This window comes from Colletes latitarsis, unplaced genomic scaffold (genome assembly GCF_051014445.1).
Source record: "Colletes latitarsis isolate SP2378_abdomen unplaced genomic scaffold, iyColLati1 scaffold0027, whole genome shotgun sequence".
In the NCBI taxonomy this organism is placed as follows: domain Eukaryota; kingdom Metazoa; phylum Arthropoda; class Insecta; order Hymenoptera; family Colletidae; genus Colletes; species Colletes latitarsis.
Window position 1 is genome coordinate 1,204,432 of NW_027488377.1, and position 72,089 is coordinate 1,276,520.

Sequence of the window (72,089 nt, forward strand, 5' to 3'; positions counted from 1 at the left end):
GGCACCGGGCCCACACCGACCCGAGGCCGGAGGGCGACCTGCGGATCTCTCCGATCCGCAGGTCCTCCACAGGACAGTCCCCCGCCCTCGCAAGGGCACGGGACACATCCTGTGCGCTGACCGAGTCGTCCAGCCCACAAACGCGCATCTCCGTGCGCTTCGTGGGCCGGGCGACCCGGACACCTCGCTCGCCCAGCTGCTCCCGGAGCCTCTGGGCGAGACGATCCGCCTTCGCGCCGCCTTCTGCACCGGGGATCTCCAGCAAGAGACCCCCGGTCACGGCCCTCTTCGCCCTCACGGAGGCGATGCCCAGCTCTTCCAGGGAGATATTCTCCCTGGCGAGCCGCATCGCCTCCGCGAGGGTCAGGTCGCCCCCCTGCGCAACGGTCAGCGTCACCGCTGCCGTTTTTGGGGGACGACCTGGTCGTGCCTTCCCGACCTTCGCGGCCTTTACCTTGGCCGCCGGCGGCGGAGGCGGAGGCTGCGGTTGCGAGGCCTTCCTCGCCGCCCGCTTCGCCTTCCGCCCCACCACCTCACTCCACGCCACCCCCCCTTGGGAGGGTGCTGTGGAGGACGCGACCACCGCGACCACGGGTACACCACCCCCCTTGGGGGTCGCGACCCGGGGCCTTGGTGCCGCAACGCTGGGCGTAGCCTTCACTCCGCCCTTCTTTGCCTTCCCCGACTGTACCGGAACAGGTCGGGGAGGCACCGCCTTCCTGCTGACCGCTCTTCCGGCGAGGAGCTCGTCCCGGAAGGCGGCCAGCTTGCCATCAATCATGTCCCCAATCCTCCTCAGAAGATCGTCTTCTGAGGAGGACGGGGACTTCTTCACGGACGGAGTGCGGGTGGAGGGGCCCGCGGTGCCCCGCACCACTGCCGCCGCACCCCGCTTATTTACCTCCGCCGAGGGACGCGGCGGTGGAGGAGGAGGGAGGATGGGAGGGAGGGCCGCGCTGTTCCACAGCGCCTCTGCCCTCCTCCTCCCCTGTCGCTCCTCCTCCAACAGGAGCTGCAGACGGGCGTTCCGCCCTCTGAGCTCCCGCGCCGCCTCCCTCATTTCCTCCGCCGCGGCCTTCAGGGCCTCCGCGCCACCGCTATTCTGCCCCTTAAAGGCGCAGGCAGCGGCGACTTTCTCCACCCGCCTCAGGGACGAGGAGATCCTCTCCGATATCTCCTCGGTCACCTCGTCCCTGAGGCAACTCAGCCTCACCGACGGGCTCATCGCCCCGCCCACCTCGACGACGGCCTGCCCCATCCTCTTCCTCTTAGAGCCTATGTGGCTCGTGCTGGAGGAGAAGGACGAGACCGACGCCGTCTCGTCGTCCTCCTCCACCCTCCACGAAGCCGGACCTGGCGCTGAGTGGGGCGCGAGCGCCGCCACCCTGACCCCAACCCCGTCTCCGTCCTCCCCAACCGACAAAACCCGCCCCATCCCCATTTTATTTTCTGTGTCCATAATTATCCCACGAGATGGTCGGAAATAAAGGTCCACCCGGGCAGAGCCGCCTTACCCGGGTAAGCCTAATACTCCGGGGGTTCGGCAGGTTCCCCGGAGGTGGTCGCTTGGGATTGGGCCTTCTCCCCCAACCATGCATCCCATCGCCGCGCACCATAGCTTAGGATTGGAGGGCGATTTTATAGAGTCGCCATACTCGTGGCCCAGGCGGTTAAGCCAAGACCCCCGTTCCTCCTGCCGTCACGTACCATTCACAAAACCAATAGGGAATTGTGAATGGGTCGTTGTGACGACCAACAGGAGGCTTACGGTGTGTGTATGACTCGGGTATCCCGGGTTCGTTAAGCCCGTACTGCAGCTGAAAGGCTGGCAGCCCCTGAGGGACTAGCTTACTGCTTGCTTACTAGCTAACTGCTTGCTTACTAGCTCACTGCTTGCTTTCTAGCTTACTACATGCTTACTAGCATGCTACTTTCTTACTAGCTAACTGCTTTCTTACTAGCCAGCTCCTTGCTTTCTTGCTTACTGCGTGCTTACTAGCTCACTGCTTGCTTTCTAGCTTACTACATGCTTACTAGCATGCTACTTTCTTACTAGCTAACTGCTTTCTTACTAGCCAGCTCCTTGCTTTCTTGCTTACTGCGTGCTTACTAGCTTGCTGCTGGCTTTCTAGCATACTGCTTGCTGATTTGCATACCGCTTTCTGACTGCCTATCTGCTTTCTTACTAGCTTACTGCTTCCTTACTAGCCCGCTGCTTGCTTAATAGCTTAATGCGTGCGTACTAACTCAGTGCTTGCTTACTAGCTTACTTCATGCTTAATAGCTTACCTGTTGCTTTCTAGCTTACTGCTTGCTTACTATATAACTGCTTCCTTACTAGCATCCTGCTCGCTTACTAGCTCACTGCTTGCTTACTAGCTTACTGCATACTTACTAGCTTACTGCTCGCTTACTAGTTTACTGCTTGCTAACTAGCATACTGCTTTGTTATTAGCTTACTTCTTGCTTGCAAGCTTACTCCTCGCTTACTAGCGTGCTGCTTGCATTCCAGCTTACTGCTTGCTTACTTGCATACTGCTTTCTATGTAGCCAGCTGCTTTCTTACTAGCTTGCTTCTTGTTTTCTAGCTTACTGCTTGCTTACTGGCCCACTGGTTTCATACTGGCTAATTGCTGTCCTACTAGCCTGCTGCTAGCTTATTAGTTTACTTGTTGCTTACTAGCTTACTGCTTGCTTACTAGCGTACTGCTTGCTTACTAACATACAGTTTTGTTACTAGCTTACTGCTTGATTTCAAGCTTAATGTTTGCTTACTAGCTTATTGCTTGCTTACAAGCATGCTGCTTCCTTGCTAGCTTCCTGCTCGCTTACTGGCTCGCTGCATGCTTACTAGCTTACTGCTTGGTTACTAGCTTACTGCTTGCTTACTAGCTAACTGCTTTCTTACTAGCTTGCTGCTTGCTTTCTAGCTTACTGATAGCTTACTAGCTTACTGCTTGCTTACTAGCATACTGCCTCCTTACTAGCAAACTGCTTCCTTACTAGCTAATTGCTTCCTTACCAGCCTCCTGCTTGCTTACAAGCTTACTGATTGCTTACTAGCTCACTCCTTGCATACTAGCTTACTCCTTGCTTGCAGGCTAATTGCTTTCATGCCATCTTACTGCTCGCTTACTAGCGTAAAGTGCCACCGACTGTACCATTGCCACATAGAGGCGGCGCACTCTGCCAGCCGGGCCCCCCAGGTTGGGTAGGATTCGGCATAAAGCCGCGACCATCCCTTCCAACCGGGGGACCAGGCAACGGAAATGCTCCCCGAAGCGCCAGTGGCTATCCAGGATCAGCCCCAGATACTTCATCTGGGGCTTCACCTCGATATCAACCTCACCCACCCGGATCAAAGGGGATGGCGGATCCTGCCGAGGTGAATGGAACGCTATTACCTCGGTCTTATGGACCGCCACCGTCATACCCATCCCTCTGATCCGGCCGACGACACGCTGCGCCCCTTCTTCCGCGAGACTTTTGGCGCTCCCCCAGTGCACCCCGACGGCCAACAACAGTGTATCATTTGCATAACACACGGCGCTGACGCCGTCTGGGAGGTCGGCCCGCAACACCTTATCGTACACGACGTTCCACAGGAGTGGCCCGGGGACCGACCCCTGCGGAACGCCGCGGTACACCTCTCTTCGCATATCTCCATCCCGGCTCGGATACTCGATCCACCTGCCACGGAGATAATCCCCGACGACTGCCCTGAGATGAGGGGGGACCCGATGATTTTCGAGCCTCCTCCTTATCTCTTCCCAGGGAAGGGTGTTAAAGGCGTTGGCAATATCCAAGGATACTGCCAAAGTCACCCCTCCCCGGGAGACGGCCGATTCCGAGAGGGCTCTCACGCGACCTACCGCGTCGATCGTGGATCGATACTCCCGGGAGGCCTTTTGGCAGTCGGCCAGGCCGGGGACACCCCGCGACAGGTGCTCGACGAGGCGGGCAGCAATCACGCGCGCGAAGAGCTTGTCCACCTCGTCGAGGAGACAGATGGGCCGGTATGCGGAGGGAGACTCTGCGGTCCGACCCGCCTTCCGGAGGAGGACCATCCTCGCCACTTTACAACCGCCTGAGGTCGGCCCCAAGGACGCCCCGGGTCAAAACCTACACCCGGCTGGCTCACCATCCGGCCCCGGGGCCGTGTTACGCACGCCGAGCCGTTGGATGGCCGTGGCCAGTTCCCCCTGTGCGACTCCCAGCTCGGCCGCCCACTCAATCGGGACAGCCGACGCCGCCGGTGGACGTGGTCCTCCCTTCCTCAATTGGGAAGAGAGTATTGACCACGTCTACCAACAGCCGGGGGTCAAGACCCTCGGTGACAGAGGGCGCTCACGGGCGGAACTTATTTAGCACCACCTTATACGGGCGCCCCCGAGGATCGTCATCGAGGGTCTGGAGGAGCTCCTTCCGAGCCGTACTGTGTGACTCATACAGGTTATCTGCCCTCGCTCGCGCCACGCCATCGCCTCATCGTAGACGACGGCACGCGCGAGAGTACTGGCGTCGGGCGCGCACACTCGCGACGCGCAGTTCTGCGATGGCGGCCGACCACCAATACACCGCCCGGCGACGAGAAGCCCGCGCGACCCGGGCATCGCCGCGTCGCAAATATTTGCGACTAATCGCCCGAACCCGGCGACCTCCTCCTCTATGCTCGGAAACTCGGCCGCCCCTTGCGGCCAAGTTGCAGCGAGAGCAGCTGCCATTATAGCGCCCTTGTCCAGGCGCCGAAGCGCCCATCGACGCGGTGAGGTGTCACGCGGGCGGTGGTATCGGGATGTACATCCGGGGGCAGAGACCTCCATCCGGATATACCGGTGGTCCGAGAGAGTCTCTGCCCCCCCCCCAGCCACCTGCCATCCCGACACCATGCGCACGGCGTTGGGGGTCGCGAATCCAACATCTACGATGGACCCCCCATATCGCCGCACGCACGTGTGCTCCGACCCCGGTTCAGTAACCGAAGGTCGAGCCCGGCCGCCCAGTCGTCCAGGATCCCACCCCAAACGGAGGTCCCGGGGGATCCCCACGCCACCGACTTGGCGTTAATGTCCCCCAGGACCAGCACCAGCCGAGCCGCGCAGCGCTGCACGCATGCCGCGACCTCGGCCAAGTACTGCTCGAACGCGGCGTGACCGCTGCGGGGCGAAATGTAGCACCCCACCACGGCGACTCCCCCCCAGTCCACGGCGACGAATCCCCGACCGCGCTTCAGGATGGAGAAAGGCGGGTACCCATCGCCTCCTACCAATACCGCTGCCACCAAGCCGTCCGCGTCCCCCATCGAATGAGGGTGATCAAGGACGGGGTACGGCTCGGCGGCGACTGCCAGGCCAACCGCCCACTCCGCGAGGACATGGGACATCAAGTCCTGTGCCGCGCGGCAGTGGTTGAGGTTGGCCTGGAGGAGGAGGCGGGGCGGCATTAATTAATGGCCGCGCCAGCCTCCTCCCGGCCGTCCGTCCCCGTAGCACCGTCCACCTCCATGGAGGACGATGCGACCGCCCTCGGCACCGGAGCCGGTGCAGCCCGCCTCTTTCTCTCCTTCCGGGAGGGGGGGTGCACTTCTTGCTCCCCACCCTGTGATCGGCTGGCCTCCCCATGTCCGCACACAGCGGGCAGTGGGGGGCCGCCGAGCACTGGCTCGCACGGTGCTCTTTGGCACCGCAGCGGTAACACTGACCGCTGCGGTCCACCGGCGAGGTGCACCACTGCCTCACGTGCCCCAATTCGAGGCAGCGGTGACACTGGAGCGGGCGCGGCGCGAGGATTTCCACTCGCGCCGAAACCCACCCCACCAACACCCTCGCGGATTCCGCCACCTTACGGGCGGCGGAGAGGGGGCACCGGGCCCACACCGACCCGAGGCCGGAGGGCGACCTGCGGATCTCTCCGATCCGCAGGTCCTCCACAGGACAGTCCCCCGCCCTCGCAAGGGCACGGGACACATCCTGTGCGCTGACCGAGTCGTCCAGCCCACAAACGCGCATCTCCGTGCGCTTCGTGGGCCGGGCGACCCGGACACCTCGCTCGCCCAGCTGCTCCCGGAGCCTCTGGGCGAGACGATCCGCCTTCGCGCCGCCTTCTGCACCGGGGATCTCCAGCAAGAGACCCCCGGTCACGGCCCTCTTCGCCCTCACGGAGGCGATGCCCAGCTCTTCCAGGGAGATATTCTCCCTGGCGAGCCGCATCGCCTCCGCGAGGGTCAGGTCGCCCCCCTGCGCAACGGTCAGCGTCACCGCTGCCGTTTTTGGGGGACGACCTGGTCGTGCCTTCCCGACCTTCGCGGCCTTTACCTTGGCCGCCGGCGGCGGAGGCGGAGGCTGCGGTTGCGAGGCCTTCCTCGCCGCCCGCTTCGCCTTCCGCCCCACCACCTCACTCCACGCCACCCCCCCTTGGGAGGGTGCTGTGGAGGACGCGACCACCGCGACCACGGGTACACCACCCCCCTTGGGGGTCGCGACCCGGGGCCTTGGTGCCGCAACGCTGGGCGTAGCCTTCACTCCGCCCTTCTTTGCCTTCCCCGACTGTACCGGAACAGGTCGGGGAGGCACCGCCTTCCTGCTGACCGCTCTTCCGGCGAGGAGCTCGTCCCGGAAGGCGGCCAGCTTGCCATCAATCATGTCCCCAATCCTCCTCAGAAGATCGTCTTCTGAGGAGGACGGGGACTTCTTCACGGACGGAGTGCGGGTGGAGGGGCCCGCGGTGCCCCGCACCACTGCCGCCGCACCCCGCTTATTTACCTCCGCCGAGGGACGCGGCGGTGGAGGAGGAGGGAGGATGGGAGGGAGGGCCGCGCTGTTCCACAGCGCCTCTGCCCTCCTCCTCCCCTGTCGCTCCTCCTCCAACAGGAGCTGCAGACGGGCGTTCCGCCCTCTGAGCTCCCGCGCCGCCTCCCTCATTTCCTCCGCCGCGGCCTTCAGGGCCTCCGCGCCACCGCTATTCTGCCCCTTAAAGGCGCAGGCAGCGGCGACTTTCTCCACCCGCCTCAGGGACGAGGAGATCCTCTCCGATATCTCCTCGGTCACCTCGTCCCTGAGGCAACTCAGCCTCACCGACGGGCTCATCGCCCCGCCCACCTCGACGACGGCCTGCCCCATCCTCTTCCTCTTAGAGCCTATGTGGCTCGTGCTGGAGGAGAAGGACGAGACCGACGCCGTCTCGTCGTCCTCCTCCACCCTCCACGAAGCCGGACCTGGCGCTGAGTGGGGCGCGAGCGCCGCCACCCTGACCCCAACCCCGTCTCCGTCCTCCCCAACCGACAAAACCCGCCCCATCCCCATTTTATTTTCTGTGTCCATAATTATCCCACGAGATGGTCGGAAATAAAGGTCCACCCGGGCAGAGCCGCCTTACCCGGGTAAGCCTAATACTCCGGGGGTTCGGCAGGTTCCCCGGAGGTGGTCGCTTGGGATTGGGCCTTCTCCCCCAACCATGCATCCCATCGCCGCGCACCATAGCTTAGGATTGGAGGGCGATTTTATAGAGTCGCCATACTCGTGGCCCAGGCGGTTAAGCCAAGACCCCCGTTCCTCCTGCCGTCACGTACCATTCACAAAACCAATAGGGAATTGTGAATGGGTCGTTGTGACGACCAACAGGAGGCTTACGGTGTGTGTATGACTCGGGTATCCCGGGTTCGTTAAGCCCGTACTGCAGCTGAAAGGCTGGCAGCCCCTGAGGGACTAGCTTACTGCTTGCTTACTAGCTAACTGCTTGCTTACTAGCTCACTGCTTGCTTTCTAGCTTACTACATGCTTACTAGCATGCTACTTTCTTACTAGCTAACTGCTTTCTTACTAGCCAGCTCCTTGCTTTCTTGCTTACTGCGTGCTTACTAGCTCACTGCTTGCTTTCTAGCTTACTACATGCTTACTAGCATGCTACTTTCTTACTAGCTAACTGCTTTCTTACTAGCCAGCTCCTTGCTTTCTTGCTTACTGCGTGCTTACTAGCTTGCTGCTGGCTTTCTAGCATACTGCTTGCTGATTTGCATACCGCTTTCTGACTGCCTATCTGCTTTCTTACTAGCTTACTGCTTCCTTACTAGCCCGCTGCTTGCTTAATAGCTTAATGCGTGCGTACTAACTCAGTGCTTGCTTACTAGCTTACTTCATGCTTAATAGCTTACCTGTTGCTTTCTAGCTTACTGCTTGCTTACTATATAACTGCTTCCTTACTAGCATCCTGCTCGCTTACTAGCTCACTGCTTGCTTACTAGCTTACTGCATACTTACTAGCTTACTGCTCGCTTACTAGTTTACTGCTTGCTAACTAGCATACTGCTTTGTTATTAGCTTACTTCTTGCTTGCAAGCTTACTCCTCGCTTACTAGCGTGCTGCTTGCATTCCAGCTTACTGCTTGCTTACTTGCATACTGCTTTCTATGTAGCCAGCTGCTTTCTTACTAGCTTGCTTCTTGTTTTCTAGCTTACTGCTTGCTTACTGGCCCACTGGTTTCATACTGGCTAATTGCTGTCCTACTAGCCTGCTGCTAGCTTATTAGTTTACTTGTTGCTTACTAGCTTACTGCTTGCTTACTAGCGTACTGCTTGCTTACTAACATACAGTTTTGTTACTAGCTTACTGCTTGATTTCAAGCTTAATGTTTGCTTACTAGCTTACTGCTTGCTTCTTTGCTTACTGCATACTTACTAGCTTACTGCTCGCTTACTAGTTTACTGCTTGCTAACTAGCATACTGCTTTGTTATTAGCTTACTTCTTGCTTGCAAGCTTACTCCTCGCTTACTAGCGTGCTGCTTGCATTCCAGCTTACTGCTTGCTTACTTGCATACTGCTTTCTATGTAGCCAGCTGCTTTCTTACTAGCTTGCTTCTTGTTTTCTAGCTTACTGCTTGCTTACTGGCCCACTGGTTTCATACTGGCTAATTGCTGTCCTACTAGCCTGCTGCTAGCTTACTAGTTTACTTGTTGCTTACTAGCTTACTGCTTGCTTACTAGCGTACTGCTTGCTTACTAACATACAGTTTTGTTACTAGCTTACTGCTTGCTTGCAAGCTTACTCCTTTCTTACTAGCGTGCTGCTTGCATTCCAGCTTTCTGCTTGCTTACTGGCTTCCTCCACGCTTACAAGCACACGTCTTGCATACTAAATTACAGCTTGCTGACAAGCGAATTGCTTTCCTACCAGCTTACTGTTTGCTTACTAGCTTACTGGTGGCTTACCAAGTTACTACTTCCTTACTACCTACCTGCTTTCTTACAAGCTTACTGCTTGCATACTAGCTTACCGCTTACATACTGTTGCGTCGGGGTGGGGCTTTTTTCCAGAAACTCATGTTAACACAACAATTATTCAACGTGACCCAACTGTTAACGCAATCTATGAACTTTATTGACAATCCTTTTAAATACGTTCGTTCGTCACGAGATCTATCGTAGTTCTCCTTTTCAAATCGTTGCCGGTTTCTCAGCAACCGGAAGGCACGGGATTTCGCATCCGCTCGTTCGCAGGGGCAGCTTCACATCGTTGCGGAATAGCCATCACGTTGCCGCAACGATGCATCTTCAATCCGTCGCAACACTGCTCCCCCTCTTCAAAACGCGGACGTCCCGACCGCGGCAGATTCAGCTCAAACTGGCAACTTCAATACGAGCCTCTAACCTCCGAATCTGCCTCGAATTTCCAACACATCTGTCTGTAAAGTAGATAAGCTAATAGATCGAACATTTACTTGAGTGGCCTTTATCAGACAGACAGCGCCTTGACATTCGTCCTGCGTCCCAAGGAAAACCACTCAAAAACCTTGAGCAAGACGCCGGTGTAACCTTCGGAATACTTCGTCTGAACTCAGACTTCTTCGCGGATGAGGAAATCCCGACTGCTCCTCGCCCTTCCCCTTGAATTCTTGCGGCTTGCGCGCTTCTTTCTTGAGGGCTTCCTGGATGCGGATTCCCCCCAGCCTCACGAGAGAATTTCCCATGGGATGTTCCCCAATCTCCAAGGAGAATTTCCTCGAAGATCGGTTGTGGAACATACCACAATTCCGCCGTCCTACCGTCTGTGCCCCACTCCGCTATTAGAGTCGAGCATGACTGGGGGGGCGACCCTCCCCGGGGAGAATCGCACTTCCCCGGCCGTTCTGACCTGCGGAAATGGAGAGTCCTCCGCGGCCGGTAAGAAAACCCGATCCTCGCCTTCTGCGATGAAACGTCCTCTTCTTGGGCGAAGATGTCGACCATCTTCCTCGATCCTCACCTCGCAGTATCTTCGCAGGGGGCCTCTCGTAAATCGTACCGAGCCAGTCGATTCACATGCTCAACCCTTGGTTTGGACTTCGGGGAACGGACTATACGGAAACCCAACTCATCCAGCCAATTCTTCATATCGCCTTCTTGTCGTCACCTTCAGCAAAGACCTTGGCATGCCCCGCCGAGCGCCATCCCTCCAGAAGGTACTCCGGCGAGCCCTATCCCTCCAAAGGGGTGCTCCTTTTCCCTTCTTAAAAGGTCCTTCCATCGCAGACAGCCGACCATGACGACGATTTATTTTCCAGATCATCTCGGCGATTCCTTCAACGCTCAATAATTATTCCGTGCAACGGGATGGAAGAAGACAAAATCGAAGTTTCTCCCTCTACACCGCCTTCTTCTGGTTCTTTTTGGGGCAGTTCCACCGCATGTGTCCCGTTTACCTGCAGCTCCAACATTCCATGGGTCTTTCGCTTTCAGTCTCCTTTTCCGGTGTATCCTCTTCTTCGTCCGGATATCTCCTCTTTCGAGACTCTCCCTCCGGAAAAGAAAAAGATTTGAATGACCGTTCGGGCCAAATGTACGGCGTCGATACTGCCTCGACGGCTTCAATTTCGAGAGCCCTCACGATGGCGGCTCACAACGAAATGTAACTGCCGAGTCGCAAGGTCCGCTTCATCTCTTCATTGACCAGCGCATCAATGAATTGAGAGGCCGCGAGCTTGTCTCTGACTTCTGCCGGACAATCGCCGAAGGCAGCCTGTGCCAGCCTCTCAATCTCTGCTGACAAATCGGAGATGGACTCCCCACTCCGTTGTTTATAATTTTGGAACTTTACGTAATTTAAATTAGCGAAATTTTTCATTCCATAACGGAATTCCAAAGCCGAAATCAACGCGGTATAATCGAAGCGTCTTTCAACGGGGTAAGACGTCAAAATGCTTCGAGCCGGCCCCTCCAACGATGAGACCAAGGCCAACGCCTTCCTTGGTCCATCCTAACCATTCGTCTCCGCAACGGTCTCGAATTGAATCGTGTACTCCTCCCAACAAGATTTTCCATCAAACCCAGAGGGTTTCAGAGTGTAACCCAAATCGGAAACACTCTGATTTACCCTTTTCCCACTTTGAGGGACCGACTGTGAGGCTGAAAGGCCCGCGAGCCTGTCAGAAGTAACAGGCTCGCGCTCCCTATCGCGGACCGTGGCTCCCGAAAGCCGTTCTAATATTCGCTCAACATTTGAGGATAGGACCTGATACTGGTCTTCGACAGCTCCGATCCTCTCCTCGACGGCAGCGTCTCTGGCCGAAGCGGCAGCCCTCTCCATTGTCCGCCTATCTTCAGCTCGCTCCCGTTCATCAACAAATAAGCGTTGCTGCTCCTGGAACTGCGTTGAGATGATCCGCTGCAGTCCTTCTAAGAGCACCTCCAACGACGAAAAAGTCTCCGCCCTGGCAGCAGAACGAGTCGTAATCCCGCTTCTGACACCACTGTTGCACCGGGGCGGTGCGTTTTTCCAGAAACTCATGTTAACACAACAAATATTCAACGTAACCCAACTGTTAACGCAAACTATGAACTTTATTGACAATCCTTTTAAATACGTTCGTTCGTCACGAGATCTATCGTAGTTCTCCTCTTCAAATCGTTGCCGGTTTCTCAGCAACCGGAAGGCACGGGATTTCGCATCCGCTCGTTCGCAGGGGCAGCTTCACATCGTTGCGGAACAGCCATCACGTTGCCGCAACGATGCATCTTCAATCCGTCGCAACAATACTATCCTACTGCTTGGTTACTAGCATACTGCTTCCTCACTAGCTTCCTAGTCGCTTACTGGCTCAGTGCATGCTTACTAACTTACTGCTAGCTTACTCGCTTACTGCTTGCTTACTAGCTTGCTGCTTACTTTCCAGCTTACTGCATGCTTACTAGCATAATGCTTCCTTACTAGCTAACAGCTTTCTCACTACCTTCCAACTTTCTTCCTAACATACTATTTTCTTACTACCTTACTGCTTTCTTACCAGCCTAATGCTTTCTTACTAGCTCAGTGCTTGCTTACTAGCTACCTGCTCGCTTACTAGCTCACTGCTTTGTTACTAACTTACTGCTTTGTTACTAGCTTACTGCCTTCTTACTAGCTCACTGCCTGCTTACTAGCTTACTGCATGCTTACCTGCTTACTGCTTGCTTACTAGATTGCTGCTTACTTTCCAGCTTACTGCATGCTTACTAGCATAATGCTTCCTTACTAGCTAACAGCTTTCTCACTACCTTCCAACTTTCTTCCTAACATACTATTTTCTTACTACCTTACTGCTTTCTTACCAGCCTAATGCTTTCTTACTAGCTCAGTGCTTGCTTACTAGCTACCTGCTCGCTTCCTAGCTCACTGTTTTGTTACTAACTTACTGCTTTGTTACTTGCTTACTGCCTTCTTACTAGCTCACTGCTTGCTTACTAGCTTACTGCATGCTTACCTGCTTACTGCTTGCTTACTAGATTGCTGCTTTGTTAGTACCTCACTGCTTCCTTACTAGCCTAATGCTCCCTTACTAGCTTCCAGCTTGCTTGCTAGTTTATTGCTTTGTAACTAACGTTCGACTTTCTAATTAGCTTAATGCTTGCTTACTAGCTTACTGTCTGCACGCCAGCTTATTGCATTCTTACTAGCCTAATGCTTCCTCACTACATTCCTGCTTGTAATAGCTTACAGCTTTGTTACTAACTTACTGCGTTGATACTATCATACTGCTTCCTTACGAGCTCACAGCTTGCTAACTAGCTTACAGCTCGCATAAAAACTTTCTGCTTTCCCACTAACTTTCAGTTTTCTTACTAGCTTACTGATTGCTCACTAACTAACTGCTTCATTACTACCTTCCTGCTTTCTTCCTAAATTACTGCTTTCTGATTAACTTACTGCTTCTTTACTAACTTACTGCTCTCTTACAAGCCTAATGCTTCCTTACTAGCTGCCACCTTGCTTTCTAGCTTAATGCTTTGTTACAAGCTTTCTGCTTTCTTACTAACTTAAAGTTTGCTAATTTGCTTACTGCTTCCTTACCAGCTTACTGCATGCTATTAGCATGCTGCTTGCTTTCAAGCTTACGGTTTGCTTTACTAGCCTGCTGCTTGCTTTCTAGCTTACTGCTTGCTTACTCGCTTGCTGCTTGCTTACTAGCTAGCTCCTTGCTCGATAGCTGACTGCGTGCTTACTAGCATAATGCTTTCTTACTAACATACTGCTTGCTTACTAGCTTACTGCTTGCATACTAGCTCACTGCTTGGTTACTAGCTTACTCCTTGCTTACAAGCAAACTGCTTGCTTTCTAGCATACTGTTTGCTTGCTAGCTTACTGATTGCTAACTACCTTCCTGCTTGCATACCAGCTCACTGCTTGCTTATTAGCTCCTAGCTTACTAGCTTACAGCTTGCTTACTACCTAACTGCTTCCTTACTAGCCTGCCGCTTGCTTACTAGCATATTGCTTCCGTATTAGCTTCCCCCTCGCTTACTAGATCACTGTTTGCTTATCAGCTTGCTGCTAGCTTACTAGTTTACTGCTTGCTTTCTAGCTAACTGCTTTCTTACTAGCCTGCTGCTTGCTTTCTACCTTACTGCTTACTTACTAATATACTGCTCCTTCCTCCCTTACCGCTTCCTTTTTAGTCTGCTGCTTGTTACTAGCTTAGTTGTTACTTTCTGGCTTACTGGTTGCTTACTAGGATACCACATGCTTACTCGGTAAATGCTTTCTTACTAGCCAGCTGCTTGCATTCTAGCTTACTGTTTGCTTACTAGCTAACTGCTTCCTTACCTGATTACTGCTCCCTTACTAGCTCGCTGCATGCCTACCAGCTTCCTGCGTGCTTACTGGCATGCTGCTTCCTTAGTAGCTTCCTAATCGCTTAGTAGCTCACTGCTAGCATACTAGCTTACTGCATGCTTACTACCTTACTACTTGCTTACTAGCTAACGTCTTTCTTACAAGCTTACTGCTTGCATACTAGCTTTCTGGTTACTTACTGTCTTACTGCTTGCCTACTAGCATACTGCTTCCTTACCAGCATCCTGCTTGCTTACTAGCTTACTGCTTGCTTACTAGCTTACTGCTTGCTTACTAGCTTACAGCTTGCTCAATAGCCAACTGCTTTATTACTAGCCTTCTTCTTGCTTTCTAGCTTACCTCTCGCCTACTAGCATACTGCTTCCTCACTAGCTTCTTCCTGGCGTACTAACTCACTGCCTGGTTACTAGTTAACTGCTTTCTTCATAGCCTGCTGCTTGCTCACTATCTTAGTGGTTGCTTATTAGCTTACTGCTTGCTTACTGGCTCACTGCTTGCTTACTACCTTTCTGCTTCCTTCCTATCTTACTGATATCTTACTAGCTATCTATTTTCTTGCTAGCCTGCAGCTTGCTTACTAGCTTACTTGTTGCTTATTAGCCTGCTGCTTGCTTACTAGCTTACTTGTTGCTTACAAGCTTGCTGCTTGCTTACTTGCTTACTGGTTGCTTACTAGCTTACTACTTGCTTACTAGCATTATGCTTCCTTGCTAGCTCCCTGCTCGCTTACTTGGTCACTGCTTGCTTATTAGCTTAATGCTTGCTTCCTAGCTCTCTGCTTGCTCAATAGCTAACTGCTTTCTTAATAGATTGCTGCTGGCTTTCTAGCTTACTGCTTGCTTGCTAGCCTACTGCTCTCTTACTAGCCGAATGCTTCCTTACTATCTTGCTGGTTGATTACTAGCTTACTGCTTGCTTACTAGCATACTGCTTGCTTTCTAGCTTCCTCCTCGCTTACTAGCTCACTGCTTGCTTACAAGTTTCCTGGTTGCTTACTAGATTATTGCTTGCGTACTAGCATACTGCTTCCTTACTAGCATATGTTTTAAGAAATATATATATATATATATAGTGGGGGCTGTGTTGCGCCCGTCGGGCGTGGGTGGTGGGGGAGGGGGCGGGGAGTCTGGGTGGGTGGTCGATAAATATTACCGACGGTGGGTAATTAGTATCTACAGTCGGTAATTTGTATCTATTGTTGGTAATTAGTATCATCGATCGGTAATTGGTATTAACGGTTGGTAATTGCCAGAGGTGCGTTGCAGTCGAGAATCAACCTAGTTTTGATCAATATTTTAGAGGATAACGCCGGTTAGGTCTGGGAAATCATGACTTCAATTTATAAGTTCTGTACATAATATATTTGAATAGTAATGTTCAATGAAATAAAGGAAAGGAAGATGGGTAAGTAAATGGAGAAATAATAGTATTCCTACTTATATATTGTTACATATAAGAATATGGCGTTGCAGTCGAGAATCATAGAGAGAATTATGCTGTGTCGATAGAAATTGATGAGGGGAAAAAGAGGAAGATGGGTTAGTAAATGTAGAAATAATAGGATTCCTACTTATATATGTCAGTTTTTTCAAGCGTTCCGATTTAACATCGCAGCGTATCGCGCGATTACGCGTAATTTGTCTCCTCTGGAGCAGCCGTGCGGGATAGTATTATTTGACGACTCGAAGAATGCACGAACGCAATACAATACTTTGGAAACGTCGAATCTTAAAATTATGCGAGGAGAGAAGGAGGAGGATAGGATGGGTAAATAAAATTGGAGAAAAGAATATATGTTTTGAGAAATATATACAATATATATATATATATATATACATATACATATACATATACATATATTCGCCTTACCCATTTACTTGCAAGTTGCAATAGGGCCAGTTAGTGCACCCCTGTCGATCATGGAAAGGTCGAAGACCCCAATAAAAATCAGCTGATGGGACGGCCCGGTCACTGCACTCGCTTCTTACCCCGAAAACACTTTACAGCACGGTCACTAGCACTTTTCACTTTTACATTTTCGGGGTAAGAAGCGGGTGCAGTGACCGGGCCGTCCCATCAGCTGATTTTTATTGGGGTCTTCGACCTTTCCATGATCGACAGGGGTGCACTAACTGGCCCTATTGCAACTTGCAAGTAAATGGGTAAGGCGAATTTCAATTAATTCTCTATTAACCCCTTGCATGCGAAAAATGTTTCGGTACGCACAAATCCAGTCTGCTTTTCCAGTACAGTTTTTAATAACAAACGATTACAAATGGTTCTTACCGTATTAATTTTAATTTTCTGAAAATAATTCTTATTTTAATTTTAACACACTCTGGCGAGAAGCGTCACTCAGGTGCGAAGAATTAATTTCCTAAAAATTCCGAGAGCATCTTCCCACATTTTATTTCTTCTTCCTTGAAAACAGCGAATACAAATAATTAATAAATTCGATTTAGCTAACTGATTTATCCAATCCGCAGAGGTAACAGTTGCAGTGGTAGTATTTTTAATTATTTGTATTCGTTCCTCGACGTATCTCCGATGCACATCTTGCTACCTACCCGACACGGTGGCTCTCTTAGTTCGGACGGCCCTGAGCGCGCGGCAGGCAAGCGCCGTGATTCGTCAGTGTTTTTCGTTAATAATTCAAAAACGAAGCTCCATCCGACATTTTTGCAAAGGAAATTGTTGTTCAGAATCGTCTCAGCTACCCCACATTTCCGGCTCTTACACTATTTACGGGACACCCTGTATATTTCATGTATAAGTGCAAGCCGTACGTCTGCTTCTGCCAGACTTTGTATTCTTCCTGCCTCTGTTGATGCCCCGGGACAGAAAGAGACACGACTAGGCGTTAAATACCTATCGACGTGAGTCACGTCGTTTGTCTTTCTCTTTTCCGTACGCTCCTGGTTTGTGCTTGTCGCACCTAGGAGCGGGAATCTCTGCCGCCGCGATACGCAGCTAAGCTAGTGGACTGTATGTGTGTGAGCGTTCCCTTTAAACCGGGAATCGCTCGCTTCCTTCCAATTATGGAATTTCGTTTCGGTTTTTCTGTTAGACTGCAACACTTGATTGTCGCAGGAGAGGGTGCCTAGAGGGAGGTTGTAAGGCTCCAACCATCACCCGATCCTGGGCCCCTTACCGTCTTCGTATGCGTGTGTACGGAACACGATGTGGTGCAGTCTTTCAGTGGCGTATAGGACAACTTACTATTGAGACTGTCACCACGACGCCTTTTGAGTCGCGTTCTACGCGCAGTGACCGTACAAGACTGGCGATCAGAGAACAACGCTCTGGCATTCGCCGGAAGCTGGGCTTAGAGTAACTCGTCCCACGCTCCGACTAGAAGGCGGCAAGTCCACGCAGGGTATTTGTGCCAATAAGGCCACTTTAGGTGGGAGTAAGGCCGTTCGATCAAATCAAGGGAGGATCGAGTTTTAACCTCGATACCTCTCGCACGACCGCTGTTTGCGGCAATACGCGGAAAATTCGGGAACTCGATGATACCAAAGAGTTTCCCGCAGTCTTTTAACCGGGTCGTACTCACGACCGAATCGATTAACTGGTTTGATTCGACAACCGGAATTACACGTAGTTTACTGGGGGCAGTTTGCTTACGCAAGCTAATCCCGTAAAACTGCGGCTATACATCGGTTGCCCGCGTTGTGAAAGTTCGAATAACTCGAACTTTCAACGTTGCGTGGGAATCAACCGCTTGAACCCGAGAATTTTCTTTATAGTTTTCTTAATTTCCCCGTGTTGTAATTTGGTTAAGTAATTTATTATAATATGGTTCTTCAAATTAGGTTTTACAAAATTATAACATAGTCCTTATTCTACAAGAGTTCTAGCACGACTGACTGCTTAATTCAATTGTCTTACAACCGTGACATTGTACACTGTGAGATGGCGCCACGGATAGTCAGATAAACTATGATTAATGATGTTGAGATAAATCATTATTTACAACAAGCCTCCTTGATTTTTCAACATCATATTATAAAATTTGATATTAGCTTTAGTTGTACAGTGACTCTTATTTGATTGGTCACTTGTATTCTTAACTTTCTATTTATTTACTTGTAAAAAATTTTGTTTACTATTGTGTTAAACAGCTCAAATTAATCTTAACGATTCTCTATTCTTGACAAACTTCACTTTATTTAAACTTTTTGTAAGTATATCTGCTTGATTTGAATCTGAATCAATTTTTACAATGTCTATTATACCTTTTTCATAGTTCTCATTAATAAAATGATATTGCACTTCAATATGCTTTGAGTTCTTTGTATAGTTGCCAAATTTGCCTATAGCTATCGCGCCGGAATTATCTTCGTATACTTTGATAGGTTCTGTAATTTTCAAATTGAAGATTCTCTCAAAAGATTTCTTAGAAATAAAATTTCGGTTACGGCTTCAGATAAGGCAACATATTCGGCAAAAGTGGAACACTTAGTAACACTATTTTGTTTACGTGTTTTCCAATACACTACATTTCCATACAAGCTTATAACATAGCCAGTTGTAGATTTTCTATCTAAGTTGTCACCAGCATAATCAGAATCTACCATACAAATTAAACTATCAGTCTTTAAATTGTCATCAGAATATGTTAGTTGCAAGTCTTTAGTCTTATACAGGTATTTTAAAACTCTTAATGCATATTTAAAATGCGTGGCATTGTAACAACCTTGAAATCTACTTAAATAATTTATGCTGTATGAGATATCCGGTCTCGTACCTGTACTTATGTATAGAAGTTCACCTATTAAATTTCTGTATTTAATTGTTTCATCGATTTCGTTTGCTTGTTCTAATTTTAAATTGCTCTCCATAGGAGTATCGTACAGTTTTGCGTTATCTAGATTGTATTTTACAGCCAAGGATTCAATGTATTTTGTTTGGCTTAATGACATTATTTTTCGATCATCACTATAGTCAATATTTATTCCTATATAAGTCTTAACTTTTCCTAAATCTTTCATGGAAAAATTTTGCATCAAACTCGCTTTCACTTCATCGATTTTATTTTTATTTTTGCAACATATTAGAAGATTATCAACAAACACTAGAATATATATTGAATCTTTGCTCGTATTATTTACGTATAAGCAGTAATCATAATTACTTCTTATAAAGTTCAACTTTTTTACACACTGGTTAAAACAGTTGTACCATGCTCTGGGACTTTCTCTAAGGCCATATAGAGCCTTTTGCAGTTTGCAAACCTTGTTTTGACCTGTTTCATAACCTGTCGGTTCATTAATATAAATTTCTGATTTTACTTTGCCGTTCAAGAAGGCAGTTTCCATATCCATCAGATCAATGTACAAATTATTCGCACAACAATAACTTAACAGGACTTTCAAGGTCTGCATTCTGCCGATTGGTGAATATACGTTTTCTAAATGTTCTTGTTGTTGGAAACCTCTGACAACTAATCTAGCTTTATATGTATTATCATCCTTCTTTTTGTATACCCATTTAACATCAATTACCTTTTTATCTTTGGGTTTGTCTATAACAAACCAAGTTTTATTTTTTTCTAAACTTTCTATCTCTGAGTTCATAGCTTTCTGCCAATTTTTCGACTCTTTGGAGTTAATTGCCTCCTCAAATGTACTTGGTACGTTTGCATTCACATAGTTAACATAAATAAAATGAGCAACGGGGTTACCAAATCTCTCAATGGGTTTAACTACTCTGTTTGATTTTTTTCTTTGTATTGGTGCCATAGTTTTATTTTGTGAATTTGAGTTATCATCAAAAACATTATCACTATTATCATCATTACTTGAAGTCGATTCCTTATCACTATCAATACTAGTATTTGATTCATTTTCTAAATTTAAACTTAATGTGTTTTCATCATCATAATCTGAATCTTTGTTTTCTACAGATTTTTGTAAGCATATAAGCTCTTTACTATCCTCAATTACTCTTACATGCCTTGCATTTATGACTCTGTTACTTACAAGTACTCTATAGCTATTTTCGTTATAACCTACAAGTACGCCTACTTTCGCTTTATCGTCCCATTTATTTTTCCTTAATTCTTTTGGAATTTTTACAAAGACCCGACTGCCATATATTTTAATATGCTTAACACTTGGTTTTTTTCCAAAGAAAATTTCGAAGGGCGTTTTATTTTCATTCGTATTAGCGATAGTACGATTCTTTAGATAAGCGACCGTTTTCATAATCTCTGGCCAATATCTACGATCTATATTGGCTTCTTTAGCTAAACACCTGCCCATATCCATTGCGGATCTATTATATCTCTCAGCCACACCATTTAGTTCATGAACATATGGTGGGCACGGTAAAATTTCAATACCCTTGTCTCTCGCAAAATTATAAATTTCCTTATTTAAGTATTCTTTCCCGTTATCACATCTTAGTTTCTTTATTCTTTTGTTGAATCTATTTTCGACTAAGTTGACAAATTCTCTGAATCAATTGGCTGTTTCAGATTTACTTCTTATACAATATATCTTTGTACATTTACTGTAATCATCTATGAATGTTAAGAAATATTTTTCACCGCCATAACCTATGGTTCGGTGAGGACCATTTACGTCCGTGTGAATCAATTCTAATATTTCACTTGCTTTAGATCTATCATTTTTAAATGGAACTTTTGACATCTTACTTTCAATACAATTTGCACAAGTAAGTAAATCGTTTTCTAATTTTGTTAGTAAACCTTCTACTAATTTAGAATTTACAAGTTTACTAAGGTATTGAAAATTTACATGACCTAAAGCCCTATGCCATTTTTCCTTTTCAGTGATTTTTGCTGTATTCGCATGCACACTTTTGATTTCATTTTCTATTAGAGCACTTTTCATTGTATATAAACCATTAACTTTGTTAGCTACTGCTATTAACTTTCTATTTATATTATATATTTTGGCAGTTTCATTTTTAGCTATTATAGTGCTATTTTCGGTTATTTTTGAAAAACTAAGCAAATTCTTTTTTATTCCTTCGACATAATACACGTTTGTTAATTTGACTTTAGTTTCTTCATAATAGTTTTCAAATATTGTATCAATAGTGCCTAGTTTTGTCGCTTCAACGCATTTGCCATCTGGCAGCTTAACACTTACAGGATTTCTTAAAACTACATGTTTACAAAAATATTTATCGCTATTTACAATGTGGTCTGTACAGCCACTATCAAGCAACCATTCGATTTCATTCTCACTGGCACTTTCTCTTTTCTTTGTTGACCTTTTGACTTCACTGACACTCACTTTTAACACTTGTGCTGTCCATGATTCACGAGCATCCTCGCTGAATGGTCCAGCTCCTTGATAGTATCCATATGAGCTGCTTCGACCTCGTCCTTGTTGTGAAGTTCCTCGTCCTCGGCTTCGTCCTCGCGATGATTCTCGCTGGCTCCGCTGAGCCCCTCTGCCTCTGTAGCTCTGTTGTGTTTTCCAATGTTTCTTCTGAGGATGTCCAGTTTCACAGTCATCGTAGCCTTCTCTCGTTCTAGCGTTGAACGTGCTTACGTTTGGTTTTCTCTCGCTGTCATTCTTTGACAGGTTCTTCTCCTTTATCTTGGACTTGACGTATTCAACTGTCCTTTGGTCTTCTTTGACTAGATCAACAAAGTCTCCTATGTAACTATAACTAGGAGGTAGAGCTTTAATCAGGTGTCTTAACTTTTCTTCTTCGCTCAGCTGTCCACCAGCTGATTTGAACTCATTGCAGACCTTCTCAAAATCCACGAAGAAATCTTCTACATTGCCATAATTTTTTAACTTGACTTCTTCTAGCTTCCCTCTGTTTATAATTTGAAGTGATGTGGATTTGGTAGAGTATATACTCTCTAGTTTAGATAACATTTCAAATGTTGTAGCGCACTCACTAATATACTCTAATTGTTTGTCTGACACTGCACTTATCAATATGGCTTTTGCTTTTAGATCACTTTTCTTCCAAGTTGCTTCATTCTCGTCTGCGTTTCTTTCTCTCTTTGCTTGCACGTCGCACTCTTTATATTCTAATAGAGTCAGCAGTCTGAACTTCCAACTTTTAAAATTTGCTCCATCGAATACTGGAATACTGTCATCAATTTTTGCTTGCTTAGCCATGATTCCTAGCTCTTTATTATTTGAATTGCACTCAATCTCACTTTTCAAACGTAACACACTTTTGGTTATTTTCAGGAAATTTCTTCTAATGCAGTTTTTGAATTTTTTTGCTTAATACAAAATCTTCGCTTTTTACTTGATCAAACAACTTTTTCTCTTCTTTTTGTCCGGTTACTGGATTTTCAAAGGTTTCTTCCAATCTAGAAAGCACGTGTTTAACCTTCTGTGTCTAACCTCAAAATCGCCATGTGCTCTCACTTAGATCCATATAAATCGATTAATTGCACTTATTTAGTTGTTGCTATTTATTCTTTGCCCGCAACTTTAACACTTGTGGAATTATTTTCCGCTCATATTTCGATCACACTACCTATATTTATGTAGTAACGAGCACTCATTATATTGACTATTCTTTTGAGTATGTTTGAACAACAACCAACCTGAATTTTTAAACAGAGTTTTCAAGAAAAAGTTTCGAACCAGAGTTTCCAACCACGCTCTGCTACCATGTTGTAATTTGGTTAAGTATTTTATTATAATATGGTTCTTCAAATTAGGTTTTACAAAATTATAACATAGTCCTTATTCTACAAGAGTTCTAGCACGACTGACTGCTTAATTCAATTGTCTTACAACCGTGACATTGTACACTGTGAGATGGCGCCACGGATAGTCAGATAAACTATGATTAATGATGTTGAGATAAATCATTATTTACAACACCCCGAATGCTCGAATAACTCGAAGCAATTCGAATATTGCGAGGGCCTTTTGATTTTCAACGAATGCTCGAATAACTCGAAGCAATTCGGAATTTTGTGAATTAGGTGAAGCGTGATCGGTTATCGATCCGCGCTTGGCAGGCTCTCGTTTGCAAGTGACGGACGAGCACGAGCTGCCGAAAAGTACGCGTGAGAGAGGGGGAATCTTCCGACGCGCGGCGCTGTCGCCGTGGCTCTCGTCCGTCTTTATCTAATATGTAATTGTCGTACCTTCTCTATGGTCGAGCATTTAACCGAAAAGTTTGAAATCGAACGTTACTGTAATGCTCGCGTGACTTACAGAAAAACTCAAGGAGCGAGAATTTTTCTGCTGCCTTCTGTTTCGAATCGCGGACGCGTCCACCTAGAATATTCTGATCGGTCGCGTATATTGAAAACAAAGCGGATTAACGGCTAATTACGGGTTTAAATAAATCGAATTAACTCGATCTTTAAACAATATGATACATCACTGTCGATGTATCGATGTCGCAGCGACACAGATTGTGTTTCATGGTTCGTCGACGAACTTAAAAATTTTGCAAACTTTGCCAAACCCATTTTTACCAGTAATGTTACCATGCTGGATTTAACTCCCGAACAGTTCACGATATTTCGCAATGCAACACATTGTCATATTTGCGAAGAACCATTCAAGGATAGCGATGTACGAGTTCGCGATCATTGCCATCTGTCCGGACGGTTCAGAGGCCCAGCACATTCGGAGTGCAATTTAAATTATAAAAATGTGTTTTACATCTACTATGTGTGTTACATCTAAATGTGTTTACATGAACTATGATTCGCATTTCATTATCGAGGAAATAGCTACCGCTTTCGAAGGTCACATTGATGTATTACCTATAACTAAATAAAAATATATTTCTTTCACAAAAAGTGTTGAAGATACGGATGAATCAGACTCGCAAAATTATATTAAATTACGATTCATCGATTCATACAAATTTCTAAATACCAGTCTCGACAAATTAGCATCTTTTCTTAGCACAGATCAATTAAAAATTTTACGATCCCAATTTGAAACATTATCCACTGAAAATTTCAATTTATTGACGCGAAAGGGTGTCTCTCCGTATGAATACCTTGATTGCGCGAACAAGCTGCAGGATCCATGCTTACCGCCGCGCGAGTCATTCAATAGTTCGTTAACGGGTGAGACTGTATCAGAGACCGATTATGCACACGCTGAGATAGTCTGGCAGCGTTTCGAGATTAGAACCTTGGGCGAATACAGCGATTTGTATTTGAAAACTGATGTCTTGTTATTGGCAGATATTTTTGAAAATTTTCGCGAAAGTTGTATATAGAGCTACGGATTAGATTCAACGCATTATTATACTCTACCTGGTTTCACATGGGATGCAATGCTAAAACATACCAAAATTACATTCGACTTGCTCACAGACATCGATATGGTCATGTTTATCGAACGCGGTATACGTGGGGGCTTAAGTCAATGTTCCGGAAGGTACACACATGCCAATAACAAGTACATGTCATCTTACGATGCATTGGAAGAGTCATCGTACTTGATGTACTTTGACGTGAACAATTTGTATGGATGGGCAATGTGCCAGCCTCTACCATACACTAAATTTCAATGGGTTGAAGATGTAAATTTTGACATATCTTCAATCGGTGTCGATTCGCCCATGGGATACATTCTCGAGGTAGATCTGGAATATCCGCAACGTCTGCACGATGCTCATGCAGATCTACCGTTCTGTCCGATGCATACCAAACCACCTGGCAGCAGGCAGGACAAGTTACTCGCGACGGTATATGATAAGCAGCGTTACATAATCCATTATCGCAACCTGCAGCAGTGCACGCGTCACGGCCTTCGTATTACAAAGATACACCGCGTGCTTCAATTCACTCAATCCCCCTGGCTCCGTGATTACATCGAACTCAACACACGGTTTAGAACAAGCGCGACAAACGACTTTGAAAAAAATTTGTATAAATTGATGAACAATGCAGTTTTCGGTAAAACAATAGAAAATGTACGAAACCGTGTGGATGTAAAACTTTTGACACATTGGGAAGGGTGATATGGCGCGGAGGCAATGATCGCGAAACCAAATTTCCACAGCAGAAGTGTTTTTTCGGAAAATTTAATAGCTGTTGAATTGCGAAAACTCGAGGTAAAATTCAACAAGCCGATATATGTGGGCATGTGCATTCTGGACATAACAAAAATTTGTTTGTATGAATTTCACTACGAGTACATGTCTCCTAAACATGAACAAAATTGTAAAATTCTATACACCGACACTGACAGTCTTATTTATCACATTCGATGCGACGATATCTACGAGTCTATGATGCACAATATCGATAGATTCGACACAAGCGATTATCCTACTGACAATCCATATAATATGCCACGCGTAAATAAGAAGGTTCCGGGGCTGATGAAGGATGAAAATAACGGTGCGATAATGACTGAATTCGTAGGTCTTAGAGCGAAAATGTATGCACTTCGCGTAGACGGTAAGAAAGATACAAAAAAGGTGAAAGGTGTCAAGACCAACGTCATAGCCAGAACGATAACTTTCGACGACTACGCGCAGTGTTTGCACAGAGAGATCGAAATGGTTCGCAAACAATCATGCATACGGTCTAAATTGCACAAAGTGTACACCATTTCGGAATCCAAAATCGCTCTAAGTCTGTACGATGACAAGCGATATATCATACCCGATTCAACCGACATTCTGCCCTGGGGACATTATAATATACCGTTGTAAAATAGAAATTACTATTATTGTATTTATTATAAATAGCGGAATTTATTGTATAATATAAAATTGTTCATAAATGTATAGAAATTGTTATTGTATTAATTAACTCATTCACATAAATAGTTGGATTAATGTGTAAAATAAAAGTGGCCACTCATGTATATGCATCATTGTATTTCATTGAACCATGTATTATTTTACAATACATTATTTTTATTTATCCAAGAATTGTGTGATTTATCAAAGCCCAACCACTTGACGTACACCTTATCCCCCTTTCTACGCAACACTTTTTCCACTAGATATACATCAGGATCTGTGACGCGTTGCAGCTCATGTTCATAGAATCCTCCGGCAACTGGTTTTCCAAAGGAATCGAGGAGCAGATACGTCGCGGGATTAGTTGCCTGCACTTCAGCTATCTTAAACACCTCCGTTGTCCAATTCGGTGTATAGCCTTTATCGAAGATGGTTTTAAATTTGCTCACGCGCACAAACTCACCCAATTTGAATCTCGCTGGAGCAGCAATCTTTATGTTGTTGTATACTGTGGTTAGCAGCTTATCGGCGATCACAGGGGTAACATCGCAAGGATGCATTCCGATGGTTCTATGTTTCCGTGCGTTATACTCTGCAAGTAGACACGGTAGTGCGTCAACCCATTCATAGGTTCCATTGAGCGTAAACAGTTTCCACATATTATTCTTCAAAGTTCGATTGAAACGTTCTACGACGGAGGCCTTCATCACCGAATACGTCGAATAATGATTAATGCCATGCTTTGTCATGAGTTTATGCACATCAACGTTGTAAAATTCTTTTCCTTGATCGGTTTGCAAATTTTTCTGATGTCGATCTCTAAATATCTTTGCAAACGCTTTAGTCATCTCAGCACCACTTTTAGTCTTGAGCGGCACCGCCCATGCATACTTGCTTAGCACATCGATGACCGTGAGTATATAGTGATGACCGCGGTTGAATCGTGAGTATGGACGCATTTCTACAACGTCAGCTTGCCACAGATCATCGTATCTATGCACTATGACGCGTCTCCGCGGGAAATGTCTTCGAGCTGGAGGCATGCAATTTCTCAACAAGTTGTCGGTTCTTGAGACTATGGCTTTCATTACTCTTGGATTTCGATATTGGTTGCATGTTTGATCGCAGAGATGTCTTTGACGCAAATAATGCGATTATTATCGTGGACATACATTATGTGCTTCCCATAGTCTCCAAATAATTCTGGGCAAGTTCAACCGTCTCGCATGATTCTCCATCACAATTCTGCTGCGGGATAGGATTCAATGTCTGCGATATCTTTTGAGCACTGTTTTGCAACGTTAGAATATCTTTCTGAAACACAATCAGCTTCCCCTCTAATTCTTCCTGCTGCTCTCTCAAAAGTTTAATGTTCTTTTCCACATATAGTTTATTGACAGCATCGCTGTCGGCTGCAGGCTGTGCTACGCGTCGTATCTTGCGTGATTTTGCATCAAAGTCGGCATCGGCCACGCAAAGAGCGTTATCTCGCATATAATTTCGAAGCAAACCGCTCCATTTGTAATAGTCCATTCTAGCTGCTTCACTCTTCTCGAGCGATACCCCAAATTTGTTGATCGGCATCTCACTGCATACAGTGCACATCATCGGTGCGCTGTTTAATTTATAATGAGGCCTACCTCGCGAAGTTCCTCGATAATCGATAGAATTTCATGGTCATGCGAGTTGTTACCCGCCTGACGTGATGCTTCCAACAAACGAAATCGATCCACCAGTTCGTTGGGATTGTCCCAGTGCACGTAATCGATCTTGTTATCATTTACCATCATGACTTTTTTTTTTTTTTTTTTTTTTTTTTTGTCGTGGGGAAAATCTTCGAAAGACTCCCTCCCACCTCCTTGGGGAGAGGTGGGAGGGGTGTGTGGGATTCCCCGCGTACAACGACAGGCGCGGGACCTACCCACTAAAAACCCCACGGTGACCCTTCGGCACGCTTTGGGAGGATACCGGGAATCGCTCGAAGCATTCTTCCGGTATCCTCCCCGTGCCCGCGCTTTCGCGCCCATCCCCCGGGGGGACAATCGGTCCCCCCAGTAGACACACTGCCTCATAGCGGCGGGACGGGGCCACTCCATCCCGCCGCTATCCGTCCCGGGGCCGCGTTTAGTGGCGGCTGCGAGCCCCAACTCGCAACCGCCCGCGACCCCGTTTCCACCCCTCGGCGGCCGGGCGTTCATGGCCGCACCAGACCGCCGAGGGTGCCTCCCCTTGCGTCGGACCGGTAGGGGGAGGCACTCCTACCCCCAACCGGTCCGACCCGGCGCCGCCTGGCGGGAGGAGGGTCCCCTCAGGACCCCCCTCCCAGCCTAGGTCATCCGCCACGGCGAGGCGGCCGCCCGCGACGCCTCGCGACCGGGCGACGACCTCGGGCCACCGCACGAGCGCGAGCTTCAGCGCGCCGCTGAAGCGCGCGCTCCCTCCCCGCGGCCTCCTTCTGCAACATTACGTTCTCGCAGAAGGAGGCCACGGCCCTCCACTTCTCCTCGCTGCCGAGCATGGCGCGCACCACGCCCGGCAGCGAGACATCCCGCCCGACGACGCCGACCAGGACACGGCGCTCCCCCTCCCACGCGGGGCATACCTCCAGGGTATGATCCGCCGTGTCCTGCTCAGCGTCGCAGTGGCAGCAACGCGCCGTCGGCTCCTTCCCTATCCGGCACAAGTATCTTCCGAAGCTGCCATGCCCGGAAAATACCTGTGCCATCCGGTAGGTGAGGCTGCCATGGCCTCTGTCCAGCCACTCCTTCAGGAGTGGCCGAACCGCCCCGACAGTCCGGTGCCCCGCGGTTGGCAGAGCCAGCCGCCCATGCCACGCGAGCAACACGGACTGCCGGGCCTGGCGCTTCAAATCGCCCCAAGCAGGCCCGCCCGGGACCGCCCCCACCCCCGCGCGATGGTCGACGCGGTGCCGGTACATCACCGCGTGCGACCGCGCGAGCAGGTCCATGGGCGGCATCCCCGCTAGAACCGTCGCCGCCTCCTGTGACATGGTCCGATACCCGCGGACGACCCTGAGCGCCATGCGCCTCTGCACCCGACGCAGCATAGTCATGCTGCGCCGGGAGGCAGCCAGGTCGTCCGCCCAGACGGGGGCCCCGTATAGGGCCACCGACTGGACCATTGCCACATAGAGGCGACGAACTCGGCCCGCCGGGCCCCCCAGGTTGGGCAGGATCCGGCCCAGAGCCGCAACCATCCTTTCCAACCGGGGGACCAGGCAGCGGAAATGCTCCTCGAAACGCCAGTGGCTATCGAGGATCAGCCCTAGATACCTGATCTGGGGCTTCACCTCGATGTCAGCCCCACCCACCCGGATCAGAGGGGGTGGCGGATCCTGCCGAGGTGAATGAAACGCAATCACCTCGGTCTTATGGACCGCCACCGTCATCCCCATCCCCCTGATCCGGTCGACGAAGCGTTGCGACCCCTCCTCCGCGCGACGCATGGCCCGCCCCCAGTGCGCCCCAACGGCCAGCACCAGTGTGTCATCCGCATAACACACCGTGCTGACGCCGTCGGGGAGGCCGGCCCGCAACACCGAGTCGTACGCGATGTTCCACAGGAGTGGCCCGAGGACCGACCCCTGCGGAACACCGCAGTACACCTCCCTCCGCATATCACCATCCCGGCCCGGATACTCGATCCACCTGCCGCGGAGATAATCCCCGACGACCGCCCTGAGACAAGGGGGGACTCGATGATATTCGAGTCCCCTCCTTATCTCTTCCCAGGGGAGGGTGTTAAAGGCATTGGCAATATCCAAGTATACTGCCAAAGCAACCCTACCCCAGGAGACGGCCGATTCCGAGAGGGCCCTCACACGACCTATCGCGTCGATAGTCGATCGGCCCCCCCGGAAACCGAACTGGCAGTCGGCCAGACCGGGATCACCCCGCGACAGGTGCTCGACGAGGCGGGCAGCAATCACACGCTCGAAGAGCTTGCCCACCTCGTCGAGGAGACAAATGGGCCGGTATGCGGAGGGAGACTCCGCGGGCCGACCCTCCTTCCGGAGGAGGACCATCCTCGCCACCTTCCAACTGGGGGGGGAATCGCCCGTCCCTCAGGCATCGGTTAAACAACCGCCTGAGGTCGGCCCCAAGGCCGCCCTGGGTCAAGACCCAAACCCGGCCGGGCACACCATCCGGACCCGGGGCCGTGTTACGAACCCCGAGCCGTCTGATGGCCGCTGCCAGCTCCTCCTGCGTGACCCCCAGCTCGGCCGTCCACTCCACTGGGACAGCCGCCGCCGCCGGAGGACGCGGTCCCCTCTCCCCAATTGGGAAGAGTGTATTGACCACGTCCTCCAGCAGCCGGGGGTCAAGACCCTCGGTGACGGGGGGCGCCCACGGGCGAGGCTTATTCAGCACCACCTTATATGGGCGCCCCCATGGATCGTCATCAAGGGTCTGGAGGAGCTCCTTCCATGCCCGGGTCTTGGCCCGTTTGATGGCGACCTGCAGAGCAACCCGCGCCACGCGGTATGCTCCATACAGGTCATCAGCTGCCCTCGCTCGCGCCACGCCGTCGCCTGTACGTTGACGACGGCGCGCGCGGGTGTACTGGCGTCGGGCGCGGACAGTCGCGACTCGCAACTCCGCGATCGCGTCCGACCACCAGTACACCGCCCGGCGAGGAGAAGCCCGCCCGACCCGAGGCATCGCCGCGTCGCAAACACCCGCGACCAATGCTCCGAGCCGGGCGACCTCCTCCTCTATGCTCGGCAACTCGGCCGCTCGCTGCGGCCAAGTTGCAGCGAGGGCAGCTGCCATCAGGGCGTCCTTGTCTAGGCGCCGAAGCGCCCAGCGGCGTGGTGGGGCGCCACGCAGGCGGCCGTGTCGGGATGCACTCGCGGCGGCAGAGACCTCCATCCGGATGTACCGGTGATCGGAGAGTGTCTCTGCCCCCGCGACCACGTGCCAACCCGACACCATGCGCACGGCGTTGGGGGTCGCGAATCCAACATCCACGATGGACCCCCCATATCGCCGCACGCATGTGTGCTCCGACCCCCGGTTCAATACCCGGAGGTCGAGCCCCGCCGCCCAATCGCCCAGGATCCCGCCGCGAACGGAGGTCCTGGGGGATCCCCAAGCCACCGACTTGGCATTAAAATCCCCCAGGACCAGCACCGGCCGGGCCGCGTAGCGCTGCACGCATGCCGCGACCTCGGCCAAGTACAGCTCGAACGCAGCGTGACCGCTACGGGGCGAAATGTAGCACCCCACCACAGCGACTCCCCCCCAGTCCACGGCGACGAATCCCCGACCGCGCTCCAACAAGGAGAACGGTGGGGACCCGTCGCCCCCTCCCCATACCGTCGCCACCAAGCCGCCCGCGTCGCCCACCCAATGAGGGTGATCAGGGACGCGGTACGGCTCGGCGGCGACCGCCAGGCCAACCCCCCACTCCGCGAGGACTTCGGACATCAAGTCCTGTGCCGCGCGGCAGTGGTTGAGGTTGGCCTGGAGGAGGAGGCGGGGCGGCATTAATTAATGGCCGCGCCAGCCTCCTCCCGGCCGTCCGTCCCCGTAGCACCGTCCACCTCCATGGAGGACGATGCCACCGCCCTCGGCACCGGAGCCGGTGCAGCCCGCCTCTTCCTCTCCTTCCGGGAGGGGGGGGGAGCACTTCTTGCTCCCCACCCTGTGATCGGCTGGCCTCCCCATGTCCGCACACAGCGGGCAGTGGGGGGCCGCCGAGCACTGGCTCGCACGGTGCTCTTTGGCACCGCCGCGGTAACACTGACCGCTGCGGTCCACCGGCGAGGTGCACCACTGCCTCACGTGCCCCAATTCGAGGCAGCGGTGACACTGGAGCGGGCGCGGCGCGAGGATTTCCACTCGCGCCGAAACCCACCCCACCAACACCTTCCCGGATTCCGCCACCTTACGGGCGGCGGAGAGGGGGCACCGGGCCCACACCGACCCGAGGCCGGAGGGCGACCTGCGGATCTCTCCGATCCGCAGGTCCTCCACAGGACAGTCCCCCGCCCTCGCAAGGGCACGGGACACATCCTGTGCGCTGACCGAGTCGTCCAGCTGCTCCCGGAGCCTCTGGGCGAGACGATCCGCCTTCGCGCCGCCTTCTGCACCGGGGATCTCCAGCAAGAGACCCCCGGTCACGGCCCTCTTCGCCCTCACGGAGGCGATGTCCAGCTCTTCCAGGGAGATATTCTCCCTGGCGAGCCGCATCGCCTCCGCGAGTGTCAGGTCGCCCCCCTGCGCAACGGTCAGCGTCACCGATGCCGTTTTTGGGGGACGACCTGGTCGTGCCTTCCCGACCTTCGCGGCCTTTACCTTGGCCGCCGGCGGCGGAGGCGGAGGCTGCGGTTGCGAGGCCTTCCTCGCCGCCCGCTTCGCCTTCCGCCCCACCACCTCACTCCACGCCACCCCCCCTTGGGAGGGTGCTGTGGAGGACGCGACCACCGCGACCACGGGTACACCACCCCCCTTGGGGGTCGCGACCCGGGGCCCTGGTGCCGCAACGCTGGGCGGAGCCTTCACTCCGCCCTTCTTTGCCTTCCCCGACTGTACCGGAACAGGTCGGGGAGGCACCGCCTTCCTGCTGACCGCTCTTCCGGCGAGGAGCTCCTCCCGGAAGGCGGCCAGCTTGCCATCAATCATGTCCCCAATCCTCCTCAGAAGATCGTCTTCTGAGGAGGACGGGGACTTCTTCACGGGCGGAGTGCGGGTGGAGGGGCCCGCGGTGCCCCGCACCACTGCCGCCGCACTCCGCTTATTTACCTCCGCCGAGGGACGCGGCGGTGGAGGAGGAGGGAGGATGGGAGGGAGGGCCGCGCTGTTCCACAGCGCCTCTGCCCTCCTCCTCCCCTGTCGCTCCTCCTCCAACAGGAGCTGCAGACGGGCGTTCCGCCCTCTGAGCTCCCGCGCCGCCTCCCTCATTTCCTCCGCCGCGGCCTTCAGGGCCTCCGCGCCACCGCTTTTCTGCCCCTTAAAGGCGCAGGCAGCGGCGACTTTCTCCACCCGCCTCAGGGACGAGGAGATCCTCTCCGATATCTCCTCGGTCACCTCGTCCCTGAGGCAACTCAGCCTCACCGACGGGCTCATCGCCCCGCCCACCTCGACGACGGCCTGCCCCGCCCTCTTCCTCTTAGAGCCTATGAGGCTCCTGGTGGAGGAGAAGGACGAGACTGACGCAGTCTCGTCATCCTCCTCCACCTTCCACGAAGCCGGGCCAGGCGCTGGAGGCGGCGCGAGCGCCGTCACTCCAGTCCCAACACCGCCTTCGTCCTCCCCCTCTGACTTACCCCGTCCCATCCCCGTTATAATATTGAACTCCATAATATTCCCACGAGCAGGTCGGAAGAAAAGGTCCGCCCGGGCAGAGCCGCCTTACCCGGGTAAGCCTATATACTCCGGGGGTTCGGCAGGTTCCCCGGAGGTGGTCGCTTGGGATTGGGCCTTCTCCCCCAACCATGCATCCCATCGCCGCGCACCATAGCTTAGGATTGGAGGGCGATTTTATAGAGTCGCCATACTCGTGGCCCAGGCGGTTAAGCCAAGACCCCCGTTCCTCCTGCCGTCACGTACCATTCACGAAACCAATAGGGAATTGTGAATGGGTCGTTGTGACGACCAACAGGAGGCTTACGGTGTGTGTATGACTCGGGTACCCCGGGTTCGTTAAGCCCGTACTGCAGCTGAAAGGCTGGCAGCCCCTGAGGGATACCATCATGACTTGCGGAACCAGCAGGCCTTTCCCTGCCTTACTGGTCGATATACGGGGTAGTAGCGGTGCAATTACATGTTTATACTTGTATCCCTTATTTAAATATCGCTTTAATTCGACGTATTTTCGAGTGAAATAAAATTCGTCACCCGGTATTGTTTTTTCGGCGTACGTAAGACCAGAGGTACCTCGGTCGTCGTGTCCGCTACGCGAAAACAGTACGGGATAGAAAAACAGCCGCTCTCGGGTTTTTTTCGAGACCTCGCGCGATCGACCACGTAACTCTCAATTTCGAAACGAAAGTTTCGACGCGCGTGTCTAGAGAAGGTACGACAATTTTGTATTAGACAAAGACGGACTCAAAAAACGTTTACAGCGCCGCTCTACGGAGGTTTCACCCTTCGAGCGAACATTTTGACTGTCCGTGCTCGTCCGTCACTCTTAATCTGGAACCGGCAGGGAGCACATGGGCATACGACCCCGCTCCTCGGACATTCCATTGTTCTCGAATAGTTACGAGGTACTCGAACTTTTCGAATAAATTCTAAACGTGGAATAGGAAGGACTCCATACGAGAACGGATTGTAAAAAACAATCCTTTACCGTGACTCCTTCCGTAAACCGTTTCCAATTTAAATTAAAAAATCGCAAACGAGGAAAGGAATCGAATACGAGGACGGATTGTGAATCAATCCCTTCCCGTGATTCCTTTCGCAACTCGCTATAATTCGATATAGGTCAGGTCGGGTTTCGACCAGATCAAAGCGACTGTAAAATTTCGTGAGTTATAATCCGAAATTTCTATTCAGCGGTGGCTATAGTCCATGCCAGTCTGAAATCAGACACGTATCGCTGCAATCAGAGGTCGTGTCCGAGGTTTCGAATTTGAATCTCGAACCTCTCTCGACTGTCGAATGGTGCAAACCCACCCTTAGGGGCCTTCGTGGCGTGCATACCCTGGGTGGTCTTGCCGTCCTCCAGTCGGTGTTCGGGACAATCTTTGAGTTTCGGCATCCGGCGACCAGCTAGAGCGCAGTTCAATCATCGCCAGTGTGTACGGACCCTGTGCGTAGAACCGCTCAGTATAGCGCCGTGGTGTACGCACTATAATTACAAGTCATTGCATGCGCTGTAAAGGTGCTGCACCACACAGTGCCCGTACGCATTACGAGGACGGTAAACGGCCGAGGAGCAGGCAAATAGTTGGAGCCTTACAACCTCCCTCTGTTAACCTCTCCTGCGACAGTCGAAATTAGCAGTCGGGCAAAATCGAGATCGATTCTCGTCTTCCAAATCTGCAATCAAACGTTTCCTGGTTTAAAGGGAACGTTCACACATACAGTCCACTAGCTTAGCTGCGTAACGCGGCGGCCGAGTTCCCCGCTCGCAAGTGCGACAAGCGCAACCAAGAGCGCGTGAACCTTAGAACGAGACGGACAACGTGACTCACGTTACTCGGTATTTACGCATAGTCTCGTCTCTTTTGTTTCAGGATAGAGCGACGCGAACCGCCAAAGGAGACGGCCCATCGGCGGGGCTTTTTTCTGGCCAGACGCCCGCCAGACGTCCAGGCGTTTAATATTAAGAGTCTGTGTTTGTGTTCGTCCTGAAAAACGTGCAAAATAAACGGCTTCGTCGTATCAGCGACGAAGCGAAAATAAAATCAACGTGCAATTACTACTTTTCCAACGTCCTTTCCCTCGTGATCCGAACCTACGTTAGACGAGGCGTTCAATTAAAATATTTGAACCCTCCCTATTCTAACATCCCTTGTTACTCATTATGGGATTTCGGGCGTTATGACCACGTCTGTGAGCATTTCTTGTCAGTAGTATACTTTTGTATTTTTGTTTATCGGCATCTGTGTATATGGTGTCGTCGGGAATTCTCTTGAAAATAAGTTCGTAAAGACCGGGAGTTCCTCCATATCTTACACCATCTATGATTATATTATCGTCCTTGTCCATATCGAAAGCCTTATACCCAAGCATCGTTCCACTATTGTCAAAGTATACACCGTACACATAATCCATGGTTGTATCCCTATCACCACTTAGGATTGCATGCATGTATTTTTGCCCCAACGGGCCGAAATGATTGCGAAATGTTTGTTGTCCCTCGGATGTTTGGAGTTGATGCCTCATAGATGTTGCAAATGACTCATCGACAGAAGTTTCGTAAATGTCTTCAGCATTGGTTCTGATCGATTGTATATCGGGAAATGTATTTATTGGCGTAGGCGGAACCGGGGAATCGTTTGACGTGACATTCAGTCGTTCCCGCTTCGATTGAGCTGGTGTTGAGGTTACGAGCGAATTTTCCGATGGCATGTATAATCGTTTTCTATTTCTCTTATGTGCTGTGTTTCCTTTCGATTGGATTTTTGGTTTATGTGTTAATGTTTCATTCCCTTCAACGTTCATGCTCGTCAGCGATGGTATGTTAGCTTTTGTTGCTGTTGTATTTTCCACAATATATTTTAATGGCTCAACAACAGGTTTAAAGTATCTCTCCAACGCGATATCTTCCTCCATCTTGCCAGTTTTCAAAGCCTGATGTTTCTTGGAAACGGGGTCGCGGGCGGTTGCGAGTTGGGGCTCGCAGCCGCCACTAAACGCGGCGATAGCGGCGGGATGGAGTGGCCCTGTCCCGCCGCTATGAGGCAGTGTGTCTACTGGGGGGACCGATTGTCCCCCCGGGGGATGGGCGCGAAAGCGCGGGCACGGGGATGATACCGGAAGAATGCTTCGAGCGATTCCCGGTATCCTCCCAAAGCGTGCCGAAGGGTCACCGTGGGGTTTTTAGTGGGTAGGTCCCGCGCCTGTCGTTGTACGGGCGCGGGGAATCCCACACACCCCTCCCACCTCTCCCCAAGGAGGTGGGAGGGAGTCTTTCGAAGATTTTCCCCACGACAAAAAAAAAAAAAAAAAAAAAAAAAAAAAAGCCTGATGTTTCTTCCGAATGGAATCACTGATTTTTGCAATTTCCTTCGCTATTCTCACGCGATCCTTAATCTCCAGACTATCAATATCAATCATTGTGCCGCGGACGTTGCTTTCCACAGACGTGTCGATGACGATTAACCACCTCACGGTATCACAAACTCGTTAAATCCCTTTCTATAACGTCCATTGGACATCGCGCTATCCTTGTCTATCACCATGAAACCATACTCCCGTTGCCAACAATTACGACACAAAGCGCAGAAAGCATCGTAAGACATGTCAATCTTTACGTGATCGTTGTACACATGTTTCAAGTTGGTGCCATCCTGCTTAAACAGAATCAGTAGATTTGCATTCTCACGTATAAGATGTTTGGGAATCTTTGCATATGTCTGACAGAGATAGAAACAATCAACGTTCGAGTGGCGCCCCATTGCAAAGTATTCTCGTATCGTATCTTGCTTGTCGCATGCCACGTCATCGAAGATAAAAATGGAATTCGGAAGCGATTCGCTCGGTGGGATGACGTCAGTGTTATTTGAAAACGTAAAGTAACCAATTTCATCTATCGGAGCCAATAAATTCTCCAAATACTGATATTTCGGTTGTTGCAACGACTTGGAATACACGTACACGTTCTCGAAGCGAACGCCGTGAGGACTTTCCAACAAGCTCACTAGCACGTTGGTCTTTCCACAATTTGATGGACCACAAATGATGCAACGTATAGTGTTTGGTAGCATGCTACCATGTTTGCGTCTTTGTTTCGAAGACATCATTTGCGATTTATCGTCGAAATTTAAGACGCGTATCGTCACAGGTTGTCGCACGAATCGCATGCTCCCTCTCTCTCTCTACGAACCGCGAAATTGATTTTGATACGTTGAAACGACGACGCGTCCTATTTATAGACCCACGTCGAAGCAAAACAGCTCAGTATTCGAAATGCTTCTCGTTCTGTCGGATAATTGTGACATTCGAGACACCACATCTGAACAGCTGAAATATATACCAAAGATTATTCTACTCTACGAATTTGGCAGACACATTGAGCAGTTGTGGGATAGACTCTCCGAGCATATAAAAGCCGATTCTGAGGTTCGGCAGTATCGTAGGTGTCTGGAACATTATAATCGCCCTTGGCAGCGAACGCATATCGACGGTCCAGCACCACTGATTAAAAACTGCAGCGAATGTCGCTGACGAGAGTAAAGAAAGGCGGTGGTTTGTTAAATCGAGCGATAAACGCACTACCTATCGAATTACATATCCCAGGATACCAGTTTTGTGGTCCAGGAACTCATCTGGCAAAACGATTGGCTAGAGGTGATCAAGGCATCAATCCGTTGGACGCAGCGTGTCGCGAACACGATATTGCATATTCGCGTAGCAACGACCTCCGCGAAAGGCACGCAGCAGATAACGTACTCGCTGACAAAGCGCGAAAACGCATCGTTGCGCGAGACTCGACTCTGGGTGAAAGAGGAGCTGCTACAGCTGTTTGGGCAGCTATGAAGGCCAAGACGAAAATCGGAATGGGGATGAAATCAAAACCCCGCAAAAGGACTGTAAGAAAAGCATCGCAAAAGCGTATTCTTCCAGTGGCCAAACGGGGTGGTATATTACCATTTCTCCCGCTGCTAGGTGTTCTCGGATCATTAGCTGGCGGAGCGGCGGGGATCGCCAAGGCGGTAAACGATAATAAGGCAGCGCAACGTCAGCTGCAGGAAATGCAGCGTCATAATCGCTCCATGGAAGGTCGTAGACTTTATCTGACACCATACAAGCGCGGACAGGGAATCTCGAAACGAAGAAAAAAAAAACGCCGAAAAGACAATAAAAATGCCTGTGGGTGTAACTACCGACATGCAATTGAATGAGTTGGCAAAACGTATGCGTATTCCATTCTTTAGAGGTGTTTTTATGCGCAACGCGCTACCAACCGGAGGAGTACGTCGAAACGAGAGCGGTATCGTGAATTTGGACAATGTCGAGGGACCTGGGACTCATTGGGTGGCGTATGCGAAGAGAGGGCACCGAGCTGTATACTTCAACAGCTTTGGCCATCTTTGACCGCCTAAGGAATTGACACAATATTTGGATAATGATGATGATGTGAAAATTGAATACAATCGAACGTCTTATCAGGAGTATGATCTGAGCAATTGTGGACAACTATGTCTACGCTTTCTACAAACGATTAGCACCAAATTTAAGGATTGACTCCCCGCCACACTGATTCAGTACTAACCGAGCAGTTTCTCGGAATATGTCGTTAACATTGATCTAACTGGCAAGAGTAGCATCCTCGCTGTAAGTTACTTTCCACCTATGGATTTGAGCGACGATGATTACGAGCTTCGTCTAACAACCTTTGAAACGTATCATACAATACCAAACATCGACTCGAGCAACGATAAATTCTACTTCACCACAAACTATGACACCACCACCACCAACAACAACAACAACAACAGCGTTGACACCGACCATGAATACATTACAATTCCCCACGGCTCTTACGAATTAGACGCCATTGCCAAGTATTTGAAGCAGCGATTACTCGAGCGATATCCTTAAAATCTCGATGGTACCAATGATGCTGACAATGATGTGCATCCTATGGTGTTGCGTCCCACCAACAACACCATGAAAAGCGAGCTGTACTGCTCGTTTGCCGTAGACTTTACGAAACCCAATAACATTGGATCGCTTTTGGGATTCTCGGCGAATCGGGTATTGAAATCAGGACAGTGGCACGAGTCGGACGACCCGATTAATATCATGAGCGTAAACATTATTCGCGTTGAATGTAGTGCGACCGCTGGTGCTTACAACAATGGGAAGCGCGTACATACGATACATGAATTTTCTCCGAGAGTCCCGCCAGGATATAAGATATCGGAAACGCCTGCACAGATCATTTACCTTCCAATCACCGCACGAATCATTACGGATCTAACGATACGCGTTGTGGATCAAGACGGACGATTGCTAGATTTTCGAGGTGAAGAGATTACCATCAGACTGCACGTGCGACGACGACGATAATACCTGTGGTGCGAACGAACGAATGAGATGCTTGCGTTGAACGATTCCAGAAACACGTTTCTTCCAAACGAAATTGTCTACAACAACAACAACAACAGCAACAGCAACAGTAACAACTTTAATTACGCTAAAACGAAGGGGCTCAGTGCTGCAAACATTGCATTTTTGAAATCATTGGGATTCATTGTGCGCTTTTAAGTTGAAAATGGCTGACATTCTAAGCATTGGAGGGAAGCCAATGTTTGATGATCGCATTATTAAGCTCAAGACTCACACATACAACTCATACGTTAACACGACATTTGGACACAGTAATGAGATAAGAATACCTATACAACAGCAAGATTTATACACATTGCCATGTGAAAGTTTCCTCTACGTGGAGGGGAAATTGACGATACATAAGCCAAATGATGCTTCAACGGTAATGTTGGGAAATAATTGCATGGCGTTCATATTTGATGAGATTCGATATGAGCTGAATGGTGTGGAGATTGATCGCAACAGAAACGTTGGAATAACTAGCACGCTCAAAAATTATGTATCACTGACATCCGATGAAGACAAAAATATGGAGAATGCTGGATGGAGCTTGAAACGACACGATGAGCTAGTAGTGAAAAATCATTTCAATTTTTGCGTCCCGCTCAAATATTTGCTGGGATTTTGCGAGGACTACAAACGGATGGTGATTAATGCGCGTCACGAATTGATTTTAATACGATCGCGCAACGATAACAATTCTCTAATTGGACCTCCAACGTTGAAACCAGAAATTGAATTACTTAAAGTGCAATGGCGGATGCCTCATGTAACGCTAAACGATGTTAATAAGCTATCGCTGCTACATGCTTTGGAAAGTGAGCAAAACCTGAGCATTAGTTTTCGCTCGTGGGATCTGTACAAGTATCCTCTTTTACAGAGCACGACCAAGCATTCGTGGGCCGTCAAGACAGCCGCACAGCTGGAGAAGCCGCGATATGTTGTCTTTGCTCTATAAACTGCTCGAAAGAATGTGATAATCGAAGATGCTACTCGGTTTGACCACTGCAAATTGACCAATGTAAAACTTTTTCTCAACTCGGAATTTTATCTGTACGATGACATGAACTTGGACTTTGACAAGAATAGGCACGCCATCTTGTTTAACATGTATACGCATTTCCGTAAATCGTATTACGGACATAGTTGCAACGAGGCATTATTCACCATTGCCCAATTTTTACAATTTGGCCCCCTCGTGGTGATTGACTGCTCGCGACAAAATGAGTCGATCAAGAATAGCACCGTGGACGTAAGCATAGAATTCGATTGTAAAGAGAATGTGCCGGTAAATACTACAGCCTACTGTCTCATTTTGCATGATCGGGTGGTTGAATACAATCCGCTGACAAACGTGGTGCGCAAAATCAATTAAATCCCAACACTACTTACCTGCCTTCTTGTGTGCCAAATTCGTATTTCATCATGAAAATCGAGATGCTTTACGAGAAAGACCACATTCTCCCGCATGTTTTGGAAGTGAGCGGATCTCTAAATTGTTCCGATAATGACCGTACCAACATTTGTTGACCTGCAAGGGTTCATCGTTGATGGAAGGTTTGTGGTGAAGGAACTGACTGTCCTACGAAAAGGAACAATTCTCTCGCATTATATATTTGGGAGTTCGATACCGCAATATCTTCTTACGGAATCTGACAAATCATGCATCCGGTGGTTGACGACAAAACATCACGGGCTACGGTGGGAAGATGGAGACGTTCCGTACAGTATGGCTAAACAGCTAATTACGAAAGCTGTTGTTCATGTGGTCGATCAAGAAGATGACGCACCGCATATCGCATATGTTAAAGGGCTGCAGAAACGAGACTGGCTTGTGGATTTCCTCGATGAAAATACGAGAGCGAGTGTGATCATTGAGACACTGGACATGGACTACGAGGATATCATATCTCTAAAAAAGCTAAATGCACTTAATACCTTACGATGTGGCAGACACGCAAAGCACTGTGCCTTGCAAAATGTATTTAAAATATTCAACTGGTGGTCCAAACGCCAGAGAGAAATGCATAAAGAAAGTAAAATATAATCAATTTTTTAATACATATAAAAAATGATTTTTTTCATCTCTCCCATCCAACCTCCTGCACGTGATGTACTCTAGATTAAGACGATAGTTATAATTATTATGTAAAAGTAGTACCATATATGTTCAAACGGGGTACCATACACGTTCAAAGTGGTACGATTAATGTTTAAAGTGGTATGAGGCACGTTCAAAAGTTGGACAATACACGTTCAAAAGTGGTACCATACACGTTCAAAAGTGGTATCCTACATGTTAAAGTGATATGGACTAGTCGAATGATGGGTCTAAAGAAGAAGGGGAACTGGCACGGCTCAGCCAATGACACATGCATGGAAGAATTGGGATGGTCAGCGAAGATTTCGAAGAACATGAAGAACAAAGGCATCCTACTTTGCAAAGCTTGCTGTAGTTTCACCAACGACATCATGCCGTTGTAACACGGTGTCAAAAATTTGAAAATTTTCCTGTGAACAAGATGCGTATTTTCGAAAAGCTACGAATATGTGTGGTCGACACAATGCTCGAGATTAAATAAAAACCTCATAGTTTCTAATTTGAAATATAAAGACTTATTATGTAGTGACATCTTCATAATTCGCGAATTATACAGGGTGGGGCAGTAACTATTAGCACCTCAGATATCTTCGAAACTATAAGTTTCACAGAAATGTTTGCTAAAGTAAATTGCACAGTACGAAGGGCGCTATTGGGTGGCGATAATAGTTTTTTTGCAGATGGACGTACTTCGGATATTTGAAGGTCACATCCATTTTTTTAAATGGATCGGTATGTTTTTGCTTCCGTATCACGATAGAGGACCTTAAAACGAGTTCAACGACCTATTACACAAGGTCATTGAAGGTCATAGAAAGTAGAGAAAGGCGATAATACTTACGGTTTTGGTAGTAAATGAAACATACGTGTTTAAATATCGCATTAATTCGAGGTATTTGAACATAGCATAAAAATTCGTTAAACAGTGTTGATTTCGAGGTACGTAACCGACCAGAGGACTCTTGCTGCTTTCTTACAAATTCACACGTTTGCTAACTAGCTTACTGCTTGCATACAAGCTCCCCGCTTGCTTGCTAAATTACCGCTAGCTTAAAAGCTTCCTGCTTGCTTACCTGCTTACTGCTTGCTTACTAGCTTGCAGCTTTGTTACGGCCTTAATACATTCCTACTAGCTCACTGCACCTTACTAGTTTACTGCTAGCTTACACGCTTACTCCATGCTCGCTGGCTTAATTGTGGCTTACTAGCTTCATGCACGCCTACTGGCTTTCTGTCTGCTTGCTAGCTTGCTGCTAGCTTTCTAGCGTACAGCTTGCTTACTAGTATACCGCTTTCTTACCTGCTAATTGCCTCCTTACTATTCTGCTGTTTGACTACTAGCGTAATTGTTTCTTACCAGCTTACTGCTTGCTTACTAGCATACTGCTTCCTCACTAGCGTCCTACTCGCCTAATAGCTCAGTGCTTTCTTACTAACTTACTGCTTGCATACTAGCCTACTACTTCCTTACTAGAAAACTGCATTCTCACCAGGTTACTGCTTGCTTAATAGCTTACTGCATGCTCAATAGCTAACTGCTCTCTTGCTAGCCTGCTCCGTGCATTCTGGCTTACTGCCTGCTTACTAGCTTGCTGCTTGCTTTCTAACATACAGCACGCTGATTGGCATAAAGCTTTCCTACTAGCTAACAGCTTTCTTACCAGTTTACAGCTTCCTTACTAGAGTACTGCTTCCATACTAGCTTCCTGCTCGCTTACTCGCTTTCTGCTTGCTTATTAGCTTCCTCCTCGCTTACTAGCTCACTGTTTGCTGACTGGCTTACTCCTTGCTTACTAGCTTGCTTCTTGCTTTCTAGCTTTCTGCTTGCTTACTACCATAATGCTTTCTTACCAGCATACTGCTAGCTTACGCGCTCACTGTTTGCTTACTGGCTTCCTCCTCACTTACTAGCTCACAGCTTGCTTACTATCTCCCTGCTTGCTATCTAGCTTACTGCTTGCTTACTAGCTTACTGCAAGCTTACATGTTTACTGCTTTCTTGCTAGCTTCCCGCTCGCTTACAAGCTCACTGCTTGCGTACTAACTTACTTCTTGCTTACAAGCTTACTACTTCCTTACTAGCTACCTGGTTCCGTACAACCTTGCTGCTTGCTTACAAGCTTATTGCTTCCTTACTAGCTTACTGCTGGCTTACTAGCTCACTGCTTGCTTACTTGCATACCGCTTTCTTACTTGCTAATTGCTTCCTTACTAGTCTGCTGTTTGATTACTTGCTTAATTGTTTCTTACCAGCTTGCTGCTTTTTTACTAACTAAAAGCTTTCGCACTAGCTCACTGCACGCTTACTAACTTACTGCTTTCTTCGCAGCCGAATGCTTCCTTACTAGCTTCCTCCTTGCCTACTAGATTACTGCCTCCTGACTAGCCCGCTGCTTGCATACTAGCTTACAGCTTGCATACCAGCTTACTGCTTGCTTAAATGCTAACTGCTATCTAGATTACTGCTTGCTTCCTAGCTTGCTGCTTGCTTCCTAGCTTACCACTTGCTTAGTAGCGCAATGTGTTCTTACTAGCTAACTGCTTTCTGACTATCCTGCTGCTTACTTACTAGCTTACTGCATGCTTAATTGCTAACTGCTTGTTTACTAGCTTACTGCTTGCCTACAAGCTTACTGCTTGCTTACTAGCCTACTGCTTGCTTAGTAGTTTACTGGTTGCTCAATAGCTAACTGCTTCCTTACTAGCCCGCTGCTTGCTTACTATATTACTGCTGTGCTACTAGCTCCCTGCACACATGCCAGATCACTGCTTGCTTACAATCTTACTACTTGCTTACTACCTTCTTACTAGCTATCTGCTTTCTTACCAGCTTACTGCTTGCTTACAAGCTTACTGTTTGCTTACTAGCTTTCACCTCGCTTACAATCTCACCCCTTGCTTACTAGCTCACTGCTTGCTTACAAGCTTACTACTTGGTTACTAGCTCACAGCTTTCCAACCAGCATACCGCTTGCTTACTAGATTACTGCTATGCTACTAGCTCCCATCTCGCTTACAAGCTCATTGCTTGCTTACTAGATTACTGCTTGCTTACTAGCTTACTGCATGCTTAATTGCTAACTGCTTCCTTACTAGCTTAATGCTTGCTTACTACCTAACTGCTTTCTTATTACATACCTGCTTTCTTCTTAACTAACAGCTTTCTTACTAGCCAGCTGCTGGCTTACTAGCTTACAGCTTTGATACTACCTTACTGCTTTGTTACTACCTTCCTGCTTTGTTACTAGCTTACTGCTTGCTTACCGGCCTACTGCTTGCTTAGTATCTTACTGCTAGCTTAGTCGATTACCGCTTGCTTACTAGTTTATTGCTTGCTTACTAGCTTGCTGCTTGCTTACTAGCTTGTTGCTTGCCTTTTAAGCTTAGTGCTTGCTTACTAGCTTACTGCTTGCTTACTAGCCTGCTGCCCGCTTTCTAGCTTAGTGCTTCCTTACTACCTTCCCGCTAGATTACCAGCCCACTGCTTGCTTACTAGCTTACTGCTTGCTTACTAGCTTACTTCTAGCTTACTCGCCTACTGCTTGCTTACTAGCCTGCTGCTTGCTTTCTAGCTTAGTGCTTCCTTACTAGCTTACTTCTTGCTTACTAGATAACTGCTTTCATAATAGCCTGCTCCTTGCTTTCTAGCTTACTGCTTCCTTTAATGCTCACTGCTTGCTTACTAGCTTACTGCTTGCATATAAGATTACTGCTTGCTTACTGGCATATTGCTTTCTTACTAGCTCACTGCTTGCAAACTAGCTTACCGATTCCTTACTAGCTTACAGAAAGCTGACACGCTTACTGCTTTCTTACTAGCACCTCCACGCATAGTAGAATTCTGCTTGCTTACCAGCTTACTGCTTGCTTAGTAGCATACTCCTTTTTTACTAGCTCACTACTTGCTATGTGCTTGCATACTAGCATACAGCTAACTTACCAGCTTACTGCTTGCCTACTAGATTACTGGTTGCATACTAGCACACAACTTGCTTACAGTCAAACTTCATCCTTTCTAGCTTACTGCTAGCTGAATAGCTAACTGCTTTCCTAATAGCCTGCTGTTTTCTTTCTAGCTTACTGCTTGCTTACTAGCTTGCTGCTTGCTTTCTAGCTTACTGCTTGCTTGCTATTACACAGCTTCCTTACTAGCTTCTATTTGGCTTACAATCTCACTGCTTGCTTTCTAGCTTGTTGCTTGCTTACTAGCTAACTGCTTGCTTACTAGCTTACTACTTCCTTACTATCTACCTGCTTGCTTACCAGATTACTACTCGCTTACCAGCTTCCTTCTCGCTTACTAGCTTACTGCTTGCTTACTAGCTGTTAAAAAGCTGATGCTTTTAACGACGAGGACCGGATAGTGGTACAGAAGTTTTCAGGGAAAATTATTATGGGCGTCTGGTTTTCTTTTCGTCGGCCTTCTACGCTGAACTTTTATTACAATAGTAAACAATTTGAATAAATATTAAGAAAACGAAAAATAAATTATGAAATAATAAAGAAGAAGGACGTTGCCTGCATCGTCTGTGCCGGTCGCCGAACTCGCCGGGTTGAGGTAGGTCATGGTTCCTATAATCAGAAAAACACGGCTATGTGTTAGACACACGTAAACACGTTATACGTATCTATGCCGCGTTTGTGTCCTCACGCTCGTGGCTTCGGGATTCGAATGTATAGGAGCGGAGAATTACGCTCGCTCGTAATGTACGAGCTCTCTAGTGGACTGTATTTTTAATTTTGGCTTTTGATAAAGAATCAATTCCATATCTACGCCGTTTGCAGTGGATTACCTTGTGGACGGGATTGCAAGTGGAGGTTGTAAGGCTCCAAATGAACTTTTCCCGTGAGTCTGTCCACTGAGTCTATGCGTCGAAACGCAGTGCAGTGCAACAGCCCGACCGTCGAACTGTGGCTGCTCTTGGCTGTTTCAACAGACGACTTATTGGTCAGGGGTTGCACTACGGAGCCCGACTGCACGTGGTTCACTGCACGTTGCACATCTATTCGTTGTCACTTAGCAGTATTTGAACCACGTGGGGGCCTGACCCACGACTCCGTTACTCCTCCGCATAGGTGCTCCTCTAAACGCTACACCGGCGGGATCTGTAGGAGTAAGGACTCGCAGACCGGAATAGTCAGGCGTCCTTTGTGGACGTCGACCCGACTACAATGGACCCACCTGGATGGTTCACCACGTAGGTGCCTCCCTTTGGTGTCTCCTCAGCCTGGCGGTAATCACAAGAAAATTGAATCGTAATTTTGCCAACTATCTTATGTCTCGATCGTTTATACGATCGACACGACCGCTCAATTCTGCACGGAGGGATCGAACACCTTACTGGTGTATATTCTCGATCACTCCACAGGATATCGAACACCTTACTGGTGTATTTTCTCGATCTCCTGTCGCAGGACTGAATTCGTGGATTCTCGATTTGGGAAATCCCATACAAGATTCCGGGGCGTACTTGACCGAATCTAAACCGATACGTTTGTCAAGGAAAAGGCGGATTATTTCCACACTTTTCTCGAGTTTTACCAAATTCTCAGCTGTGCGAGGTCAATCAGTGGACCCGCACCAGACTGAACATCTACTCTTTACACCCTTTAACTACAGGCAGAATCGTTCTGAATATTAAACAATGAGAACTCTCCTTTTGTAAATCTTTCCGTTCGAGTGCAATCGGGAGCCGATCCGCTCTAGTTGGAAGTCTACGTAAGACTGCGCGGATTGACAGCCGAAGTCGCGGCCGCGTTACTCTAATTAGTCGTTACGCGGCGCTGTCTAAATTTCGGCAGCCTTTCTTCGTCTGATTCTTAGCGCACTATTCTCTCACGGTACTGACGACATCACCACCGTTAGCACACTCGAATCGAAGGTAATGAGCCGTTACCGATGCCAGAAAAACTAGTAATAAACGCGTTTTCCTATCACTGCTCGCTGTACAAATTCTCTTAGAGATAACCTCCCGATTATTGTACGCTAACAGAATTAACGGTAATCGTGGCCGAGGACAATCGCCCGGCATTATGACCACCTTTAAACACTAGTTAACTGCTATCTTACTAGCCTGCTCCGTGCCTTCTAGCTTATTGCTTGCTTACTAGCTTACTGGCTGCTTACTAGCTTACTGCGTGCTTACTAGCTTACTGCTCGCCTACTAGCGTACTGCTTCCTTACTAGCATACTACTTTCTTACTAGATAACTGCTTTCCTACTAGCTTGCGGATTGCTTACTAGCTCACTGCTTGCTTGCAAGCATGGTGCTTTCTTACTAGCTTACAGCTTGTATACTAGCATACTGCTTTCATACTAGCTTCCTCCTCGCTTGCTAGCTCACTGCTTGCTTACTAGCTGACAGCAAGCTTACTCGCTTACTGCTTGCTTACTAGCTTGCTGCTTGCTTTCTAGCTTACTGATTGCTGACTAGCTTCCTGCTTGCTTTCTAGCATACTGTTTGCCTACTACCATACAGCTTCCTTACTAGTTAACTGCTTTCTTACTAGCCTGCCGCTTGCATTCTAGCATACAGCACGCTTACTAACTTGCTGATTGTCTTAAAGCTTACAGCTTGCGTACTAGCATACTGCTTCCTTACTAGCTTCCACCTCGCTTACTCGCTCACTGCTTTCTTACTAGCTTTCTGTTAGCTTAATCGCTTACTGCTTGCTTATAGCCTGCTGCTTGCTTTCTGGCTTACTGCTTGCTTACTAGCTTACTGCTTTGTTGGTATCTTATTGCATTGTGATAAGCTGGCTGCTTGCTTATAGCTAACTCCTTTCTTACTAGCCTGCTCCCTGCTTTCTAGCATACCGCTTTCTTAGTAGCTAATTTTTCCATACTAGCCAGCTGCTTGCTCACTAGCTTACCTGTTGTCTACTAGGTTGCTGCTTGCTTACTCGCTTACTGCTTGCTTACTAGATTCCTGCTTGCCTTCTAGCATACTGTTTCCTTACAACATCCATGCTCGCTTACTAGCTCACTGCTTGCTCTCTAGCTTACCGCTTGCTTACTGGATTTCTGCTTGTTTACTATCTTACAGCTTTGTTACTAACTTACTGCTTTGTTACTAACTTACTGCTTGTTACAAGCTTACTGCCTGCCTTCTAGCTTACAGCATCCTTGGTAGCTGCATGCTTTCATACCAGTTTACTGGTTGCTTACAGACTTACTGCTTGCCAACTAGCTTACTGCTTTCCTACTAGCTAACTGCTTTCTGACTAGCCTGCTGCTTGCTTAGTAGAGTACTTTTTGCTCACTAGCTTACTGCTAACTTACTAGCATACTGCTTCTTTATTAGCTTCCTGCTTGCTTACTTGCTCACTGCTTGCTTACTAGCTCGCTGCTTGCTTACTAGTTTACTGGATGCTTACTAGCCTCCTGCTCGCTTACTAGCTCACTGCTCGCTTACTAGGACACTGCTAGCTGACTAGGTTACTGCTTGCTTTCTATTTTACTAGTAGCTTGCAAACTAACTGCTTTCTAACCAGTTTACGTCTTGCTTATTAGCTAAGTGCATGCTTACTAGCTTACTGCTTCCTTACCAGCTTCCTGCTTGCTTACTAGCTCGCTGATTGCTTATTAGATTACTGCTAGCTTACTACCTCACTGCGCGCCTACTTGTTCACTGCTTGCTTTCTAGCCTACTTCTTGCTTACTCGCCTACTGCTTCCTTTCTAGCACACTGCTCTCCTACTAGCTAATTGCTTTCATTCTAGCCTGCTACTTGCATACTAGCATACCAGTTGCTGACTAGTTTACTGCTTGCATACTAGCATACTGCTCCCTTACTAGCGCCGAGCTCGCTTTCTAGCTCACTGCTTGCTTACTAGCTTACTGCTAGCTTACTGCTTGCTTACTAGCATACTGCTGCCATACTACCTCGTTGCTCGCTTACTAGTTCACTGCTTGCCTACTAGGTTACTGCTTGCTTACTAACATGCTGCTTCCTTACTAGCTTCCTGCTCGCTTAATAGCTCACAACTTGCTTCCGAGCTTACTGCTTGCCTTCTATCTTAATGCTTGCGTACAAGATTACTCCTTGCTTACTAGTTTGCTGCTTGCTCAAAAGCTAGCTGCTTTGTTACTAGCATGCAGATTGCTTTCTAGCATACCGCTTCCATTCTAGCCCCCTGCTCACTTACTAGCTCATTTCTTGCCTACTAGCTTACTGCATGCTTACTAGGTTGATGCTTGCTTCCTAGCTTACAGCTTGCTTACTAGCCTCCTGCTTGCTTTCTAGCTTAGTGCTAGCTTATTCGCTTACTGCTTACCTACTAGCTTTCTGCTTGCTTCCTAACTTAGTGCTTCCTTACCTGCTTCCTGCTTGCTTACTAACCTACTGCTGGTTTACTAGCATTCTGCTAGCTTGCTCGCTTCCTGCTTGGTTGCTAGCTTGCAGCTTGCTTTCGAGCTAACTGCTGGTATACTCGCATACTGCTTTCTTACTAGCTAATTGCTTTCTTACTAGTCACCTCCTTGCATTCTAGCTTATTCCTTGCTAACTAGCATACTGCCTGCTTTCTATCTCACTGGTTGCTTACTAGCTTACTCCTTGCTTACTAGTTTGCTGCATGCTCAATAGCTAACGGATTTCTTACTAGCCAGCTGCATGCTTTCTAGCTTACTGCGCGCTTACTAGCATACTGCTTCCTTACTAGCTTCCTCCTCGCTTACTAGCTTACTGCTTGCATACTAGCTTCTTTTTTTTTTTCTTCGTGGGGAAAATCTTCGTAAGACTCCCTTCCACCTCTTTGGGGAGAGGCGGGAGGGGTTTGTGGGATTCCCCGCGCCCATGGACTGACGGGCGCGGGCGCTACCCACTAAAAACACCACGGTGACCCTTCCGCACGATTTGGGAGGATACCGGGAATCGCTCGAAGCATACTTCCGGTAACCTCCACGTGCCTGCGCTGTGCGCCCATCCATGGGGGGACAAAAGGTTCCTCCTGGCTGTCACGCTATCTCATGGCGGCAGGACGAGGTCACTCCGTCCTACCGCCTTCTGTCTCGGGGCTGCGTTCTGTGGCGGATGCGAGCCCCAACTCGCAACCGCCCGCGACCCCATTTCTACCCCTCGGCGGCTGGTGGCTGGTGGCTGGTGGCTGGTGGCCGCTCCATGCCACCGAGGGTGCCTTCCGGTGACGCCGACCAGGTCACGGCGCTCCCTCTCCCATGCAGGGCACATCTCGAGGGTGTGTTCAGCCGTGTTCTGCTCAGCGTCACAATGGCAGCAACGCGCCGTCGGCTCCTTCCCTATCCGGTACAGGTATCTCCCGAAGCTGCCATGCCCGCAGGTCACCTATGCCATCCGGTAAGTGAGGCTTTCATGGCCTCTGTCCAACCACTCTCTCAGGAGTGGCCGAACAGCCCCGACAATCCGGTGCCCCGCGGTTGGCAGAGCCAAGCGCTCCTGCCACGCGATCATCACGAACTGCCGGGCCTGGCGCTTCAAATCGCCCCAAGCAGGTTCCTACGCTCCCGGGACCGCTCCCACCCCCGCGCGACAGTCGACGCGGTAACGATACAGCACCGCGTGCGACCGCGCGAGGATGTCTATGGGCGGCATCCCGGCAAGAACCGTCGCCGCCTCATGCGACACGGTCCGGTACCCGCGGACGACCCGCAACGCCATCCGCCTCTGCACCGGACGCAGCATCGTCATGCTGCGCCGGGAGGCCGCCAGGTTGTCCGCCCAGACGGGGGCCCCGTAAAGGGCCACCGACTGTACCATTGCCACATAGAGGGTGCGCACTCTGCCAGCCGGACCCCCAGGTTGGTTAGTATTCGGCCTAAAGCCGTGACCATCCCCTCCAACCGGGGGAACAGACAATGGAAATGCTCCTCGGATCGCCAGTGGCTATCGAGGATCAGCCCCAGATACCTCATCTGGGGTTTCACCTCGATATCAGCCACACCTACCCGGATCAGAGGGCGTAGCGGATCCTGCCGAGGTGAATGGAAAGCTATAACTTCGGTCTTATGGACCGCCACCGTTATCCCCATACCCCTGATCCGACCGACGACGCGCTGCGCCCCCTCCTCCGCGAGACGCTTGGCCCTCCCCCAGTGCGCCCCGACGGCCAGCACCAGTGTGTCATCTGCATAACACACGGCGCTGACGCCCTCCGCGAGGTCGGCCCGCAACACCTTATCGTATGCGACATTCCACAGGAGTGGCCCGAGGACCGATCCCTGCGGAACGCCGCAGAACACCTCCCTCCGCATATCTCCATCCCGGCCCGGATACTCGATCCACCTGCCACGGAGATAATCCCCGACGACTGGCCTGAGATAAGGAGGGACCCGATGATCTTCGAGCCCCCTCCTTATCTCTTCCCAGGGAAGGGTGTTAAAGGCGTTGGCAATATCCAAGTATACTGCCAAAGCAACCCTACCCCAGGAGACGGCCGATTCCGAGAGGGCCCTCACGCGACCTATCGCGTCGATTGTCGATCGACCCTCCCGGAAGCCGTACTGGCAGTCGGGCAGGCCGTGGGCACACCGCGACAGGTGCTCCACGAGGCGGGCGGCAATCACGCGCTCGTAAAGCTTGCCCACCTCGTCGAGGAGGCAGACGGGCCGGTATGCCTGAGGGAGGCTCTGCGGGCCGACCCGCCTTCCGGAGGAGGACTATCCTCGCCACTCTCCAACTAGGGGGGAATCGCTCGTCCCTCAGGCATCGGTCAAACAACCGCCTGCGGTCGGCCCCAAGGACGCCGTGGACCAGAACCCAAACCCGGCCAGGCACACCATCCGGCCCCGGGGCCGTGTTACGAGCCTCGAGCCGTTTGATGGCTGTGGCCAGCTCCTCCTGCGAGACCCCCCGCTCGGCCGCCCACTCAATTGGGACAGCCATCGCCGCCGGAGGACGTGATCCTCCCTCCCCATTTGGAAAGAGAGTATTGACCACGTACTCCAGCAGCCGGGTGTCAAGACCCTCGGTGTCAGGGGGCGCCCACGGGCGGAGCTTGTTTAGCTCCACCTTATACGGGCGCCTCCAAGGATCGTCATCGAGGGATTGGAGGAGCTCCATCCATGCCCGGGTTTTGGCCCATTTGATGGCGGCCTGCAGAGCAACCCGAGCCGTACTGTGTGACTCATACAGGTTATCTGCCCTCGCTCGCGCCACGCCATCGCCTCATCGTAGACGACGGGGCGCGTGGGTGTACTGGCGTAGGGCGCGCACACTCGCGACTCGCAATTCTGCGATCGCAGCCGACCACCAGTACACCGCTCGGCGAGGAGAAGCCCGCCCGACCCGGGGCATCGCCGTGTCGCAAATATTTGCGACTAATCCGCCGAGCCGGGCGACCTCCTCCGTTATGCTCGGCAACTCGGCCGCCCCCTGTGGCCAAGTTGCAGCGAGAGCAGCTGCCATCATAGCGTCCTTGTCCAGGCGCCAAGGCGCCCAGCGGCGTGGTGGGGCGCCAACCGGGCGGTGGTGTCGGGATATACATCCGGGTACAGACACCACCATTCCAATATACCGGTGGTCCGAGAGTGTCTCTGCCCTCCCCCCCAACCACCTGCCATCCCTTCACCATGCGCACGGCGTTGGGAGTCCCGAATCCAATATCCACGATGGCCCCCCATATTGCCGCACACACGTGTGCCCCGACCCCCGGTTCAGTAACCGAAGGTCGAGCCCGGCCGCCCAGTCGCCCAGGATCCCACCGTGAACGGAGGTCCTGGGGGATCCCCACGCCAGCGAGTTGGCGTTAAATTCCCCCAGTACCAGCACCGGCCTCGCCGCGAAGCGCTGCACGCAAGCCGCGACCTCGGCCTGGTACTGCTCGAACGCGGCGTGGCCACTGCGGGGTGAGATGTAGCACCCCATCACGGCGACTCCCTCGCAGTCCACGGCGACGAAGCCCCGACCGCGCTCAAGGATGGAGGAAGGCGGGGACCCGTCGCCTCCTACCCATACCGCTGCCAATGAGGGTGATCAAGGAAGCGGTACGGCTCGGCGGCGACCGCCAGGCCAACCCCCCACTCCGCGAGGACTTGGGACATCATATCCTGTGCCGCGCGGCAGTGGTTGAGGTTGGCCTGGAGGAGAAGACGGGGCGGCATTACTTAGCGGCCGCCCCAGTCTCCTCCCGCCTGTCCGTCCCCGTGGCACCGTCCACCACCATTGTGGACGATGCCACCAACTGCGGAGCCTGAACCGGGGAGGGCCGAATCCCCCTCTTCTTCCGGGAGGTGGGAGAGCACTTTTTGCTCCCAACCCTGTGATCTGCCGGCCTCCCCATGTCGGCACATAGCGGGCAGTGGGGGGCCGCCAAGCACTGGCTCGCGCGGTGGTCTTTCGCTTCGCAGCGGTAACACTGACCGCTGCGGTCCACCGACGAAGTGCACCACTGCATCACGTGCCCCAACTCGAGGCAGCGGTGATACTGGAGCGGGCGCGGCGTGAGTATCTCCACTCGCGCCGAAACCCACCCCACCAAAACCCTCCCGGATTCCGGCAATTTATGGGCGGTGGAGAGGGGGCAGCGGGCCCACACGGACCCCAGGCCGGAAGGAGATCTGCGGATCTCCCTGACCCGCAAGTCCCCATCAGGGCAATCCCCCGCCCTTGTTAGGGCACGCGCCACGTCCTCCGCGGTGATCGTGTCGTCCAGCCCACACACGCGCATCTCCGTGCGCTTCGTGGGCCGGGCGACCCGGACACCCCGTTCGCCCAGCTGCTCCCGGAGCCTCTGGGCGAGTCGGTCCGCCTTCACGCCGCCGTCTGGTCCGGGGATCTCCAGCAGGAGACCCCCAGTCACGGCCTGCTTCGCCCTCACGGAAGCGATGCCAAGCTCTTCCAGTGACACATTGTTCCTGGTAAGCCCCATCGCCACCGCGAGTGTCAGGTCGCCCCCCTGCGCAACGGTCAGCGCTACCACTGCCGTTTTAGAGGGGCGGCCAAGTCGCGCCTTCGCGTCCTTTCCTTTGGCCGCGGGCGGCGGGGACGGAGGCTGCGCCTGCGAGGCCTTCCTCGCCGCCCTCCTCGCCCACCGTCCCACCACCTCGCTCCACGACACCCCCCCCCCTTGGGGCGGTGCCGCGGATGACGCGGGAACCGGGACTATGGGTGCGCTTCCTCCCTTGGGGATCACAACCCGAGGCCCTGGAGCCCCCACGGTGGGCGGAGCCTTCGCTCCCCCCACCTTCGCCTTCCCCGATTGTTCCGGTATTGGTCGAGGGGCACCGCGTTCCTGCTGCCCGCTGTACCGGGGAGGAGCTCATCCCGGAAGGCGGCCAGCTTCCGGACAATCATTTCCCCAATCCTCCTCAGAAGTTCGTCCTCTGTGGAGAACGGGGAACTCTGCGCGGACGGAGTGCGGGCGGAAGGGCTTGTAGAGCCTCGCACCACCGCCGCCGCACCCCGCTTATTTGCCACCGCTGGGGCACGCGGTGGAGGATGCGGGAGGACTAGAGGGAGGGCCGCGCCATTCCAGCAGGCCTCTGCCCTCCACCTCCGCCGTCTCTCCTCCTCCAACAGGAGATGCAGACGGGCGTTCCGTCCGCTCAGCACTTGCGTCGCCTTCCTCATATTTTGCGCAGCCTCTCTCAGGGCCTCTGCGCCGCCGCTCTTCCACCCCTTAAAGGAGCAGGATGCGGCCACCTTCACCACCCGTCTGAGAGACGAGGATATCCTCACGGAAATCTCCTCGGTTACCTCGTCCCTGAGGCATCTCACCATTACCACCGGGCTCATTGCCCTACCAACTCCGGAGACGGCCTGCCCCGTCCGCTTCCTCTTGGAGCCTATGTGGCTCCTGGCGGAGGAGAAGAATGAGACTGACGCAGTCTCGTCGTCCTCATCCGCCCTCCACGGAGCCGGATCAGGGGCTGAGTGAGGCGTGAGCGCCGTCATCCTAGCCCCAACACCGTCTTCGACCTCCCTCTCCGCAATAACCCGCCCCAACCCTGTTTTGTTATGGAAATCCATTTAGTTCCCACGCGTAGGTCGGAAAAAAGGTCCACCCGGGCAGAGCCGCCATACCCGGGCAAGCCTAATACTCCGGGGGATTAGCAGGGGCCTCCGGAGGTGGTCGCATGGGATTGGGCCTTCTCCCCCAACTATGCATCCCATCGCCGCGCACCATAGCTTAGGATTCGAGGGCGATTTTATAGAGTCGCCATACTCGCCGCCTGGGCGGCTAAGCCAAGGCCCCCGTTCCTCCTGCCGTCACGTAGCATTCACAAAACCAAAGAAGTAATTGTGGATGGGTCGTTGTGACGAACAACAGGAGGCTTACGGTGTGATAAGCATCAGGTACCACGGGGTCGCTACGCCCCGTCCAGTGGCTGACGATTGCCGGGCACAGTCCCTGAGGGTTGCATACTAGCTTGTTGCTTTCTTCCTAGCTTCCTGCTTCTTTACTAGCTCACTGCTTCCTTACTAGCATACTGCTTGCTTACACGCTTACTGCTTGCTTCATAGCTTGCCTCTTGCTTACAAGCATACTGCGTTCTTATTAGCTAACTGCGTTCTGAATAGCCTGCTGCTTGCTTACCAGCCTACTCCTTGCTTACTAGATTACTGCTTCGTTACTAGCTCTCTACTCGCTTACTAACTCACAGCTTGCTTACTAGCTTACTGCTTGCATGCTAGCCTACTGCTTGCTTACGCGCTTGTTGCTTGCTTTCTAGCTTACTGATTGCTTAATTGCTAACTGCTTACTTACTAGCTTACAGCTTGCTTCCTAATCGCTGCTTGCTTTCTAGCTTTCCGCCTGCGTACTAGCATGCTGCGTTCTTAGTAGCTCACTGCTTGCTTACTAGCTAACTGCTTCCATACCAGCATAGTGCTTGCTTACTAGCTTGTGGCTTGCTTTCAAGCTTACTGCTTGCTTACTAGCATACTGCTTTCTTACTAGCTAATAGCTTTCTTACTAGCACACTGCTTGCTTGCTAGCTTACTGCATGGCTAATAGCTTACTACATGCTTACTAGCTAACTACTTTCTTACCAGCTTACTGCATGCATACAGGCTTACTGCATGCTTTCTAGCTTTCCGCCTGCTTACAGGCATGCTTCGTTCTTACTAGCACACTGCTTGCTTACTAGCTTACTGCATGTTTATTAGCTTACTACTTGCTTACAAACTAACTGCTTTCTTACCAGCTTACTGCCTGCTTACTAGCGTACTGGTACCTTACTAGCTTCCCACTCGTTTACAAGCTTACTGCTTGTTTACTGGCTTACTACTTGCTTACTCACTTACTGCTTGATTACCTTCTTACTGCTTGCTTACTAGCATACTGCGTTCTTACTAACTAACTGCTTTCTGACTAGCCTGCTGCTTGCTTAGTGCTGGTTGCTTACTGGCTTACTGCTTGCATACCAGCATACCGCTTCCTTACTAGCTTCCTCCACGCTTACTAGCTCACAGCTTGTTTACTAGATTACTGCTTGCTTACTACATTCCTGCTTTCTTCGTAACTTACTGCTTCCTTACTAAATTGCTGCACTCTTACCAGCCGAATGCTTCCTTACTAGCTTCCAGCTTGCTTACCGGCTTACGGCTTTGCTACAAACGTACAGCTTTGTTACTAGCTTACTGCTTGCTTACTAGTACACTGCTTTCTTCCCAGCCAGCCGCTTGCCTACTAGATTACTGGTTGCTTACATGCTTACTGCTTGCTTACTAGTTTAATGCTCGCTTATTAGCTTACTGCATGCTTACTGGGATACTGCTTTAGTACTAGCCAGCTGCTTGCTTACTAGCTTACTGCTAGTTTACTAGCTTGCTGCTTGCTTCCTAGCTTACTGCTTGCTTACTACCTTCCTGCTTTCTCCCTATTTTACTGATATCTTAGTAGCCACCTGCTTTCTTACTATCCTGCTGCTTGCTTACTAGCTTACTTCTTCCTTTCACTCTTGCGGCTTGCATACTACCATTCTGCTTCTCTACTAGCATACTGCTTTCTGACTAGACTGCTGCTTGCCTACTAGCTCACTGGTTACTTACTAGCTTACTGCTTGCATACTAGCTTACTGCTTGCTTACTGGCATACTGCTGTGGTACTAGCATACTGCTTGCTTACCAGCTAACAGCTTCCTTACCAGCTTATTGCTTGCTTGCTACCTTACAGCTAATTTTATCGCTTACTGCTTGCCTGCTAGCCTACTGCTTTCTTACTAGCTAACAGCATTCTTACTAGCCTCCTGCATGCTCACTAGCTTACTGGTTGCTTACTAGCTTACTGGTAGCTTACTAGCATTCTGCTTGCTTACTAGCATACTGCTTCGTTACTAGCTTACTGGTAGCTTACTAGCTTGCTGCTTGCTTACTAGCATACTGCTTCGTTACTATCTTACTGCTTACCAGCTTACTGCTTGCTTACTAGCTTATTGCTTTGCTGCTATCGTACAGCTGGCTTATTAGCCTACTGCTTGCTTATTAACTTACTGCTTTGTTACTATCGTACTGCTTGCTTACTAGCTTACTGCATGCTTACTAACTTACTGTTTACTTACTAGCATGCTGCTTCCTTACTAACTTCCTGCTCGCATACTGGCTCACTGCATGTTTACTAGCTTACTGCTTGCTTACAGGCTCACCGCTGGCTTACTAGCTAACTGCCTTCTTGCCAGCATACCACTTGCTTACCAGTTTACTGCATTGTTACCAGCTACCTGGCCGCTTACTGCTTGCATACTTGCTCACTGCTGGCTTAATTGCTAACTGCTTGCTTACTAGTTTACTGTTTGCTTTCTAGCTTACTGCTTGCTTGCCAGCATATCGCTTCCTTACTAGCTTCCTCCTCGCTTACTAGATTACAGCTTGCTTACTAGATTGCCTGTTGTAAGAATGCTTACTGCTTGCTTTCGTACTTGCTGCTTGGATTCTAGCTTACACTCTACCTACTGGCATACTGCATCCTTACTAGCTAATTGCTTTCCTACTAGCGCACTGCTTGCTCGCTAGCTTAAAGCATGCTTACTAGCTTACTACTTGCTTACTAGCTAACTACTTTCTTATCAGCTTACTGCTTGGATACTAGCTTTCTGCTTACTTATTACATTCCTTCTCTCTTCCTATCTCTCTGCGATCTTAAAAACATACAGCCCTCTTACAATCCGTATGCTTCCTTAATATCTTCCTGCTTGCTTACCGTTTTGTTACTAACTTACTGCTATGGTAGTAGCTTACAGCTTCCTTACTAGTCTTATGCATGCTTTCTAGCTACCTGCTCGCATACTGGCTCACCGCTTGCTTACCGGCTTACTACTTGCTTACTCGCTTTCGGCTTAACTACCTGCTTACTGCTTGCTTACTAGCATACCGCTTCCTTACTAGATTCCTCCACGCTTACTAGCTCACTGCGTGCTTACTAGTCTGCTGCTTGCTTTCGAGATTACTGATTGCATACTAGCTTGCTACTTGCTTTCTAGCATACTGCTTACCGACTAGCATACGGCTTTCTTACTTGTTTACTGCTTTCTGACTAGCCTGCTGCTTGTTTACCAGCTTATTGATGGGTTACTAGCACACTGCCTCGTTACAAACATACTGCATTATTACTAGCTTATACCTTGCTTGCTAGTTTACTGCTTGCATCCTAGCATACTGCTTCCTTACTAGCTTCGTGCATGCTTCCAAGCTTACTGCTTGCTTACTGGCTTACTGCTAGCCCAATAGCTAACTGCTTTCTTACTAGCCTGCTGATTGCTCACTTTCATACCTGTTGCTTATTAGCTTACTGCATGCTTACTAACTTACTGCTTGCTTCCAAGCTTGCTGCTTACTTATTAGATTACTGCTTTGTTACTAGCTCCCTTCTCGCTTACTAGCTCATTACTTGCCTACTAGCTTACTGCTTCCTTACTAGCTAACTGCTTTCTTACTAGCTTACTGTTTGCTCCCTAACTTGCTGCTTGCATTCTAGTTTTCCGCCTGCTTACTAGCATACTGCGTTCTTACTAGCGTTCTTCCTCGCTTAGTTGCTTACTGCTTTGTTACTAGCTCCCTTCACGCTTAATAGCTCATTGCTTGCTTACTAGCTTACTGCTTCCTTACTAGCTTTCTGCATGCTTACTAGCTTACTGCTTGCTTACAAGCTTACTGCATGCTTACTAACTTACTGCTAGCTTACTCTCTTACTGCTTGCTTACTAGCCTGCTGCTTGCTTTCTAGGTTACTGCTTGCTTACTAGCAGACACCTTTCTTACTAGCTAACTGCAATCTGACTAGACTGCTGCTTCCTTACAAGCTTACTGCCTGCTTATTAGCGTACTGCTTGCTTAGTAGTTCACTGCTTGCTTACTACCTAAATGCCTTCTTACTACATTCATGCTTACCTCATAACTTACTGCCTTCATACTCGCCAGGTGCTTGCTTAGTAGCTTACCGCTTGCTAGCTAGCATACTGCTTGCATACTAGCTTCTAGGTTGCTTACTAGTTTGCTGCTCGCTTACTAGCTTACTTTTTGCTTACTAGCATCCAGCTTGCTTACTATCTTGCTGCTTGCTTTCGTGCTTACTGCTGGCTTACTAACTGCTTGCTTACTTACCTACTAGTTCTTTACTAGCCTACAGCTTGCTTAATAGCTTTCTGGTTTGTGACTAACAAAGTGCTTTGTTACTAGCTTCCTGCTTCCTTACTAACTAACTGCTTTCTTACTGGCCTGCTTCTTGCTTACTAACTGACTGCTTTCTTACTAGCCTGCTGCTTGCTTACTAGGTTACTGCTTTGTTACTAGCTCACTACCCGCTTACTAGCTCACTGCTTGCTTACTAGCCTACCGCTTGGTTACAAGCTTACTGCTTGCTTACTTGATTACTGCTATGTAGCTAGCTCCCTGCTCGCTTACTAGCTCACTGCTTGCTTACTAGCATTCTGCTTCCTTTCTAGCTTACAGCTTGCTTCCTAACTTGCTGCTTGCTTTCTAGCTTTCCTCCTGCTTACTAGCATGCTGCGTTCTTACTACCTAACTGATTTCTGACTAGCCTGCTGCTTTGTTACTAGCTCCCTGCTCACTTACTAGCTCACTGCTTGCTCACTAGCATACTTGTACAGGCGAAAAGAGGCGCGGACGAGGAACAGGGACGCGAAGAATGGCGGAGCAATTCACACCGTCATAAATTTATTGTATGATTGCACAGCGTCCACACTGCGGCAAGCGCACCTGAGACGCGTTGGGGACGTGTCCGATAACAGTTGCAGGGGCAACTCCCTAGGAGAATGCGGAAGGGTGACGAAGGTCCGTTCTCGATATCACGTACAATCGGATCGACAGCTTGGATCGTTCTGCCGTTACAGGATCGCGCACGACGAACCGTTGATCTTTCAAATCTCGTCCATAGATCGGTGACGGTCGCGCTAACCGTCGGCACACATGACACGCTCTCACAACACTAATTCACTGTCTCTCTCACGAAATCCACATCGCTCGCACCATAATCTAAACACGAAGCCGGTACAATAAACGTATTCCTACATCTTATCCTAATTCTTATACCTTATTCTAAACAATACTACTTGCTTACTAGCTTACTGCCTGCTTACCTGCTTACTGCTTGCTTACTAGCTTGCCGGTTGCTTACTAGCTTACAGCTTGCTTACTAGCACACTACATTTTTACTAGCTTCCCGCTCGCTTACTAGCTCACTGCTTGCTTAATACCTTCCTGCTTTCTTAGTACCTACTAGCTTTCTTTCTAGCCTGCTGCTTGCTTCCTGGCCTGCTGTTTGCTTGCTAGCTTACCGGTTGCTTATTAGCTTACAGCTTGCTTACTAGCACACTACATCCTTACTAGCTTCCTGCTCGCTTACTGGCTCACAGCTCGCTTACTAACTTACTACTTGCTTACTAGCTAACTGCTTGCTTAGGTGCTTGCTGCTTGGGTTCTAGATTACTGCCTGCTTACTAGCATACTGGTCCCTCACTAGCTTCCTCCTCGCTCTTCAAGCTTACTGCTTGTTTACTAGCTTACTACTTGCATACTTGCTTACTGCTTGATTACCTGCTTACTGCTTGCTTACTAGCATCCTGCGTTCTTACTAGCTAACTGCTTTCTGACTAGCCTGCTGCTTGCTTAGTGCTGGTTGCTTATTGGCTTACTGCACGCTTAACAGCATACCGCTCCCTTACTAGATTTCTCCACGCTTACTAGCTCACAGCTTGTTTACCATCTTACTGCTAGCTTACTACATTCCTGCTTTCTTCCTAACAGACAGCTTTCTTACTAACTTACTGCTCTCTTACCAGCCGAATGTTTCTTTACTAGCATCCAGCTTGCTTATCGGCATACGGCTTTCCTACAAACTTACGGCTTTGTTACTAGCTTACTGCTTGCTTCCTAGTTCCCCGCTTGCTTACTAGCTTACTGCTAGCATACGAGCTTACTACTTGCTTACTAGCTAACTGCTATCTTACCAGCTTATTACTTGGTTACTAGAATAATGCATCCTTACTAGCTGCCTGCTTGCTTACAAGCTTACCGCTTGATTACTAGCTTACTACTCGCTTACTAGGTTACTGATTGCTTACCTGCTTACTGCTTGCTTACTAGCTTGCTGCTTTGTTATTAACTAAATGCTTTCCCACTAGCTCACTACTTGCATTCTAACTTACAGCTTTCTTACTAACTTACTGCTTGCTGATTAGCTCACTGCTTGCTTACTGGCATACTGCTTCCTTACCAGCTTACTGCTATCTTATAGGCTTACTGCTCGCTTACTGGCTCACTGCTTGCTTACTAGCATCCTCCTCGCTTACTACCACACTGCTTGCTTACTAGCATGCTGCGTTCTTACTAGCTCACTGCTTGCATACTAGCTTACTGGTTGCTTACTAGCTTACTGCTTGGATACTAGCATTCTGCCCCCTTACTAGCTTCCCTCTCGCTTACTAGCTCACTGCATGCTTACTAGCATACGCCATGCTTACAAGCTTAAAGCTTGAGTACTAGCTTACTGCTTTCTAACTAGCTCGATGCTTCTCTATTTATACCTGTCTAGTATTCTAGCTTGGATCACGTACTAATGTGGTACCAAACTGTAGCAGTCAACTAAACCTGGATTCGATCAATATCTTAGAGGATAGGAACGGTTAGGTTTGGGTTAGGTCTGTTATTTGCCATGATCTGGCTCACACATTCGCATTTATCGCATACTTCTTGGCCAGATCCTGGGTTTTTTTTCTGGTTTCGATAACGAAGTAGTGTGGTACGACGCTGAAACAGACAATTATCCCTGGTTTCGATGAATATTTTAGAGGATAACAATGGTTAGGACTGGGTTAGGTCTGGTATTTGTCATGATTTGGCTCATACTTTCGCATTTTTCGCATGCTTCTTGGCCAGATCCTGGGTTTTTTCTGGATTGGATAAGGAAGTAGCGTGGTGCCACGTTGAAACAGACAATTATACCTGGTTTCGGTCAATATTTTAGAGGATAACACCGGTTAGGTCTGGATTGGGCCTGGGATTTGCCCTCATCTGGCTCAAGCTTTCGCATTTTTCGCATAATTCTTGGCCAGATCATGGGTTTTTCTCTGGTTTGGATAACGTAGTAATGTGGTACCACACTGACACGGTCAACTAAACCTGGATTCGATCAATATCTTAGAGGATAACAACGGTTAGGTCTGGGTTAGGTCTGGTATTTGCCATGATCTGGCTCATACTTTCGCTGTTTTCGCATACTTCTTGGCCAGACGCAGGGTTTTTTTCTCGTTTGGATAACGTAGTAATGTGGTACCAAACTCCAACAGTCAACTAAACCTGGATTCGATCAATATTTTAGAGGATAGCAACGGTTAGGTCTGGGTTAGGTCTGGTATTTGCCATGATCTGGCTCACACATTCGCAATTATCGCAAACTTCTTGGCCAGATCCTGGGTTTTTTTCTGATTTGGATAACGAAGTAGTGTGGTACCACGCTGAAACAGAAAATTATACCTGGTTTCGATCAATATTTTAGAGGATAACACCGGTTAGGTCTGGGTTAGCCCTGGGATTTGCCATCATCTGGCTCATACTTTCGCATTTTTCGCATGCTCGCTGGCCATTTGCTTGGGTTCTTCAGGTTTGAATCAAGTAGTAATGTGGTACCATGCTGTAACAGTCAATTATGCCAGGTTGCGATCAATATCTTACTGGATAACACCGGCTAGGTCTGGGGTAGTTCTGGGATTTGCCCTCATCTGGCTCATACTCTCGCATGTTTCGCAAACTTGTTGGCCAGATCCGGGGCTTTTTCTGGTTTAGATCACGTAGTAATTGTGGTACCACACTGAAACAGTCAATTAAACCTTGTTTCGATGAATATTTTAGATGATAACACCGGTTAGATCTGGGTTAGGTTTGGGATATGCCCTCATCTGGCTCATAGTTTCGCATTTTTCGCAAACTTGTTGGTCATATCCTGGGCTATTACTGTTTTGGATCACGTAGTAGTGTGGTACCACGCTGAAACAGTCAAGTACACCTGGTTACGATCAATGTCTTACAGGATAACACCGGCTAGGTCTGGGGTATGTCTGGTATTTGCCATGATCGGTCTCATAGTTTCGCATTTTTCGCATACTTCTTTGCCAGATCCTGGGCTTTTCCTGGCTTGGATCTCGTAGTAATGTGGCACCACACTGAAACAGTCAGTTAAACCTGGTTTCGATCAATATATTAGAGGATAATACCGGCTAGGTCCGGATTAGGCCTGGGATTTGCCCTCATCTGGCCTTATATTTTCGAATTTTTCGCATGCTCGGAGGCCATTTGCATGGGGTTTTCTGGTTTGAATCACGTAGTAATGTGGTACCACGCTGAAACTGTCAATTATACCTGGTTGCGATCAATATCTTACAGGATACTTCCGCAATTTTCGCATACCTGTTGGCCAGATCCTGGGCTTTTTCTGGTTTGGATCACGTAGTAATGTTGTACCTCTCAGAGACAGTCAAAATTAAACCTGGCTTCGATCAATATTTTAGAGGATAACACCGGTTCGGTCTGGGTTAGGCCTGGGATTTGACCTCATCTGGCTCATAGTTTCGCAATTTTCGCATACTTCTTGGCCAGATCCTGGGTTTTTTTCTGGTTTGGATATCGAAGTAGTGTGGTACCACGCTGAAACAGACAATTAAATCTGGTTTCGATCAATATTTTAGATGATAACACCGGGTAGGTCCGGGTTAGGTTTGGGATTTGCCCTCATGTGGCTCATACTTTCGCATTTTTCGCATGCTCTCTGGCCATTTGCTAGGGGTTTTCTGGTTCGAATCAGGTAGTAATGTGGTACCTCGGTGAAACAGTCAATTATACCAGGTTTCGGTCAATATTTTAGATGATAACACCGGTTAGGTCTGGGTTAGGTTTGGGAATTGCTCTCATCTGGCTCATACTTTCGCATTTTTCGCATGCTTGTTGGTCATATGCCGGGCTTTTCCTGGTTTGGATCACGTAGTAATGTGGCACCACACTGAAATAGTCAGTTATACCTGGATTCGATCAATATTTTAGAGGATAACACCTATTAGGTCTGGGTTAAGCCTGATATTTGCCATGATCTCGCTCATACTTTCGCAATTTACGCATACCTTTTGGCCAGATCCTGTGCTTTTTCTGGTTTGGATCTCGTAGTAATGTGGCACCACACTGGAACAGTCAATTAAACCTGGTTTCGATCAATATTTTAGATGATAACACCGGTTAGGTCTGGGTTAGGTTTGGGATTTACCCTCATCTGGCTCATAATTTCGCATTTTTCGCAAACTTGTTGGCCATATCCTGGACTTTTTCTGGTTTGGATTACGTAGTAAAGTGGTACCAATCAGAAACAGTCAATCACACCTGTCGTCGATCAATATTTTAGAGGATAACACCCGTTAGGTATCGTTTAGGTTTGGGATTTGCCCTCATCTGGGTCATACTTTCGCATTTTTCGCATACTTGTTGGCCATATCCCGGGCTTTTGCTGGTTAGGATCACGTAGTAATGTGGTACTACACTGAAATAGTCAACTAAACTAGGATTCGAACAATATTTTAGAGGATAACACCGGATAGGTCTCGTTTAGGTCTGAGATTTGCCCTCATCTGGCTCATACTTTCGCATTTATCGCATACTTGCTGGCCATATCCCGGGCTTTTCCTGGTTTGGATCACGTAGTAAAGTGGTACCAATCAGAAACTGTCAATTGCACCTGTCGTCGGTCAATATTTTAGAGGATAACACCGGTTAGATCTTGGTCAGGTTTGGGATTTGCCCTCATCTGGCTCATATTTTCGCATTTTTCGCATGTTCGCTGGCCATTTGCTTGGGTTTCTCTGGTTTGAATCACGTAATAATGTGGTACCACGCTGGAACAGTCAGTTAAACCTGGTTTCGATCAATATTTTAGAGGATAACACAGGTCTGTATTAGGCCTGGGATTTGCCCTCATATGGCTCATATTTTCGCATTTTTCGCAAACTTGTTGGCCATACCCTGGGCTTTTTCTGGTTTGTATCTCGTAGTAATGTGGTACCACTCAAAAACAGTCAAAATTAAACCTGGCCTCAATCAATATTTCAGAGGATAACACCGGTTATGTCTCGCTTAGATCTGGGATTTGCCCTCATCTGGCTCATACTTTCGCACTTTTCGCATACTTCTTGGCGAGATCATGGGTTTTTTTCTGGTTTGGATAACTTAGTAATGTGTTACCACACTGGCTCAGTCAACTACACCTGGATTCGATCAATATTTTGGAGGATAACAACGGTTAGGTCTGGGTTAGGTCTGGTATTTGCCATGATCTGGCTCATAGTTTCGCATTTTTCGCATACTTATTGGCCAGATCCTGGGTTTTTTTCTGGTTTGGATAACGTAGTTATGTGGTACCACACTGACACAGTCAACTGAACCTGGATCGATCAATATTTTAGAGGATAGCAACGGTTAGGTCTGGGTTAGGTCTGGTATTTGCCATGATCTGGCTCACGCATTCGCATTTATCGCATACTTCTTGGCCAGATCCTGGGTTATTTCTGATTTGGATTACGAAGTAGTGTGGTACAACGCTGAAACATACAATTATACCTGGTTTCGATCAATGTTTTAGATGATAACACCAGTTAGGTCTGGGGTAGGTTTTGGATTTGTCCTCATCTGGCTCATACTTTCGCATTTTTCGCATGCTCGCTGGCCATTTGCTAGGGTTTTTCTGGTTTGAATCACGTAGTAATGCGGTACCACGCTGAGACAGTTAATTATATCTGGTTTCGTTCAACATTTTAGAGGATAACAACGGTTACGTCTGGGTTAGGTCTGGTATTTGCCATGATATGGCTCATACTTTCGCATTTTTCGCATAATTGTTGGTCTTATCCTGGGCTTTTTCTGGTTTGTATCACGTAGTAATGTGGTACCACTCAGAAACAGTCAAAGTTAAACCTGGCCTTAATCAATATTTTAGAGGATAACACCGGTTATGTCTCGTTCAGGTCAGGGACTTGCACTTATCTGGTTCATACTTTCGCATTTTTCGCATACTTGTTGGCCATATCCCTAGCTTTTGCTGGTTAGGATCTCGTAGTATTGTGGCACCACACTGAAACAGTCAGTTAAACTTGGTTTCCATCAATATCTTAGGGGATAACACCGGCATGGTCTGGGGTAGTTCTGAGATTTGCCCTCATCTGGCTCATACTTTTTTTTTTTTTTTTTTTTTTTTTTGTCGTGGGGAAAATCTTCGAAAGACTCCCTCCCACCTCCTTGGGGAGAGGTGGGAGGCGTGTGTGGGATTCCCCGCGCCCGTACAACGACAGGCGCGGGACCTACCCACTAAAAACCCCACGGTGACCCTTCGGCACGCTTTGGGAGGATACCGGGAATCGCTCGAAGCATTCTTCCGGTATCCTCCCCGTGCCCGCGCTTTCGCGCCCATCCCCCGGGGGGACAATCGGTCCCCCCAGTAGACACACTGCCTCACAGCGGCGGGACGGGGCCACTCCATCCCGCCGCTATCCGTCCCGGGGCCGCGTTTAGTGGCGGCTGCGAGCCCCAACTCGCAACCGCCCGCGACCCCGTTTCCTCCCCTCGGCGGCCGGGCGTTCATGGCCGCACCAGACCGCCGAGGGTGCCTCCCCTTGCGTCGGACTGGTAGGGGAAGGCACTCCTACCCCCAACCGGTCCGACCCGGCGCCGCCTGGCGGGAGGAGGGTCCCCTCAGGACCCCCCTCCCAGCCTAGGTCATCCGCCACGCCGAGGCGGCCGCCCGCGACGCCTCGCGACCGGGCGACGACCTCGGGCCACCGCACGAGCGCGCGCTTCAGCACGCCGCTGAAGCTCGCGCTCCCTCCCCGCGGCCTCCTTCTGCAACATTACGTTCTCGCAGAAGGAGGCCACGGCCCTCCACTTCTCCTCGCTGCCGAGCATGGCGCGCACCACGCCCGGCAGCGAGACATCCCGCCCGACGACGCCGACCAGGACACGGCGCTCCCCCACCCACGCGGGGCATACCTCCAGGGTATGATCCGCCGTGTCCTGCTCAGCGTCGCAGTGGCAGCAACGCGCCGTCGGCTCCTTCCCTATCCGGCACAGGTATCTTCCGAAGCTGCCATGCCCGGAAAATACCTGTGCCAGCCGGTAGGTGAGGCTGCCATGGCCTCTGTCCAGCCACTCCTTCAGGAGTGGCCGAACAGCCCCGACAGTCCGGTGCCCCGCGGTTGGCAGAGCCAGCCGTCCTGCCATGCGAGCAACACGGACTGCCGGGCCTGGCGCTTCAAATCGCCCCAAGCAGGTTCCTGCCCGCCCGGGACCGCCCCCACCCCCGCGCGACGGTCGACGCGGTGCCGGTACATCACCGCGTGCGACAGCGCGAGCAGGTCCATGGGCGGCATCACCGCTAGAACCGTCGCCGCCTCATGTGACATGGTCCGATACCCGCGGACGACCCTGAGCGCCATGCGCCTCTGCACCCTACGCAGCACAGTCATGCTGCGCCGGGAGGCAGCCAGGTCGTCCGCCCAGACGGGGGCCCCGTATAGGGCCACCGACTGGACCATTGCCACATAGAGGCGACGAACTCGGCCCGCCGGGCCCCCCAGGTTGGGCAGGATCCGGCCCAGAGCCGCAACCATCCTTTCCAACCGGGGGACCAGGCAGCGGAAATGCTTCTCGAAACGCCAGTGGCTATCGAGGATCAGCCCTAGATACCTGATCTGGGGCTTCACCTCGATGTCAGCCCCACCCACCCGAACCAGAGGGGGTGGCGGATCCTGCCGAGGTGAATGAAACGCAATCACCTCGGTCTTATGGACCGCCACCGTCATCCCCATCCCCCTGATCCGGTCGACGACGCGTTGCGACCCCTCCTCCGCGCGACGCATGGCCCTCCCCCAGTGCGCCCCGACGACCAGCACCAGTGTGTCATCCGCATAACACACCGTGCTGACGCCGTCGGGGAGGCCGGCCCGCAACACCGAGTCGTACGCGATGTTCCACAGGAGTGGCCCGAGGACCGACCCCTGCGGAACACCGCAGTACACCTCCCTCCGCATATCACCATCCCGGCCCGGATACTCGATCCACCTGCCGCGGAGATAATCCCCGACGACCGCCCTGAGACAAGGGGGGACTCGATGATATTCGAGTCCCCTCCTTATCTCTTCCCAGGGGAGGGTGTTAAAGGCATTGGCAATATCCAAGGATATTGCCAATGCCACCCCTCCCCGGGAGACGGCCGCCTCCGAGAGGGCCCTCACACGACCTATCGCGTCGATAGTCGATCGGCCCCCCCGGAAACCGAACTGGCAGTCGGCCAGACCGGGATCACCCCGCGACAGGTGCTCGACGAGGCAGGCAGCAATCACACGCTCGAAGAGCTTGCCCACCTCGTCGAGGAGACAAATGGGCCGGTATGCGGAGGGAGACTCCGCGGGCCGACCCTCCTTCCGGAGGAGGACCATCCTCGCCACCTTCCAACTGGGGGGGAATCGCCCGTCCCTCAGGCAGCGGTCGAACAACCGCCTGAGGTCGGCCCCAAGGACGCCCTGGGTCAAGACACAAACCCGGCCGGCACACCATCCGGACCCGGGGCCGTGTTACGAACCCCGAGCCGTCTGATGGCCGCTGCCAGCTCCTCCTGCGTGACCCCCAGCTCGGCCGTCCACTCCACTGGGACAGCCGCCGCCGCCGGAGGACGCGGTCCCCTCTCCCCAATTGGGAAGAGTGTATTGACCACGTCCTCCAGCAGCCGGGGGTCAAGACCCTCGGTGACGGGGGGCGCCCACGGGCGGAGCTTATTCAGCACCACCTTATATGGGCGCCCCCATGGATCGTCATCAAGGGTCTGGAGGAGCTCCTTCCATGCCTGGGTCTTGGCCCGTTTGATGGCGACCTGCAGAGCAACCCGCGCCACGCGGTATGCTCCATACAGGTCATCAGCTGCCCTCGCTCGCGCCACGCCGTCGCCTGTACGTTGACGACGGCGCGCGCGGGTGTACTGGCGTCGGGCGCGGACAGTCGCGACTCGCAACTCCGCGATCGCGTGCGACCACCAGTACACCGCCCGGCGAGGAGAAGCCCGCCCGACCCGAGGCATCGCCGCGTCGCAAATACCCGCGACCAATGCTCCGAGCCGAGCGACCTCCTCCTCTATGCTCGGCAACTCGGCCGCTCCCTGCGGCCAAGTTGCAGCGAGGGCAGCTGCCATCAGGGCGTCCTTGTCCAGGCGCCGAAGCGCCCAGCGGCGTGGTGGGGTGCCACGCAGGCGGCCGTGTCGGGATGCACTCGCGGCGGCAGAGACCTCCATCCGGATGTACCGGTGATCGGAGAGTGTCTCTGCCCCCGCGACCACGTGCCAACCCGACACCATGCGCACGGCGTTGGGGGTCGCGAATCCAACATCCACGATGGACCCCCCATATCGCCGCACGCATGTGTGCTCCGACCCCCGGTTCAATACCCGGAGGTCGAGCCCCGCCGCCCAATCGCCCAGGATCCCGCCGCGAACGGAGGCCCTGGGGGATCCCCAAGCCACCGACTTGGCATTAAAATCCCCCAGGACCAGCACCGGCCGGGCCGCGTAGCGCTGCACGCATGCCGCGACCTCGGCCAAGTACAGCTCGAACGCAGCGTGACCGCTACGGGGCGAAATGTAGCACCCCACCACAGCGACTCCCCCCCAGTCCACGGCGACGAATCCCCGACCGCGCTCCAACAAGGAGAACGGTGGGGACCCGTCGCCCCCTCCCCATACCGTCGCCACCAAGCCGTCCGCGTCGCCCACCCAATGAGGGTGATCAGGGACGCGGTACGGCTCGGCGGCGACCGCCAGGCCAACCCCCCACTCCGCGAGGACTTGGGACATCAAGTCCTGTGCCGCACGGCAATGGTTGAGGTTGGCCTGGAGGAGGAGGCGGGGCGGCATTAATTAATGGCCGCGCCAGCCTCCTCCCGGCCGTCCGTCCCCGTAGCACCGTCCACCTCCATGGAGGACGATGCCACCGCCCTCGGCACCGGAGCCGGTGCAGCCCGCCTCTTCCTCTCCTTCCGGGAGGGGGGGGGAGCACTTCTTGCTCTCCACCCTGTGATCGGCTGGCCTCCCCATGTCCGCACACAGCGGGCAGTGGGGGGCCGCCGAGCACTGGCTCGCACGGTGCTCTTTGGCACCGCAGCGGTAACACTGACCGCTGCGGTCCACCGGCGAGGTGCACCACTGCCTCACGTGCCCCAATTCGAGGCAGCGGTGACACTGGAGCGGGCGCGGCGCGAGGATTTCCACTCGCGCCGTAACCCACCCCACCAACACCCTCCCGGATTCCGCCACCTTACGGGCGGCGGAGAGGGGGCACCGGGCCCACACCGACCCGAGGCCGGAGGGCGACCTGCGGATCTCTCCGATCCGCAGGTCCTCCAGAGGACAGTCTCCCGCCCTCGCAAGGGCACGGGACACATCCTGTGCGCTGACCGAGTCGTCCAGCCCACAAACGCGCATCTCCGTGCGCTTCGTGGGCCGGGCGACCCGGACACCTCGCTCGCCCAGCTGCTCCCGGAGCCTCTGGGCGAGACGATCCGCCTTCGCGCCGCCTTCTGCACCGGGGATCTCCAGCAAGAGACCCCCGGTCACGGCCCTCTTCGCCCTCACGGAGGCGATGCCCAGCTCTTCCAGGGAGATATTCTCCCTGGCGAGCCGCATCGCCTCCGCGAGGGTCAGGTCGCCCCCCTGCGCAACGGTCAGCGTCACCGCTGCCGTTTTTGGGGGACGACCTGGTCGTGCCTTCCCGACCTTCGCGGCCTTTACCTTGGCCGCCGGCGGCGGAGGCGGAGGCTGCGGTTGCGAGGCCTTCGTCGCCGCCCGCTTCGCCTTCCGCCCCACCACCTCACTCCACGCCACCCCCCCTTGGGAGGATGCTGTGGAGGACGCGACCACCGCGACCACGGGTACACCACCCCCCTTGGGGGTCGCGACCCGGGGCCCTGGTGCCGCAACGCTGGGCGGAGCCTTCACTCCGCCCTTCTTTGCCTTCCCCGACTTTACCGG

At 50.4% G+C, this 72,089-nt stretch overlaps 2 protein-coding genes across 2 annotated transcripts; both read left to right on the forward strand.

Annotated features, from left to right (window-relative positions):
• The first annotated feature begins 25,155 nt into the window (after window positions 1-25,155).
• LOC143350738 (uncharacterized) lies at window positions 25,156-25,731 on the forward strand. The gene has a single exon (XM_076782749.1). The coding sequence runs from the start codon at window positions 25,156-25,158 to the stop codon at window positions 25,729-25,731; it is 576 nt and encodes a 191-aa protein (XP_076638864.1).
• Window positions 25,732-39,678: 13,947 nt separating this feature from the next.
• Window positions 39,679-40,473, forward strand: LOC143350735 (uncharacterized). The gene has a single exon (XM_076782746.1). The coding sequence runs from the start codon at window positions 39,679-39,681 to the stop codon at window positions 40,471-40,473; it is 795 nt and encodes a 264-aa protein (XP_076638861.1).
• Window positions 40,474-72,089: the final 31,616 nt, after the last annotated feature.

What these genes read in the sequence shown, in the direction of transcription:
- LOC143350735 (XM_076782746.1), top strand. Translation starts at nt 39,679, where the DNA reads ATGGCTGACATTCTAAGCATTGGAGGGAAGCCAATGTTTGATGATCGC.
- LOC143350738 (XM_076782749.1), top strand. Translation starts at nt 25,156, where the DNA reads ATGTGCATTCTGGACATAACAAAAATTTGTTTGTATGAATTTCACTAC.